This window comes from Microcaecilia unicolor, chromosome 2, assembly GCF_901765095.1.
Source record: "Microcaecilia unicolor chromosome 2, aMicUni1.1, whole genome shotgun sequence".
Taxonomy (NCBI): domain Eukaryota; kingdom Metazoa; phylum Chordata; class Amphibia; order Gymnophiona; family Siphonopidae; genus Microcaecilia; species Microcaecilia unicolor.
In genome coordinates this window covers 522,971,002-523,031,949 of record NC_044032.1, presented here as the reverse complement: position 1 = coordinate 523,031,949, position 60,948 = coordinate 522,971,002, and the positions used below count along the sequence as shown (strand labels likewise).

Genomic DNA, 60,948 nt, shown 5'->3' with positions numbered 1-60,948 from the left:
GTTTCATGACTCCTGAAGTAGGTGTTGCATGCCAATACACAGTTCAGTGTTGAGTCTTTCTCCAGTTTGCTTCAATAAATGTTTGACTGTATTCCTTACAGGAAATATTTTTTTCACTCAAAGAATAGTTAAGCTTTGGAACTTGTTGCCAGAGGATGTGGTAACAGCGGGTAGTGTATCTGGGTTTAAAAAAGGTTTGGACAAGTTCCTGGTGGAAAATTCCATTTCCTGCTATTGAGATGGACATGGGGGAAGCCACTGCTTGCCCTGGGATTGGAAGTGTGGAATGGTGCTACTAATTGGGTTTCTGCTAGCTACTTGTGACCTGGATTGGTCACTGCTGGAGGCAGGATACTGTGCTGGATGAACCATTGTTTTGACCCAGTATGGCTGTTCTTAGGTTCTTATGTAAGGTTATTTTACTCTGTTTGACAGACTGGGGGCACACCTTCAGAGAGGTAAATCTGCAGGATAGGGTTATGCATTCCGGATACACTAGGATTGGTGCGGGGGCATTGGCGAAAAAAGAAAAAAAAAAGCATACTCTCCACTCTTCCACTGGCACTAAATATTTCAGGCCAAGCCAGAATTTGGGTTCTGAATCAAAATGTTTACTAAATTATTATTATTTGTTGCATTTGTATCCCACATTTTCCCACCTTTTGCAGGCTCAATGTGGCTTGCATATAACCGTTAACGGTGTTAGCCGATTACAGTCTGAGCAAATACATGGTATGAATGAATACAAAGTGATATTGTAGTAGAATGGGGTACATGTAAGGTAGTTACATGTATGGTCGGTGCATTGGGGGAAAGTTAGAGAGGGAAAGGAGGAAGAAGAGTCAGATAATGTCCGTTATGGTCTTTGGTTACATTGTGTTGCATGTGACCAGGTATTTTTATGTTGGGTCGGTGGGGTATGCTCTTCTGAACAGGATAGTCTTTAGTGCTTTCCAAAAATTTGCTGTTAACAAAATTGTAAGCTTTATGTCAAGCTGTAACACCACCTTGTATGAATCTCTTTTTAAAGGCAGTTAATAAATCTCAATAAATAAATAAATTAGCAATTACATTTGAAACAGAGACCAACCAATGCAATATCTACCTTTTTCCATATTGTGGAGTTACATTTCGCACACAATTATAAGAATATGTCAGTTACATTCTAAAAAGAGACTTGGGATCAATTTATTGTGCTGTGTTTAGTAGACTATTCCCATGAGCAATTAGGTTGAAACAAAGGTTGGTTCACAGATACCTATATTTAGGGCGTTTGTCTCATCTGCATATTTGAGAAAAATATAGATTGACATTCAGCAGCATGTAGCTCCTACTTGGATAAGTGCTGCTCACCTGGCTCATGCCCAAATTTTCAGCATTATCCAGGGAGTGCTGAAGCAGTGCAGGGCAGAGTCAAGGTGGAGCCACAAGTTATCAGAATTCTGCTGACAGGCGTTCCTACAGGGTGAAAAGAGCCACCTAAAAGAAAAATGGCTTCCCACCCTGTTCCCATCCCAGTTTCAGAAAATGTGTTTATGTTGTGATCCAGTGATGGTGACATGGTACTCCTAGTGTCTTCTTTTTCTTCTCACAGACTATCTTGATGCTTTCTTCTTCAGTACAGTTCAATACAATATTTAAACCATGTGGTGCAGGAGAAGGAAGCAATGGCATGGTTTGTAAGAACTAAGAAAGCTTAGTCAGTTGCTCCTCCTCCCTCGGGTGTTGCTTATGAATGCTCCAATCCAGCACAGGCTACCATGCCTGCCACTACTGCTCCTTTCACTCTGCCTACCTGCCAGTACCCTCCTGTCCAGCCTTTTCTAACCACTCAGGGTTCCTCAGTTATCAGGCTCCAGTAAGTATGAGGAAAAAAATGTGTGTCCCCAATTAGTGTGGTGTTGATGGCTTTTTCCTGCGCTACTGTAGTTTAGTGACAGCTATCACAAGTAGCATCTGTCTTCTCGGTTTCCCGTGGAGGAGAGGGGCCCTCACAGCAATTAGCTCATTTATTGCATTTCTGAAGATTCTGAAGATTAAACTGAGCAAATATCATGAAAACATAGCTTGTCGCCTTGACTAGCTCCACTATTTTCAACTTGCTAAATAAATAAATAATATGTAAATTTATACCTGTGACATAAGCAAGAGGGCAATGCCCACTTCTGTCTCAACTTGACTGGGTCTTCTGGAGGAATCAGGGGTCCTTTTTGACAGTGTAAGTGACAGTTTCAGTTATTGGCCCAAGTGTGTGTGGGGGGGGGGGAAGAGGGGCGCAGGCAAGTGCTGTTTGCAAGAAGTGGGTCAGTGCTTGGGAAAGGAGGGTTGGGATTAGGTGAGTGCTTGGGGAGGAGGGTTCAGGTTTTTGGTATGTTCTTGGGAAAGAGGACTCGGGGATTAGATGCATGTTCGATCAGGGAAGGGCAAATAAGAGAGATCAGGTAGGAGAGCAGGAATTCCCAAGATTAGTGGGATTATATAAGATTGGGTAGGAGAGCTGGGTGTGAAAGATTCAGTGAGTATCCAGTACCCTGGGGTTTGGCAGTTAGATGAAGGGTATGATCAAGTGGACTGGGTGGTATAAGGCTGGATGGAGTAGGATGGGGACAGGCAGAGAGATGGTGTGAAGGGTCTGGATGAGTGGATAGGCAGGGTGGGAAGACAAGGGACTGTGAAGGGAGGGGTGAGAGAAGGTGGCAAAGGGAAACCTGAGGAGAAGGTGAAAGATTGGAAACAAGAAGCTGGTTAGGGAACAAGAGCCAGAAGGGGACTACAGGCTAGGATAGAGCTGGGACAGGTGGGGGAATGAAAGGCAGAGGATGATAGATGAAGGTGAAAGGTGAAAGGCAAAAAGGAGAATGGTAAGACTGGGGAGCAGGTGAGAATGGGAGATGGAAAGGTGGTAAGAAAGTAAAAGCTGAAAAGGGTGGGACTGAGGACTGAGGTTTGAGGAGAAGGATGGAAATCTGAGTAGATGGAAATGCAAACGAGAGAAATGGAGAAAAAAAAAGAGTTTTTGGTGATTGGAATATATCAGCTTTGGGAATGTGCCTTTCTTATATCTTTGTATTTTGCAGAAATGCATTTCCATTTCTGAGTGTCCAGTGCCTAGCTTCTCATGGTTTCCATTTCAGTTTGTCTGCATGTATTCCTAATCTGTGGTCACTTTTTCTGTATTAGATGAGGACTGGTTTGTACTCTGCATGTGTGACCAATATGAGGCATTTTACTAATATTTTTATTTTCATGTAGGGATCTGATTGGGTCTATTTTTCCATCAAAAGGTATATTGGTGTTCTAGGGCCTGGTGTAATAATTGAAGTTTCTTTTTTTTCATAAGTACAGTTATGTCTGTCTGAGCCCTCAGAATTAACTATGTTATAGTATTGCAAGTTTCCTTTATAGTTCTAAGTGTCTGTTTAAATGTTTATATGGACTTTTGTAGGTTAATCTTCAAAAGGACAAGTATGATATACTTTGCCTTAGAAAAGCTGCTGACCACACCCAGGGAGTTTTCTCCCTTGCTGGACCCTAGTGCTGATCCCACTCCAGAGGCCTTGACCCTTGCTGGGCCACTAGTGCTGATCACAAGCCAGAGGCCTTGTCCCTCATTGATTCTGTCTTCAAGAGGAGTCTCTGGGGTTTCTCCCTGCTACGGTTCAGACTTACCAGCCCTTAACAGGGCTCTGCAACCACCAGTAACAGGGTTTCCCACTAGAGGACTACCTCTGCTCTTCTCAGCCCTAGACACCAATAGTGCCCCACACAGGCCATTTTATTCTGCCCTGAACTGCTCCCAAAGGGGTGTAGCTGCTATGGGGCCACGGGGGTCAGGGTCCCCGCAGATTTGGCCCTGGACCCCCCTGCCAACGACCCTCTCAACCCCCCCTCCTGCCTCAACCTGCCGTCACCGTTTGCTACCTTTGCTGGCGGGGGACCCCAACCCCCGCCAGCCGAAGTCTTCTTGCTTCATTTGGTTTCTGAGTCTGTCTGATGCCCTGCATGTACAACTCACAGAAACAGAACGAAGCCCTGCAGATCGCAAGGCTTCGTTCTGTTTCTGTGAGTCTGACGTCCTGCACGTTGTGTACATGCAGGACGTCAGACAGACTCAGAAATCAAACAAAGCAAGAAGACTTCGGCTGGCGGGGGTTGGGGTCCCCCGCCAGCAAAGGTAGCAAACGGTGATGGCAGGTTGAGGCAGGAGGGGGAGTTGAGTGGGTCGTTGGCAGGGGGGTCCAGGGCCAAATCTGCGGGGACCCTGACCCCCATGGCCCCATAGCAGCTACGCCCCTGGATAGGACATTGAAGAATTCAGATTTATTATTTATTTGTTGCATTTGTATCCCACATTTTCCCACCTATTTGCAGGCTCAATGTGGCTTACATCATGCCGTAGTGACAGTCACCACTTCTGGATCTGAGAAATACAAAGTGGTATAGCATGTAAATGATAGAGTATATTACAAAGTGGTATTGCATTAATGTTCATGGATGATAGAGTAAATTACATTATGCCTTAGTGGCGATCGCCATTTCCGGATCTGAGAAATACAAAGTGGTATAGCATTGTAATTCATAGATGATAGAGTAGATTACAAGGTGGTATTGCATTAAAGTTCATAGATGATAGAGTAAATTATAGGGTAGTTAGACAGTCAAATATAGAAAGTTCATTTACGGTATGGGAAATAAAGTGGTGGTACATAACGCGTTATGCGTGTCCGAGTAAGTGAGGTAGGCCGGTGTAGGGAGTTCGGCTTTGTTTAGTTTTGGTGACATTTCGTTGTCTGGTATTTAGGATGAATCATTGTGGTATGCCTTTTTGAACAGGTTGGTTTTCAGTAGTTTTCAGAAGATTGTTAGGTTGTGCATTGTTTTTATGACATTAGGTAGTGCGTTCCATTGTTGCGGGCTTATATAGGAGAAGCTGGATGCATAATTTGATTTATATTTGAGTCCTTTGCAACTGGGGTAATGGAGGTTCAAAAATGTGCATGCTGACCTTTATGTGTTCCTGGTTGGCAAATCTACGAGGTCTGACATGTAGATCGGGGCTTCACCGTGAACGATTTTGTGGACCAAGGAGCAGACTTTGAACGCAATTCGTTCTTTTAGTGGGAGCCAGTGTAGTTTTTCTCTTAGGGGTTTGGCGCTTTCGTATTTCAATTTTCCGAATATGAGTCCAAAAGCACTTCCAGTCTGTGCCTAAAGAGCTTTTCTGATGAAAAATGTTGTCATGATTAAAGATCCTTGGCATCACCTTGGGCCTTTAAGCTTTGTAGTAGGGAACTACAGAGCATGCCCTGTCCATAAGCAGTTTGTTAAAGGCATAGCTTAGAATCCATAAGCAAAAAGTATATTATTAACAAAGTTTAGCAATAACTATACCTTTTATATATGTAGCAGGTGAGTTCAAACACTAATTCTAAGACCAAATAAATCCCAAATATCACGGGAGAGTGATTGTTGTGCAAAATTCTAAATAGTTTTTATTTATTTTAGGATTCCATTATAAAGACACAATAAACATACCTAAAAGTTAGACAACTGCACACAGTAGCATAGTATTCATTTTAATTGATGTGAAGATATACAAAAAACAATGTGCAGACCTTCCATAGTACATGGCCTTAAACTGTTAACATCAAATTTATAAACAAATATGTTAAACTATAATACATATATATTACCTGTCTTGGCCATTTCTTAATATACAGTACTGCAGCGATATGTACATAGTACATACCCATTATTTCAGTTTGTGCATTTCAAGTTAGGTATCAGCAGGCACTGTCTTTTCTCTGTTTGAGCCCTTGAATAGTATTCTAACTGTATGGAACTTAACCTTCACTAGGTTTTCCTTTGACAAATATACAGGTGCATTAGTGAGCTAATATTTATATAAATTTTACAACATTGAAAATGTGCATGATATTTTAAAGAAAATAGACCTTTTGTACTGGCTACTCTTTCCCAGGGGGAAGAGGTGGCATCGTGGTTAACGCAATGGACTGAGATTCAGGAAAGCCAGTGTTCAAATCCTGTTTCTGCCACCACAGCTCCTTGTGACCTTGGGCAGGTCTCCTATATCCCATTGCCTCTGGAATCCATTAAGACTGTAAGCTCTCCAGGGCAGGGACACAGTGTACCTGAATACTTCTCAGCACTGCACACAGCCAGTAGTGTTATAACAGTAAGTACTGCTGCTATGCTCTTGAGAGCTACTTTAGTGGAATGTTCCAGCAAGGCACTGTCAATATGACAAGAATGAAAAAGAGCTGCACAGAGCAAAGAAGGACCAGCTTTTTACGTCAGACAGAGCCTTGCACAGACAGACCAGAATAGTTTTGTTTTTCAGATTATCCTATCTGAAACATTTCTGATACTAGAAACTGTGTTTCAGCATGTCAGTTCTTGCACTGAATAAAATGTGGGTGTTTTATGAATAATGCTTGTGTCGGCTGGACATAAAAGCAATTCCAGATGCTTCTTCATGTCCTTTGCAGTAGCAATAAACTCCCTTGTTCCATGGACCTTCGCTAGGTCCTTTGACTAAATCCATGTTGGGGACAATAGTATATTATTATGGTATACTAATCCACCCCTTGAGTTCTTTTCTTACTACCTTGGAATTTCTGAGCTGCAAGGGACAAAATAAATAACATGCAAGGGATCACCCCACAACAAAATTGACATCCAACGTACTTCCTATGAGACTGATAACAGACTAACCTTGTGGATACTGTCTCTTTATAGGGCAGTCAGGTCTTGTGCAGGCTGGCTTTCCTTTGCAGGCGGTGTTTCATCAGCAGTAGAAACAGCATTCTCATAAACTTCCAGAGACCGGGGCTCCTTCCTTTCGGACAGTTCTTCATCTTGGCTGTCTTTGCAACATTTGCAGCATTTACACCACCTGCAGCAGCAGCAGCAGTAACGCCCGCAGAGAGAGGTCATGGATGTTACAACTTTGTCCCACGGCTGCAGGGAATGCATCCATTTGGGGAGGAAGTCCCAGGTTTTCAGAAAATCTGGCAGCACTCTTGGCCACTTGGACTGTAGAATATTGATAACAACGACGGCGACTATAAGAGCCACGATTGGAACACCAACCCCCACAAGCACTTGCCAGCCTGCTACTGACAGAGCAAAGATGATTATGGGGAGCAGGAGAAAGCAGAGGATCAGATAAAAGACAGCAAACCATCTGTACTTGGCTGTTGTGTTCCCTAGACCCTTTGCAAGGCGGATGGGTATGCGGGTGATAGGAATAGGGTAGAAAAGAATTATCCCAGATATATTGAAAAAGAAATGGCATAGTGCAATCTGAAATGGAAAAAAGACATTTAAATAGTTAGAAAAGGTCTAAAATGAAAAGAATCAACAACTGAAACAAAGAACATTTGTGTAGTTCTGTGGGCAAGGATTTGTACAATTCTGTAGGCATGTGGAGGCTGCATAAGAAATTTACATCCCTTGCTTTCAAAGAGCTTACAGTGGACATCTGAACAGCAGGTTAAGGTGACACAGGGAGAGGTAGAATGCCAGGGTCACCAGGTTTGGTGTAATCACTACACTACCAAGCAGCACATGATCCAGCTGAATGTTAGATGTTTCTGAACCCAAATGTATGTTACACTACTAAATCTACATGCCTTTACAAATTATTCTGGAGGCTTTTCACATGATTAAATTAATTCTACTCTGAAACAATGGCTATAGAAAATAAAATAATTAGCAATTGACAAAAATCCAATGGCATGTGTACAGCTATAGAAAAAAAAAAAAAACACTCCTGAAACTGTACAGTCTGCATCACAGTCTATTCAAGATTTACTAAAGGCAGTACTGCATTACCAGAAAAAAAAAATCTTATACAAGTGTGTTCAGCTATACACATGGAAAAAGCAAGTGACTAGAAAGAATATGCCTAATTTTACGCAAACAGGGTAATTCTATAAACTAGATTCTAACATTTATTATGCATGCATGTGTGCACATATACAAATATATGCCAAAAGTGTGCCTATGCATTATTCTGTACATACTCACATATCTTACTAGTGTGTGTTTTACAGGTAGGCATACGCAGGGTGGAGTATGGGTGGGACCCACACACACGTAACCTATACAATACTAAAGGTTACCCATGTATCTCCAGCATTTCGGTGTGTGCACTTACACCTGCTTTATGACTGGTATAAATGCCCCCACTTAACCGCATACATTTGTATACACTCTGCAGCTCCTCGGTACCTCTCCACTTTCATCTCTCCCTATATTCTTCCCCGGGAACGCCATTCGTTGGGTAAATCTCTCTTATCTGTACCCTTCTCCTTCACTGCCAACTCCAGACTCTGTTCCTCTTACCTTCCTGCACTGTACGCCCGGAATAGACTTCCTGAGTCAGTACATCAAGCGCCAGCTCTGGCCATCTTCAAATCTAGGCTAAAAGCCCACCTTTTTGAAGCTGCTTTTAACTCCTAATTCCTATTCACTTTTTCAATACCCATGTCTGTTTCTCATTCCCACCTTAAGTAATTCTCTTTATTTGCCCTGCTTGTCTGTCTTGATTAGATTGTAAGCTCTGTCGAGCAGGGAATGTCTCATACTTATTTAGTGTACAGCACTGCGTACATCTAGTAACACTATAGAAAAGATAAATAGAAGTAGTAGTGTCTCTATAGGAAGGTAGGCATCTCCTTCCCTTTATAGAATAGACACCACATAGGCTCCCTCTGAACTTCTAAATATAGGTGCAGTGTTATAGAATTATTCTCTGAGTATAGGCATTCCTTGGAGCACAGTATGGACAGAGCAGGGGCAGAGTTGCTTTGCATATATACAGTATTTTATGAAATATGCAAATACACGGAGTACACTCTTACATTTACCCCGTCTTCAGACCAGGTGTAAATCTGTGTGTTACTCGGGCTGGTTGAGACTGTTTTACAGCAAAACTTTGGCCACAGTTGGTGTGATAAATTAAAGTTGAAGAGCACTCCATTCTTTGAAAGCTAAGTCCTTAGAATTTTTTTCCCTTTATCACGTTTAAGTTTGTTGACCCAGAAATTGTATACAAGTGGAGTTTTAAATAATCCTTTTTGAAAGGGTTTTTTAATGCCTATGATGAGTGTTTACCCTTGTTAAAATCCAGGGTACTGAGGCTTTTTCCCTTTCAAGATTTTTTGTACTTCACGAGTTGCTTTGAAGTTTGGGAAAGTAAATTAGCTAAAAATATGAGAGAGTATCTTTGAGAATATATGCACCTATGACATGTTTGTAAAACAGACCTAACACTGGTGCCTTTTACCAACTTTGACATAGGCACACTATTATAAAGATATTTTATCATTTATTTATTTATTACATTTCTACCCCAAATGTTCCCACCTGTTTGCAGGCTCAATGTGCCTTACAAGTACCATAAAGACATTTGCTGTTATGGTTGATAACAAATACAAAATTGTGTTGTGGTCAGATGAGGTAGGTGTGAGTCAGGCGTCATTGGGTCAAGGGGAATGGTGGTGGTAAGTTGTCCAGTGCAATCCTTGATTATGTTGTGTTGCTGGGTGTGGGGGGTTAAGTTGGATCAGAGGGATAGGCTTTTTTGAAGAGGTGAGTTTTTAATGATTTCCTGAAGTTTAGGTGGTCATGCATTGTTCTCACAGCATGCGAGAGTCCGTTCCATAGTTGTGCGCTCAAGTAGGAGAAGCTAGATGCATATGTTGTTTTGTATTTTAACCCTTTACAGTTGGGGTAATGTAGGTTTAGGTATGATGGCGCTGATTTTGTTGGTAGATCTGTCATGTATCCTGGGACTATGCCGTAGATGATTTTATGGACCAAAGTGCAGATTTTGAAGAAATCTATTATCACTATTAACAATAATTTTGCAAAATTAAATTGGACATTTAGCAAAAATAGCAATACAGCAAGGAGTGTATGTTCACAGTGGGTGATATGAGAAATCAATAGTGCATCTGTAAGAACCAGACATGGTGTTTAACTGAATAACAGTAACAATCAAATATAATCGTAGTTTAAAGATATTGAACTGGGAAAAACAGCACACTTTGAGCCCAGGGCTCTGTACCGGCAGCTTTATCTTCTTCTTTTTAGAGCTGAAAACCACTGCATCGAGAAGGAGCTACCGGTTTAAAGCGGGGGTGGGGGAGATGAGCCATGGAAGGTGGGGGAGCCAGAAGGGCTAGAAGGCAGAGGAGAACCGACCTCATCTTCCCTTTCCCCACTTTGCCGCCCAAACTACACCCATGATTTTAGCGCTTTCTAAAAATTAGCCAGGAAATACATGTCTTGCTGTTCATCTTGAAAAGTGATTTTTAGAAAGTACAGTTGTGTATTTCCTGGTGTGCAGCAGTTCCCGCCAAGATTAACACTAGCGACGGATACATCTTACAGTACATCATACTGCAGCAATCCTTTCCATCACACAGACAGCTACAGGAGGCACCTGAGACAGGCCAGATAGGCTGAAACATGGTCATTTCGAGTCTTGGTTGTTGGACAATAAATGTTTAGATCCTTTGGAGCATCTTTTGTGTATATTTTGAGTCACCTTCACTGTTTTTTGCTTGTCCTCAAGTCCGCGAGGGCTTTGTTCTTCTGTGTGTACGAGGGCTGAGATTGGACACCCCTGGTCTAGGTCAAAGGTTTTCAACCCAGTCCTTGGGGCACACCCAGCCAGTCGGTGTTTTCAGAATATCCCCCCTGAATTCTGCCCAGCCCCTTCCTTTCAGGTAGTTTTCAGGAAGAAGAAGAAGGAGGGATTGGGGGGGGGGGGGGGGGGGAGCCTGCAGCAGAATAAAGAATAGTCATTCTGCTACCTAATCCAATCCCTCTTCTCCTATTACTCTTGCCCTGGCGCTACATTCCACTTCCCTTTTGTCTACAAATTAAGCTGGGGTATATGTATGCCATGCGCAATGCTAGAAGAAGATAATCACTTCTACAAGAGGAATAGTAAAGTAATGATCATAGTGAACGTGTTACACAGAACTCACCTGTAGCGAGTTTGCTAAAGTTTCACTGTCACTTGCTAGAGCAGCAAGTAACGCTGTGGTTGTTGTACCAATGTTAGATCCCAATGTAAGAGGATAAGCTCGCTCAATACTTATAACGCCAATGCCTGGAGAAAAGAAATCAGATTTGGACTTTTTAATAGATATTTTCTGATGAATTTAGTGCTTTTCAAAGCTGACAGGCTGATAACACTGGAAACTATTTAGACAAAAGTTACTGGTAGAGGGTGGAGCAGGCAATGTAAGCTTCACTATACAGCTCTACTGTTTTGTTGTTCAACTATACCTTGGAGGAATCACCTCTAAGAGGGAGATTGCCTTATTAATAATAATAATAATAATAATAATAATAATAATAATAATAATAATAATAATAATAATAATATCTGGTCTTTCTATTGAAACTGCTAACAAAAGTGCCACTTAAGGAGGTAGTTATGAAGGTGTGGTAAAAGTTGGGCTTCTACTACACCTTAATTTATCACAGGAGTCACCAATTGGCAGTTTGAACCCTAGTGGTAGTACCACGAGACTACCACTAGAGCTTTGATAGCACCATTTTGAACCTGGCACTGGAAGGGACAGGAATGAGTAAAGATTACTTCTACCCCAAAACCACTAGACACCAGGGATTAAGAAGAAAAGGTAGAGGGTGCTTTGGGGGAGGATCTTTGGGGTTAGGAATGTCATTGGGAAGGTCTTTATAGTAGGGGGAAGTACTTGGGGGATCAGCTTTGTGGTAGGGGAAAGTAATTGAGGGGGTCTATAAGGTGTGAGGTTCATTCAGGGGTGCAAAGGGGAACAGGCAGCTCCCCATTGTGAGCACTGGCCTCTTTATGAAGTGGCCTGGGAGCATCCGGCCACTGCTTTGCATTAAGGGGCAAACAATGTGGGCTATTGTCATACACACCTTGGTAACTACCCCTGTAATCGGCAAATTTGGTGGTGGAATTTCTTCTAGCGTGGTAGTCGTGTTAGTCCACTTTAAAGATTAATTAATAAAAACAAACAATGGGAAATAAGGCAATCTCCCCAGTGTACAAAACCATTTAACTGGCCAGGAATGGCTCCTGGCCAGTTAAATGGAACGTAACCGGCTATCCAGCAATACTCAGCAGAGAATAGCCAGCTATCCCCTGCTGAATATTCTCTGTTAGCAGCTAGAAGATAATCGGCTATATTGCACAATATAGCCGGCTATCCACGAACATTCAGAGCATAGCTGTCTATTATAAATGGGCACATGGGGCTGCTTAAATAGCTGGAATATCATTGACCAGTTTAAATGTAACTGGCTATCTCCGAATATCAACTTAGCCAGTTAAGTTTAAACCGGCCAAAAATAAACCAGATATTCAATGTCAGTCACCGGAAACGGCCCGGCATTGAATATCCGGGCTGACCACCAACCGTGGGAGTTAGCCAGGCTCCCTCCCATGATCTGAATATCGGCACCAATATCTTTTTATTGGATCAACTTTTTGACTAGCTTTTGGAGGCCAAAAACCAAGGAAGCTTTTGGCCTCTGAAAGCTCATCAAAAATGTATTAAGTTTGTCCAATTAAAAGGTATCACCCTCTGTGATATAAATACCTGTCAACTACTTGCACCAAAATTTAGTACTTTTATTCTAAAAAAAAAACATGTGAAGAGTCATCATGATTAAAGACTTATGTTTTTGAGAAAATTTATTGCAAGGATCAAAACACATGAAGTCCACACACACTAACAGAAATGCATCAATACACTTTCTTCTAAATTCTCTTACCCCGTATACTCCACCCATATATAAAATTGCTATACCTTAAGGTTTTCGTGCTATTGTTCTATCGCCCTATCTTTTCCCCATTGTAACATTCCATAGTTTCTACGCTCCAAATGTTGTTTCGACTTGACTTTGTCTTCCCATAACTCCTCATAATGTAACCCATAATCGTACTGTAACACATTGTATTTCCATCATTCACAATGTATTGTAAGCCACTCTGAGCCCGCAAATAGGTGGGAAAATGTGGGATACAAATGCAATAAATAAATAAATGAGAATTGTAAAGGAACATACCAACAAGTGGCGTGATGGCAGATGTAAAAACAGAACTGCTTTGAACAATAAAAGTCATCCCTGCGCCAACTAAAATGGCCAGGTACCCTGTTACCCATGTAAAAGGAAATGGGAAATCTAAAAGAAAGCAGAGACAATTAATTAGGCAGGCAAAATAAATTATGACATTTGAAAACAATAGACAAAACTCTATTGAATAAAAATTAACAATAAAAATGGATGAAGGTAATGAAAGATGAAACAGCACACTTTGTAGTAAACCTGAATATGAGTTTTCTTACTTTCTCCTATAGCAATACAAATCAGGTATCAGGAAGTATATCTGCCTTTGCAACTATTTATGAAACTGAGGTGGAAAAAAATACCATACCAGTGTTGAGGATCTTCTTAATAACAGAAGCCACTTGTCCCTTCAACATTGAGTTCAGGAGCTTGACAATCAGTATGAGACAAGTGCAGAGAACCAGTAGAGACAGTGCCAGAAGGATGAGACCGACAGCTAGGTCAGGAAGATTAGTGTTTGCAAATATGTGCTGGCCTAAGAAAAAACAAAAGATTGACCAGAGGCTTCATTAAAACAGTATTCAAGAAAGTGTGCTTAGAGAAGCCGCAGTGCAGTAGGTACAATATACAGTGGTGGAAATAAGTATTTGATCCCTTGCTGATTTTGTAAGTTTGCCCACTGACAAAGACATGAGCAGCCCATAATTGAAGGGTAGGTTATTGGTAACAGTGAGAGATAGCACATCACAAATTAAATCCGGAAAATCACATTGTGGAAAGTATATGAATTTATTTGCATTCTGCAGAGGGAAATAAGTATTTGATCCCCCACCAACCAGTAAGAGGTCTGGCCCCTACAGACCAGGTAGATGCTCCAAATCAACTCGTTACCTGCATGACAGACAGCTGTCGGCAATGGTCACCTGTATGAAAGACACCTGTCCACAGACTCAGTGAATCAGTCAGACTCTAACCTCTACAAAATGGCCAAGAGCAAGGAGCTGTCTAAGGATGTCAGGGACAAGATCATACACCTGCACAAGGCTGGAATGGGCTACAAAACCATCAGTAAGACGCTGGGCGAGAAGGAGACAACTGTTGGTGCCATAGTAAGAAAATGGAAGAAGTACAAAATGACTGTCAATCGACAAAGATCTGGGGCTCCACGCAAAATCTCACCTCGTGGGGTATCCTTGATCATGAGGAAGGTTAGAAATCAGCCTACAACTACAAGGGGGGAACTTGTCAATGATCTCAAGGCAGCTGGGACCACTGTCACCACGAAAACCATTGGTAACACATTACGACATAACGGATTGCAATCCTGCAGTGCCCGCAAGGTCCCCCTGCTCCGGAAGGCACATGTGACGGCCCGTCTGAAGTTTGCCAGTGAACACCTGGATGATGCCGAGAGTGATTGGGAGAAGGTGCTGTGGTCAGATGAGACAAAAATTGAGCTCTTTGGCATGAACTCAACTCGCCGTGTTTGGAGGAAGAGAAATGCTGCCTATGACCCAAAGAACACCGTCCCCACTGTCAAGCATGGAGGTGGAAATGTTATGTTTTGGGGGTGTTTCTCTGCTAAGGGCACAGGACTACTTCACCGCATCAATGGGAGAATGGATGGGGCCATGTACCGTACAATTCTGAGTGACAACCTCCTTCCCTCCGCCAGGGCCTTAAAAATGGGTCGTGGCTGGGTCTTCCAGCACGACAATGACCCAAAACATACAGCCAAGGCAACAAAGGAGTGGCTCAGGAAGAAGCACATTAGGGTCATGGAGTGGCCTAGCCAGTCACCAGACCTTAATCCCATTGAAAACTTATGGAGGGAGCTGAAGCTGCGAGTTGCCAAGCGACAGCCCAGAACTCTTAATGATTTAGAGATGATCTGCAAAGAGGAGTGGACCAAAATTCCTCCTGACATGTGTGCAAACCTCATCATCAACTACAGAAGACGTCTGACCGCTGTGCTTGCCAACAAGGGTTTTGCCACCAAGTATTAGGTCTTGTTTGCCAGAGGGATTAAATACTTATTTCCCTCTGCAGAATGCAAATAAATTCATATACTTTCCACAATGTGATTTTCCGGATTTAATTTGTGATGTGCTATCTCTCACTGTTACCAATAACCTACCCTTCAATTATGGGCTGCTCATGTCTTTGTCAGTGGGCAAACTTACAAAATCAGCAAGGGATCAAATACTTACTTCCACCACTGTACATGTCTGCACGGAGTGAGCGCAGGACAGATTGGTTCTCCTCAAGGTGATTCATGTGATTCATATCATTTCAGGACTAGTCACTGAATTGCAGTAAGTGCAGAGAACATTAATCTTACTGTAGATTAATAAATTGGCCCCTTTCAATATAATGGGCTGTGGCAATTAACAAAGTGCTAACAACAGAGCAACCTAGGTTAATCTTACCACGGTTACTTTAGTGAATAGTCCTGTTCATCAACCAGTTGACCTGTTAACCACAAGTCTTAAAGGGGAAATCGATGCATAATATTCTGAATTTTACACCCATGCAAATTATGTTACTTTTGTTAAACAGGGCTCTTCATTTTTACTTGGAACATTTATTATGTGCTAGTGGAAGCATAGTAGTCCGTGATGTCACACAGCATAAGAAATACTTTCTGTCATTAAAAAAAACCAGATGGTTCCGGAAGGTACCAAGGTAAGCTAGTAGGTCATATAATCACAAAGCTAGACAATCAGTTCCCTTGAATTTTAAGCATGATGGTCCTTAGAACACTGCTGTGAAAACATTTGCCCATTGGGTCTAACCAACTGATAAAGGAGATAGAGGTTACAACCAACCAAGGGGGATAAAGGTACCATAAGAAGGAGTACGGTTTATTACAACTATCAGCCTGTGAAAGATGCTTGAGTTTGAGGTGGAAAGTAGGGATGGGCAGCCAAAACATTTTGGTGTCATTTTTTTTTTTCAAGGTATTTTTTTCCTTCTGGATCAAATGTTGTTAAGAGTGTGCACTACTATGCATACTATGCGTGCATACTATGTTTTAAAGGGTGCACTTTTCTTAAAGAGTGCATAATATGTGAAAGAGGACACACTGTTTTCCTGATACTGTACACATGCACGAACCACCACACATGCGTGCACTATCATGAAAAAGTGCACACTCTTTAAAAAGAGGGCATTCTTTTTCACATGTGTGTGCACAATGTAAGAAAAGTGTGCCCCTCTTTACACATAGTTCATACCCTTTAATAAGAGTGCACACTTGCACACTATTATTGGTGAAGACCAAGAGTAATCAATCTAATGAAGTTATTTGATTCCTTTTGCAACTTTGTTCTGATGGACTGTTCCTCTTATTGTTTTCTTATTTCTCCTCTTGTTTATTTTTTGTGCATTACTGGGGAGACTATTGAAAGGGACTTTTACTATAAACTAAGACAGTCTCCAGTTCTTTTGAATGTATTGCACTCAGTGTGCAATGACAGAGAAGTTTGGGGTGAATTAGATTAGAGAAAGAGACTTGATATACTGCCTTTCTGTGGTTATAATCAAAGCGGTTTACATATTATACACATGTATTTATTTTATACCTGAGGTAATGGAGGGTTAAGTGACTTGCTCAGAGTCACAAGGAGCTGCAGTGGGAATCAAATCCAGCTCACCAGGTTCAAAGTCCACTGCACTAACCACTAGGCTACTTCTCCAATTTTGGTCACAGACATTGCTATATTAGTTACATACTGGTCCCTGGGTATCCCTCAGCCTTGCCAATCTCAGAGGTTTGCTACATATGGAAATTGCCATTAATAGGGGGGAGGGGGCAGAGAATAAGGTGGGATAGAATTTGAGACTGAGGCATCCAATACTGGTTAGCTACTCAGGTTTTATCCTAATTTTAATCCCACTCCTCCCCTCTTCTCTAGCCTTTCCATTACAGCATTGAACCTCCTACTGGTGGGCATGGAAAGCTGCTTCCTGCTATCAATCTGTAAGCATGGGTGAGACTCCTCCCCCACCAGGGCCTTTAATTAGTGCTTTTGCAGGACCTTCAGTCCCTATTACTACTACTACTTGACATTTCTAAAGCGCTACTATTGACCCAAGGAATAGGAGCAAGAAATTAAATCAAGGTCACCCTCCTGGCAGTACACAAATGCTAAATACATATTACAACTAGTTCACGTTAGAGGATCAAGTGAAAAACAGCTTAATATACTCGCTGGGCCACTTACATCTTACTTTATCTGTAATATTTGCTTCCTTCCAGCAGATGTCAGGAGCTGTGCAGTTTTTAATGGTAACATTTGTCAGAGTCTGCAAGATAGGAAAAATCATAGTATTCACTGAACAACATTCTCCAATGAAATGAATGGGATTAAAAAGATTTTTTTTTTAAACAGAAGATGAACATAAATATGATATCAAGCTGATCTGGGTGGCCAAGGGAAAATTAAGCCTCTAATCACAGATTTTACTGGGAATTATATCTAATTAAAATCTGCCAGGCCTTAAATCCCTGGGTGATAGGTAGGGTATATGACTATGACCAGCTATGACAGTCTTTATGCCCCACTCTAGTGTATTTGATTTGAGGTTTTGATTCCAATTATTTTAATATACATAAAGAAACTGCACTAAATTGAAGTTATCACATAAAACCAGAATTAATGCAGTTAAGTTGATTTATACAACTAAAAAAATTGTATATGCAAATGAAAACAATGTTTGATAATGGTCCAAAAGCCACCAAAATTGATCCAAAAATGAACCAAAATTGTTTTTCATGTGCATTTCTACCAAATCATTCAACAAAAATCCAGACAAATTAAAGGCTAAGGTACATGTGCTTTGGTGGGCGGGGGGGGGGGGGGGGGGGGGGGGGGGAGGGGGGATCTATTTCCCTGTAAAACAATCCTTCCTGCTATGGAAAGCACCTTTTCTGTTTGGGGTAGATTCAAGAAACAGCACCAGACTTTAGGCACCTGGATAATGGGCACTAAGTGCAAATTATACAACAAACATTTAACATGCCTCATCTCCTCACTATTTGATAAAGACAGTTTCCTTAAAGCATTTCTTTATTTAAAAAATCTCAGGAGAAAAAAAGTATACTATTGGAAAAGAGAAAATGAAGATTTCTCATTCTATAAGTATTCTGTAAGATTTCAACTTTACAATGTAAAGAGAACAAGTCTTTTATAAAGCAAATTGATGAAGATTGCATTTTGGCCTCCATATTTACTAAGGTGACTTTTGACTAAGCTGTGGTAAAATCTGGGCTTAGCATATTCTAACGTGGGGCTTTCTCGTGTACTAAGCCCAGATTTACCTCAGCATGGGGCCCTTCTACTAAGCTGTGCTAAAAACTGGCCTGTGCTATTACTAGCGCATGGGTTTCCCGAGCGCTGAGGCCACTTTTAGCATGGCTGTAAAATGACAGCATTTTCCATTTGTTCAATTAATAGCCACATGCTAATTTCCCAATTAGCACATTGCCATTAGTGCAGGAGCCCTTATTAACACCTAGTAAGGGTTCCCACGCTAACCATAGGCTAATTGGTTAGCACACAGTGATGCAGCTGTGCTAGCTGATTAGCGCTGGGCACGCCTACTCTTTACCCCCCAACATGCTCCCAGACAGTGCTAAAAAATATTTCAATTTTTTAGCACATGGGAAGCAAGAACCAGTCCCTGAACTACCACAGAGCACTTCAGCTCATCCTGCAGTAGGTGTTTTTAACCTACAGTAAGCACGTGCTTGTGCTTACCACTGCTTTGTAAAAGGACCCCCATATTTTGTAGGCTTCTTCCTTTCTTTTTTTTTCAGGTTGTATGCTAATGCTAACTGAAAAAAATTAACAGTATTTATTTATAACATTTATAGCCTACCTTTCACCTAAGCGGGTTACAAGTAAACATGCATAAGTAAAATGGAACAGACATATTTAAGAGGTGCTAAATGGCTCCCACATTAACCCTGTGTTATTCAGTTAGGGCTAATTGAGCAACAAGCCAATTAGTGCTGATAATTGGCCAATAATAATGAATTATCATCGCTAATTGGCAATAATTGGAATTTACATGCGCTTCTTTTTATGTGTATTCTAAAAAGAGACACGTGTAAATTCCAACATGCGTAGCTGAAAAAAGGGCATGGCCATGGAAGGAGTGTAGGCATGTCAGTGTGTCAATCAAATTTACTTGCATTGCTATAGAATTCAGGGGAAGGCATGTACATTTAGGCACAGATATTTACACTAGGGTTTTAGAGGCGTAAATGTCCACACCTAAATGTATGTGCATTCCCCTGGCTTATGCGTTATTCTATAAACCGCATCTTACTGTAGACATGGTTTATAGAATATTGCTATGTGCCTTATTCTGATGCACCTACATTTTTTACGCCATTTACAGAACCCCCTATTGCATGCTAATCAGAACATGCAAGCTGGATAACGCTTCCACTCCCATTCCCTGCCCATGACTTGCACCTCCAAAAAATATTTTTTTAAAAATAGTTAACATGTTAGCATACGCTAACAGGCAAAATTCTGTACAATGCTTTTCTCACATGCTAAATCTGCTTTCTAATGTAATGTAATATGGTTCTTGTATACCACTAACTCCCACAAAACAGTGGTACAAAGTGGGTAATATAAAAAATATAAAAACAATAAAGCAGACAGTTAAACTAAGAATTTCTTAAATAGGTAAGTCTTCAGATTCTTATGAAACAGATGAAGAACCAAAGGTAAGGAAAGCCACAAATGTACTGCCTGATAACAAAAGAATCTTCTAGAAGTGTCTTATAACTAACAGCTGAAAATGAGGGCTTAACACCTGTTAGGGAAAGGGCCACTGAGAGTAAGTTTTAAGATTCCAAGTCCTTACATTTGAAGGCAGCCTCTGAAGTAAAAATACATAGACTAGCCATGGTGGACTTAAGCAATTCCTCAGTTTTTAAAACAACAAGCCAAATTTCTTTCAAGGAAATTTCTTGAGGAGGCATTTTCAAACTAGAATCCAAATAGTGAAAAGGAAAAACAACCTCCTTAGGCATTCCTGAAGATGGTGAAACTACTGACCCTTGAGGACTGCTGCTACCAGTTTCTACTAAGGAGGACCAAGATACAGCAGTTGGGGTATGCGACTGGGAAGGTGGGGTCCTCTCAACCTAGCTTAAAGAAGCTGCATTGCGCCACAAATTCAATGTTGTAGGCCTGGCAATCGGGCCTACTACAGTGCACTTATCCACTGTACCTAACACTGAAAGAGCTGATGATATGGTCCCTTTCAATATTCCTTTCCATTTACCTAAGCATGGCACTTTATTCTCTTTGCCTATTCAGGAGGGATGTGCATTCATCAGCACACATTTGACTCATTTGTGGATCTTAAATTAGTGCATGAAAAATTTAACATGTATTAACCTAGAGATTAATTCATAGAAAGGCAAATAATATATGTTAATTTATGCACAAGTTGAAAAATGGCACCTATTGTAAATGCCATCCTGTGAATATATAGAACAGGGTTTCATAAACTATGGATTGTGACCTGGGCGGGCCCTCCACAGACACGTCATCAGCCTGCACCTCCAAGGGCAGGCTTTTCTGTGGCTCCGCGAATGGTGTCACATCCACAGAAACTTTGATAAGCAACTGATACAGAATTAGACTGTCTCAGTGACCTTTGCAAACACACACAAATAACTTGCAATCAGCTATTTCTTGTTGATACAATTGTTTCCTGTTCCACAGACATTGCTTTGCTAAGACGGGATACATTTTAGTTATTTAAGAAAAGGAGAGAAATAAACCATGCCTACCACTGTTTTGCCAGAGCACCAGGACTTTATTAGGCTCTTGTTTTCCGCTGCATCATCTCCCAGCGCAATGTCAGATATTACATTTTTATCCAGCTAAGAAAAGCAAACAAGAAAGGGATTACCCAAGCTGTAATTATGGCTTGTTTCCAAGATGCCCTTTTACTATCATTGATGCTAGGCATGTGCCTGCATGACAGGAAATGTTAAGAACTCTATTTGCATAAAATCACCTTGAATCAGTTTTGCTGTGGCTGCAGTTCCATCAAGAACACTAAGAAAAATATCGGGGCGGTACCGAGACACACTCTCCCGGTTGCTTGCAAAAGTCCATTTAAGTCATTGATTGCACTCACAGCCAGAGTGAATCATAGTGCACCTATCTCCTTTCCCCCAGGATCAGATGGCACCCTCCCTTCCAGCAGATGGACTCCTTGATTACATCATGGCTGTAATAATTATAGTTGATAACTTTTAAACTTCTTGGCATTACCCCGTTGTAAGTGAGCAGTTCCAAGAATCACTAGTCCTTCACAGTGCTGTAAAGATAGCCAGATCATTAATCCACAGCCCATGACTAAATTTTAATAATAAAATTCACAGTAATAGCTCATTATTTGCATTCCTTGGGCTGCATATACCCACACGGGGTTATAATATGGAATCTGAATGTGATTTACAATACTAAACACATCAAGATGGCTAACCTGATCTGGGTTAAGTCCAAGTGCAAGCTGATAAGACAAGGGATATTTGGATGATGAGAATCATGCCAGACTAGGCGGCAAATCAGGTCAAATAAAAATAGATTATGTGAAAACTGAATATCCATATTTCACAGATTTGTATGGTTTGGAGCCAAATCGGTGATGAATATTCATAAATTTGCCCTTTTTGTCAAATATTCAGGGCCCTGTTTACTAAGCCGTGTTACAGGTGTGCTAGTGTTTTTAGCGTGTGCTAAACATTAGCACATGCTAACACTAGAGACACCCATATGAATATATGGGTGGCTCTAGCATTTAGCACATGCTATAAATGTTAAGAGCACCTTAGTAAACAGGGCCCTCAGTGTTGCATTTATAGACCAAGATTTAGAAGCTGTACTGACTTTGAATACTTCCAATAGCTTGAACCTGTGAATATGGACATAAATGTCATGCCCGATCACTATCATCTTGAAAATATATTACATATCATACTGCTTCATCCAATAATAGTAAAGAACTTATTAAATTTAAACATTAAATCTCAAGCTATATAGCTAAATCTGGATTTAAAACAATTGTGTTCAAATTTGTTGAAACAATTCCAGTTACCCAGTAAATCAAACCAAGTATTTATTCACTTGTAGAAATCGGGATTCATAGCGTACAATGGCTGTATCAGTTTTATTTCCAGCAGCTCCATTAGAAGACTGTTCAGTACCTCTATTACTCTTTCAATAATGAAACACTTTCTTGTGGTAGTCCTGAGCCTTTCTCCTTCCAGCTTCACAACTTCTTCTTCAATATACCTTTCAGCATGAAATGTTTGCCTCTTATGAATTCATTATATTTCTATGGTTGTTAAACATTTCTGTCATCTTTCTTTCTTCTTTAGGACCTGTGCAAGAGTATTGGGTGCCTCACCTTCAGCCTTGCATCCCTTTCCCTCCCCCCCAAAAAAAATAACTTTCAGCACCTAGCCCTTCTGCCCCTCCAAAGAGTTTACATTAAAGTTTTTAATAACTAAACTCAGCATGGAGGACTGGTCTAGTGGTTAGAGCACTGGTCTTGCTGTCCAGAGGTGCCTGGTTCAAATCCCACTGCTGTGCCTTGTGATCTTGGGCAAGTCACTTACATAGTAACATAGTAGATGACGGCAGAAAAAGACCTGCTTGGTCCATCCAGTCTGCCCAATAAGATATACTCATATGTGCTAGTTTTTGTGTATACCCTACCTTGATTTGTACCTGTCCTCTTCAGGGCACAGACCGTATAAGTCTGCCCAGCACTATCCCCGCCTCCCACCACACCCTCCAGTGCCTCAGATACAAAGGGAGGGCCCTTTTTACAAAGCAGTGGTAAGAAGGAAGTACCAGCGGTAGTTCCCACCCCCCAGCATGCCATCATATCCAGTGCTACATAAATATATTTACTTTTGTAGCACCAGTGTGTACCCGGCAGTAATCGGGCAGTGTCATTTCCTCAAAAAAAGCAAGACCTACCTTTTACCCACTACGGTAAAAGGGTGCCTCGGCGTGCATCAAAAACCCCCCTTTTGCCGCAGCTTAGTAAAAGGGGCCCTTAGACTGTAAGCCCTCCAGGGACAGGGAAATACCCAGTGTACCTGAATGTAAACTAAACCCAAATAAATACATTTCACAGCAATCCTTTAAAAACCCCATAACTGGACGTCATACAAAATTCATTTAAAAGGGTAAATGGGTTATTTTAAAATTAGCTAATCTTTCTGCAGGTAAAAATACTCTAATGGTTCTTTGAGTTGGTGTGGCTGTCAGGATCTGTTGCTTTGCTTTGATTGCAGCTGCATATGTGCTTAAGTATCACCTCCCACAATTTATGATGCAGACTCTAGATCACGGGAACCCTTACTCTAGCCTGCCTTTACACTGAAGTGTGATTATATTATTCTGGTCAACCTTCTATCACTGGCAATAGTTATACTTCCAGCCAAATCAATACCCAAACTTATTAACCCATTAGTGCCCAATGTTCCCATATGGGAACAAATCAATATGTTCCCAGACTTATTATGGGAACATTGGGCACTAATGGGTTAATACAGCTGGAGTTCACAGGCAAATATTTATGAATTAGAATGTGGATCTCAGTGGTGAAACTCAATGGACCAAACTCATATTATTAAGGTTTATTCACCAACCTCTTCATCGGTCCCTCAAATTATCAAATTGTTCCCTTCTTATATCTTTTCTCATTAATATGAAATTTATAAATACTTTTTCACTTCTCTGAAATATTGTTGGCTCGGAGGAATAATTCTCTGACAAGAATCATGTTTTGCTCTAAGCTTTGCCAAGGAAAACCCCCATTAGTATAGCCAGACCCATCCTGCCTACGCTCTTACTCTTATTCGCCAATATTACCTACAGATCTGGGCATAATACTACATGGAATTTGTACCATGTTTTGTATAGCAGATATATCTTTCTGTATGCACTGTAGACCTCTCTGTTCTCACTTGTTTGTCAACATTGCATTTAACTAGATCATTCTCTCATTCAATAGTTGCATTTTGTGAAACCATCGTATACTACCCCATCCCAAATCAAGTGAGAGGAGGTTTGCTCATACCTTCTCCAGAAACATGCAATAAACAGCTCTGGAACAAAAACCTACACACTGGCTTGCACATTGCATGAGAGCTTAGAAAAGGCAAAATGCAAAGAAATGATATTATTGTTATTACAACTAGAGAATGGCAGCAGAACGGGTAACCTTAGACACAAGGAGGAAAACTGACAAGGATTCTAACACTTGCTTTGTTTTGTCTTTTTGTAACATCTTTGGTTTCCTTTCTGCATTATTTATCTGATACAAAGATGATAAGCAGTAGTCACAAAGGGTGAAAATGTCAGAAAAACACAGTATAGGAATATTATAAAGACCCTACCTGAACAATTAGTTTGGTTAAGGGATCCGTGATGACTTTCAATAAGTCAGGGGTATCTTCACCGCCCTTGATGTTAAAGGTTTTAATTATCGCATTTGTGAGGTAGTAGAGATAGCCAGTGATTACTTCAATAGGCAACAGTACCAACACTGAGAGCCAATTAAAGAAATCATGGACTGTGGCACCAGCAAAAGCCCTGTAAAACAGATGAACAATGAATATAGTCTCTGTCTCCCTTCTTGTCTTCACTGTGAGGGTGATAGCCTCACTGGCAGGCAGTTATTTTCCCTACATCAAACTTCTCCTTAGTTCTAACTGTAATCACCCTCCTAAAATTGGAATTAACTTTATTATATTTACTGCTATCCACAAATATAGTTATTGATTCATTAACATAATAATAGCATTAGTGAATTAGCAGGTTGATGTACAGTCATTTGCATCAATTTGTCAGTGACAGATACCCAGTTCTGAAAAGGTTAAGAATCAAACTAGATTATCATAGAGACATAGTTAATGTGCCAAGTTAACAATTAGTGAGCACTAATTGCTGCATTAAACACCTACTGTGGAAATCATCATTATGAGTTGGGAATAGGTGGCAAATGTGCATTACAGTTTATGTATAACTTATAGTTTATGTGTAAATTATCACCACATTAACTTCTAATGTCTCAGATTACATATAATGGTTATCACCAGGTTAGAATGTATAGCTAAGTGCCTTGTGCATTACCTGCCATGCCATTTACACATGAAAGCAACTTTTCTTAGCAGTAACTGCAATTGCCTTCCCCAAAGTGTTGGGACTGCCTCCTACAGTTAACACAGAGGTTTCTATATAACACACCTTAACTTTTGCGTTTACTATGTGTTAAGTGCAAACTCTTTGTGCGGGTTCGAAAATTCCAATTAGGGGGTGAGGGATGGGCGGGGAAGGGGAGAGACATGTGCCTTACAGTTAACTCAGATGTCACTACCACATGTTAAGTTGCAACATGGAAGATAACATAGAAAGTTGACCACACTTTCAGAGGTGTAGATAACACATTCCATGTTATTGGCTGTGCTTTTAATGCATGGTAGTGACCACTGCCTCAGGTTAACTGCATAGTGCCTTTCACGAAGTGCCAGGAGTGACCCCTACCCTTAACACAGAGGGTTTTTTTTAATTTCTGCGGTTAACTTTTGCAGTTAACACGCATTAACTGAGAAAATATAGCTCAAGTTGGTATAGGGGCCTTAATACAGTTAAGGGGCACAGCCTTTTTGATTAGCCAAGATATACAGTGATATACAGTGGGCACAATTCCCTTGATTCTGTAGAAGTCATCGAAAATTGTGCTTGCAAATTTAGGAATGTTCCCGATTTGCGTGTGCAATTCAATAGAATACCGAGTCAATTAGTGCCAATAATTGGCTTTTTAACAAGCAATTATCAGCACTAGTTAGATTTAATTGGGACTTATCTGTGTAGCGTTAGGGGTGGGATCCACGCTAAAAATTTACATGTGGCCTGAAAAAGGGGGTACGGAAATGGGAGGGTCCTGGGTGTTTTGGGGCGGAGCAGGGACGTGGCTTTGAGTTACATGTGTAATTGTAGAATAGCAGTGCCACACATAAATTTAGTCATGGGCATTTACACCACGTTTTCATTGGTGCAAATGGTGGTGCCTAAATTTATATGCAACTTCTCCACTTAAGCGTTAATTCTATAAACCACGCCGAACTTCAGGCACAGCTTATAAGAATGCTACTTAAGGGGTTTTTTTCAGTGCCGATTTTTTAGGTGTCATGTATAGAATCTAGCCGAATATATTTTAGGAGTCATGTATAGAATCTAGCTGAATATATTTTATAAAGAAATTTATAGCAAGTATTGTAGTTGCCATGTTAGTTCATTTGAATGTGGTAAACTAAGGGAGTGGAAGAGTGGCCTAGTGGTTAGAGCACCAGTCTTGCAATCCAGAGGTGGCCGGTTCAAATCCTATTGCTGCTCCTTGTGATCTTGGGCAAGTCACTTAACCCTCCATTGCCTCAGGTACAAACTTAGATTGTGAGCTCTCCTGGGACAGAGAAATATCCAGAGTACCTGAATGTAACTCACCTTGAGCTACTACTGGAAAAAGGTGTGAGCAAAATCTAAATAAATAAGGTGAATCTTTGGAGCTGGAAATGATCATTGCTTCACAGTGACACCTACTGGCTGGATTAAGTGCTCATGATTGCAGGATCTGTTCTGGTACATGGCCTCCATGCCCAGGATCATCACTGCAATAAGCAGACTTAGGGCTAGATTCAGTAAATGGCACTCAAAAATCAGAGCCCCCCCAAAAAATCAATGCCATTCTATAATGAGCACTCAAAGATGAGTACCCATTATAGAATAGCATTGAGTGTCCAATTCAGTGCCCAAAATTAGGTGCCAGGACTTATGCCTGCTGAAACCAGGTGTAATTCCCAGCACCCAATTTGGACCCAGTGTTCTTTAACACTGTGCGCAAAATTTAGGAATGCCCCTGACCTGCCCATGCACTTCTCATGGCCACATTCCTTTTCGAGTTGTGCGCTGTGGGATTTGGGAACACATTGCTATAGAATGGTGTGTAGCAAGATGTGCACCCCATTCCAAATTGGTGCCGATTAGTAACACTATTTGGCTTGTTAGCCAATTTAGTTGGGCACACATCTTGGATTGTTAGCCAACTGGCTTGTTAACCAATTTTAGGCATCATATAAAGAATCTGGGGGTAAGTGTTTTGGAGGCACAAGGGATATAAAACAGAGGAAGGATCTCTGAGTAGCTGCAAGTGAAGGCTCATGGGGCCAGATCCCAGCCCTGGTTGTAATTGAGCTGGAAGTATAAAAAAACTGGAGGAAGCTGCGAGGTGTCACAACTCGTTAATTGACTGTGAAACAGAACCTGATTCATTAGTCTACAAGATCCTATACCATCTATCTCCCACAAACCTCATAGCAGCAAACTGCCCTTCAACATGTAACCTGCTTTCCTATGTAACCTGTAAGCCACAATGAACTTACTCCAGGTGGGAAAATGTGGGGCACAAATGCAATAAATAAATAAATATTTCTCCAGAAAGAAATGTTAATTGTATTATCTAAGTTGCATATTATAAACAGTACTATTCCTTGTTTATCCTCCAATTATATACATTATCTAATATATCTAACACTTGAAATGAGGCCTCTATTCTGGGAGTATTCTAACTCCCAGTTCACAAAACGCATTCAGAAGTGGTCTAGAAAGATGCCTTTCCTTATTGCTACTCCTTCATGCCTTTTATGTAACTATTTTTAGGAAGTAAGAGCCTGTTTGTGGTACAGACAAAGGCTCTGTTCCTTCTCTACACAAGCAGAAAGCTAGTGAGCATCTTCTGTTTTCAAACACATCTACACCTGTCACTAAAACTTTAAAAGTCTGATTTCCACAATAGCACTACTCTTTCTTGGAGGAGGAGATCAGTAAGATGCCATGCTGTGTAATTGCAGTTCTTAGACCAAATGGCTATGATTAAACCTCAGGCAATCGGGCCACTCAATTCTAACATTTCATTTTCCGATGGGCTAAAATGAAAAGTGGCATTGGACTGTACCTTCTGAACTCGTTCCGGTCTCCGGACTGCATCAGAGCTACGATTGTGTTGGTGACAGAGGTTCCAATATTGGCTCCCATAATAATAGGAATAGCTGTTCTGACTGTCAGCACTGCGAAACAGAATGCAGAAAGGAGGCATGAACATGGAATCAGAACTCTGAGGAATGGTGGAATGCCGTAAATGCCTGACACAGACAGCGACTGCTGTCAGAGCAAGAATACTTGCACTTACTGGAGGGGTAACCTAGTGGACTGGAGGGGTAACCTAGTGGTCAGTGCAGCAGACCTCTTTCCAGGGGAACTGGGTTCATTTCCACTGCAGCTCCTTGTGACCCTGGGCAAGTCACTTAACCCTCTATTGCCCCAGGTATAAAAATAAGTACCTGTATATAATATGTAAACCACTTTGAATGTAGTTGGAAAAACCACAGAAAGGCAGTATATCAAGTCCCATTCCCTATTTCTGATTGATAATGATCCCTTTCCATATAGCTTTATTTTCTACTAGAAACCCAAACTCAGCTTTGGTTTTAGTGATAAGCTGATGCTGAGAAATCCTTTAGAATTTTAATTTTATCAAAATTTTATATTTTTTACTTGTTCCAAAAGTACAAAGACTAGGGGACCCTCAAGGAAGTTACATGGACATACTTTTAAAACAAATAGGAGGAAATATTTTTTTTAACTCAACGAATAGTTAAGCTCTGGAAAAGTCCATAGTCTACTACTGGGACAGACATGGGGAAACAACTGCTTGCCCCGGGATTGCTAGCACAGAAATGTTGCTGCTAATTGGGTTTCTGCCAGGTACTTGTGACTTGGCTTGGCTACTGTTTGGAAAACAGGTTACGGGCTAGATGGACCACTGGTCTGACCCAGTATAGCTACTGTTATGTTCTTATGATCCACAGTGTCAGTGTTCAGGAGGTAAGGAGCTATCCCAGCAATAATATTCAATAACTGAAAGGACTGGATTTTTCACCCAGTGTTCAAATTACCAACACTTACCACCATAGATCAGATTAAACAAACAAAAAAAAAAGTATAAATTCAATTTACCTTTTCTCAAGCATAATTGTATGGGCAAATGTAAAGAAAACTTTGTTAAGTAAATGAAAGGAAATTCAAGGTACTATAAATCCTATGTAACTTAAATAAATAAATAGGCAGTAAATAGACAGGAGCAACTATGTTGTATATGTAGTTTTCACCTGGGGTAACGTTTCCACATTGTTTAGGGCCCTGATTACTAAGCCGCACTAGTGGTGTGCTAGCATTTTTAGAACATGCTAAGCATTAGCATGTGCTAACCGTGTAGATGCCCATAATATTCCTATGGGCATCTAAATGGTTAGTGCAGGCTAATTTTTAGCATACACTACAAATGCCAGCGCACCTTATTAAACAGAGCCCTTAATTTTGTGCATACCACGACAGAAATGACCCTCACCCCTATACCAGGATATGCTTGAGAAAATCTCAGTCTCTCAGAATCACTGTATAGCAATGGAACGTGGGTGTTTTTTCCTTTTCGAAGAGTTGTTGTTAGTTGTCATTTTTTTATTATGTTGTTTTATGTTTGTTTCATGCTTTTACTATTGTAACTACAACCACATTTGGAATTTAGATGTCCAAGTCGGAACTCTGAAATTCCACTAGTATCTTAGAACAGGATCTGCCAATGTAGAATCTATTTTAAATACATGGAGAAATGGACATTTGTATGCTCGTGACATGCAGTATGAACATCCATTATAGAAAAATAGACTTCTCAAATATCAATGGGGTGACACAGGAACGCAAATATCTCTGTTGCAGCATATGAATGTTCCATGTTATAAAACGGCAACATAGATGTTTATGTGCTGGAGCTCAAAACAGTTATGTTACCGTTTTAGAAACAGACAACTATTTCTGCTGAAGTTGTCACAGAGCCCAGTATCCCTTGCCAGTTTTGCTTTTGGGTGAAGGAGGTGATCTCTCCTAATCCCTCCAGTGCAGCCAGAGGCAGACTGACAGTGGTCCAGGCCCCCTGGCAGTGAAGGTCATTGGGGCCCCCTGGCCACTGCCCACAGCCCCACTGCTGCACCACCACCCCTCCCCCACACTACATTCCACCCCCCCCCCGCCCCCACTGCCACAGTTGCCGTCCCTTCCCACACATTACAGACCCCTGAGCCACAGTAGGCCCTCTCCGGCCCTACCTTGAAAGGCCCTAGTGGTTTCTTTGGGGCAGGAAAGAACCCCCACTCTTTCCTGCCCGCTATCACTACTGTGTCTGGCACTGCCATGTTTTCAAAATGGCTGTTGAGACTTACTGCTGTAGTCTCGTGGGTCTCGGCAGTCTCTCCAGACTGCCACAGCCATTTTTAAAATGTGGTGCTGCCAGGCAGAGTAGCAGCAGCGGGCAGGAAAGAGTGGGATTTTTTCCTGCCCCCACAGAGGCCAATAGACCACCAGGGCCCTTCAAGGCAGGACCAGGAAGGGCTGTTATGTGCGGCGGCAGCCTCTGTGCCCTCAAGCACTGCCTGGCTGCCTGAATGGTCAGTTTGCCCCTGAGTACAGTACTGCTGAATAGGAGCACTCTTCTGAAACCTGGACATCCACAGTAGCAGGTCTAACTCCAGACATCCATCTTCTTGGACATAGATGTCTATTTTTTTGGGCCCGCCCTAGTCCCACCTAAAATATGTCCAGACCACGCCCCCTTGCCACTTGAACATTCTTTAGTTTCAGACATCCATATGCTAGCTTTGCAAAATCAGAACTAAGATATCTATGCATGATACGTCAAGTATTGGTTAAGGGACATCCAAATATTCAGCTTCTACCACATAACTTTGCAGACTTTTATCACTATATTAAAACAAAATTTTGAGTCTTCTTACAGCTTGCAGATACCATGCTGACAACAATGGATGTCGATGTGCTGGAGCTTTGCACCAAGACTGTCACCAGCACTCCAATCACCAAACCAGCAACGGGGTTAGACAACACAGCATTGTTTTTGAAAATCTCGCCCGCAGCTTTACCTAAGGAAGCACATCCATTGGGTTAGAGTAGCAGATTTCCAGTAAACAGTAAAATACATTTTGCATATGTGCTTGTTAAGAAGACAATCAGAAATTAATTATGCATATTTGAAAATTCCTGAGAATAAGATAGATTTTCATGCAGCCAATTCACTCTTCTCTGCTACTGTTAAATGTGTGCAAAATTGACTGCTTTTGCATCTGTTTATCATCTTCCCTTTCAATACGTATTCAGTATGGATGACAACCAATGCTAAACCTTAGTGTTCATGGCTAGTCTTTAAATCATACAAAGAAGGAGATAACAAGCTCATTACTGCATGAAGAGAGTAAAAATTACAAGCTTTTCTGTAACCAAATTGCTTTACGATCACTTGCTTCTTCTGATAAGGTGCTGCAAAGAAGCATAGGAAGAAGCACACAACCCAGCATACTAGACCCATAGGAACCCTTTTACTAGGCTGACTGAAGCTTTTGCCTCACGTTAAACATTAGCACAGATCTGTGCTACATATAATGTGCGATAAAATAGCCTGTGTGATTAAAATAAATTCCATGCTAGCTGCTTAATATGGCAATAGGTGATACGTGGGTGTGATCGGGACGGCCTGCTGTAATAACTAGTGCACGAGTCATTACCGTGCACTACTCGTCACAACTGCTAACAGTGTGACTTCAGTTACTGCCACCTAAAGAAGAGACAGTATGTGCAGCCATGCTATCAGTAGTCCAATAGTGTGGCTGCTAACAGGTGATGTGCCATGGTGGCGCAACCCTTGGCCTTCCAATCCCCCCTCCCCTCTGATTGCCTGTTCCCCCTCCAGATCCTCCCAAGATCTGATCCCCTCCTGCTCTCATTCCCCCTGATCCATCTGGACACATCTCCCCTTGGCAGAAATACTCCACCCCTTAGCCCTATCTACTCCCCAGGGCTCAGGGGCTTTGCCTTGGCAGTTCAGCAGGGCTGCTGAGAGACTGAGCTGGGCCCAGAGCAGGACTGCTGCCACCGCTGCCCCCTCCCCCGGATCGCCACCCCCCCCCCAGATCGTCGCCGCTTCCGCCCCCCTCCACCCAGGATCACCACTGCCACAACTGAGATACCTTGGGGCTGGCGGGGATCCAAGGCCCCACCAGCAAAAGAATCCAGCACCGCACTTCACTCCATGCCTGCCCTGCCCCTGCAGCTGCTTTTTTCTCTCTTCGGGCATTCTCGGTTTCAAAACCGAGCATGCTCCTGAGGGGGAAACGCAGTCGCTCGGCACTGCAGTAGAGGTGAGCGAAGAGCAACGCTGGAGGGGAGCCCGGCGCCGGAGTTTTCTCTCTCCTGCTCCTGTTGGGATGTGATCACTCAGGGCCGTCAGGAGAAGGAGAGAGAGAGACCCCGGCCCTGGCCCTCCCTTGGAGGCCGGGCCCAGGGAATTTTGCCCCCCCCCCCCGCCCCCTCTCTCGGCAGCCCTGCAGTTCAGCAGTCCCAGGAGGCAGCAATCCCCTTCTGTTGTCACTTGGGCCTGTGCTAGCATCCAAAATGGTACCTCTGCCCCTAGCAGTAGTTTTACAAAAATACTACTAGGGTCATCTCCATATAAGGAGAGAGCGAGACATTAGTGAAAGTTGTGGCATGTAATGATTTAATGTGTACATTACGTTTGAAAAGTTGCAGTAACCTTATCAACTCAACACACCTTAGTGAATCAGCAAGTGAATGTTTCTGTAATAGTGAATTACATGTCAACTTAAGGCATGCAAAAGGCCAAACATTTGTCTAACATTTTTGTTTTGGTTTACGGTTAACAAATTCTTTGTCAAAAGAAATAGCAGAAAAATGATCACACAACCCACGGGAGCTTAAACAGGGAGCAAAGGAACTGTTTTGTATGTAATTTGTGAGTACTTCCCTTTAAATAAATATGTGTACTTCTGAAAAGGAGAAAGAAGCGTTGTAAGGTAATCTCAGAAATAAATTTTCACACCTAGCCTTTCATGACAGCTCTGTGGCTTTTTACTGAGAGTTGAGAGGACTGGTAAATGCACCTGCCCCAGTTTAATTACAGAGTTTATCCACGTCACTGCCTTTTGCTTGATTGCTTCACCTTGTAAAAAACAGGATTAAGGAAGTCATCCCTAATTTATATTAGCACTTAAAAGTCTTAAGTACCTCCTACTAACTGGAAGGCAGCACTCAGTACATCCAAAGAGCATATGAAGAAGTAGAGAAGACCAAACAGGGCAATGAACTTTGCTATTCCCTTCAACACAGCTAATATTCTTGATTTTGTGTCCATTTCTGCAAAATACAAAACAAAAATTTCTCCTGTAAATCAGAATGCTATGTCAATGTATTATTTGTTCATTGTTTCAATCTTTTTCAGAGAAGACAATTCCTATCATACGAAAACTCTGCTTACAGCATTTTTTCTTTGGTTATTTACAGGGTTTATGGTTTATTATAATTTCATATACTGCCCTTTCTGTGGACATCATAGGGTGGTTTACAAACAAAATATTCAAAAGTTAGAAAGGAACGCCAAAATATGATAAAGACAGTAATCATTCACACAAAGATACCAAAAGAGAGAAAAAGAAAAGAAGGAAAGAGAAATATATTAAAAATCTGTTTTTATGCATGCATTTGAACAGTTTATTGCTTGCCAGAAAAGACTTTTCCTTCATATGTTACATGTTAATGAATTGATAAGCTTTGTGGGTATTTGATCAATCTAACAGTAGAAGTAGCAGCATAGGTTGAATGAGCATGGTATGTTTTGTTCTGATCAGCTTGACTTGCATATCATCTAGAACTGTAGAAAAACTGGACCAAAAGGTACCTCAAGAGGTCATATTGTCCTTCTTCCTGTCAGCAGGCAGGATCCACTGTACCTTAGGGTTAGGTAACAAGCCAAGCCAATCCACACATAATTTATGAAGGGTTATATATGTCTTTTTTTATTTACATTTGTTTCTAGTCTTACAACCAAACACTCAACTTCTAATTTCTCAGTTGCAATGCTAATTTCTCAGAAGCAGTGGAATAAAACCTGGACTGGCTCAGCTCTTCCTTATGAAATGGAGCTTGTTAAAACCCTATAGTACCAACATTCTCCTTGACAAATGTTTGCCTACTCTAAACTTCCAGTGATCCACGTTCCTTAGACAACCAGCTCGAAAAGTACTGAGCTACAAAGCAGATCCTGTTACTTCTATTGTAGGAATGTAGATTCCTTAGTATTTATTTACTATTTACTAAGGTATTTAGCCTCATTCTCTAGGCCTCTATAGTGTCTATTTAAACACTTATAGCCTGCAATTCAAGTTAACAATTGGAAATACTAAAGGCATGAAAACTGCTTGCTTGTGCAAGTTCTCCTTTCCCCACCCATCTCCTCCCCTTCCCTCATTCAAACTGAGCTGTTACATACAGACAATGGTTATCTCAGTAGACATTGTCCTTTAACTTCCTGACACATACTGGAATAGCAACTAGAGTTCAAAACAGGGGGACAAAAAAAGCATGCTATCTTGTGGAATGAGTTCTGTGATGGAGGACAGTGATTTCTAGAGAATTCATTCTATAGTCAGGTCAATGCTTCTGCTCAAACAGATTTAGGCCTAGTCAGTTACATGATTCTTCTTACATTGCATTAATCGAAGTTAATATATTGTCCGAAATTAACAATAAAAGACACAATCCAGCTTATAATCGAAAGACAAAAACGCCTATATTGCGACCTAAATCGGGAGATAGGCATTTATCTCACAAAAACGAATAACACGGTATAATTGAAAGCCGAACTTGGACGTTTTCAACCGCACTCCATCGCGGAAGCGTACAAAGTTGACGGGGGCGTGTCGAAGGCGTGCTGAAGGCGGAACTGGGGCGTGGTTATCGGCCGATCAGAGATGGGCGCCTTTCGCCGATAATGGGAAAAAAATATGCGTTTGTAGCTAGAATTTAGGGCACTTTTCCTGGACCCTGTTTTTTCACGAATAAGGCCCCAAAAAGTGCCCTAAATGACCAGATTACCACCAGAGGGAATCGGGGATGACCTCCCCTGACTCCCCCAGTGGTCACTAACCCCCTCCCACCACAAAAAATGATGTTTCACAACTTTTTATGTTCACCCTCAAATGTCATACCCACCTCCCTGGCAGCAGTAGGCAGGTCCCTGGAGCAGTTGTTAGGAGGTGCAGTGGACTTCAGGCAGGTGGACCCAGACCCATCCCTCCCTACCTGTTACAATTGTGCTGCTTAATGCTTAGTCGTCCAACCCCCCCCCCCCAAACCCACTGTACCCACATGTAGGTGCCCCCCTTCACCCCTTAGGGCCATAGTAATGGTGTAGACTTGTGGGCAGTGGGTTTTGAGGGGATTTGGGGGGCTCAACACACAAGGGAAGGGTGCTATGCACCTGGGAGCTCTTTTACCTTTTTTTTTGGTTTTGTAAAAGTGCCCCCTAGGGTGGCCGGTTGGTGTCCTGGCATGTGAGGGGGACCAGTGCACTACGAATCCTGGCCCCTCCCACGAACAAATGCCTTGAATTTATTCGTTTTTGAGCTGGGCGCTTTCATTTTCCATTATCGCTGAAAAACAAAAACACCCAGCTCACAAATTGTCGAATAAAACATGGACGTCTATTTTTTCCGAAAATACGGTTCGGTCCGCCCCTTCACAGACCCGTTCTCGGAGATAAAAGCCCGTGGAGATAGACGTTTTCGTTCGATTATGCCCCTCATAGTAACATAGTAACATAGTAGATGACGGCAGAAAAAGACCTGCATGGTCCATCTAGTCTGCCCATTAGTGTGCTCAGTGTCTGACACTTGTTGACAGTAATTATAGTCCCCATCTGGCCTTGCCAAACTTATATCACTGTCTGTAGAATTGTTAATCACTTCTCAATTTTAGCTAAGCACGATCCCATTATACCATTTGTCAACTGACCATATATGATAAAAATAAGCTGGAAAACATGTATAACTCCTGTACAACACCAAGTAGGCATGCTTTATAATAGGCTTATGTTTTAGTACAATATTCGCTGTAGGTACAGACCCCAGCTGAGTGGGAGGGGCTAGCACTGTGACATTAGAGAGGTATAAGCAACTTAAGAGAGTCATGTGACTTAATAGGACCAGTAATGTCTTGCTCAAACCTGGCCAGCTGCTGGCTAGACTGTGGCAGAAAATGCAGTTAGAAAGCACAAAAGAGCCCTCAAGACTGGAACAATGAAAGAATCTTTAATACACAAGACCAGACATGGGCCGTGTTTCAGTGTAAAATAGTGCCTGCCTCAGGGGTCAAATCAATATCCGTTGTATTAATAAATGAAATCCAAAATAGTCATTCTAGCAGTGTAGTTTCATTGTTTATCAACACAGACCCTGTGCAGGGCTCAGCTTCCACCACAGCCCTTGCAGCTCAGTCCCTCCCATGTCAAGTCTTTTGCATTAAAGATTGTTCCAGTCATGAAGGCTCTTTTATGCTTTCTTTGCTGTCTTGGTCCATGTACTTTTGGACCCTCTCTTTTACTACATAGAAAATGCACTTAAACATATTATACATGGATAATGATGGCAATTGCTTATATCCAGTAGTATGATAACAATGAAACACATTTTTATTATTATAAACATTGCCACTGGCTAAGTCACTGTTCAATTGCTTTTAAAAAATGCATTGCTCTTTAATTGCATAGCTGGTATATGAGTTACATCTTAACAGAGGTAGAGGACGCACGCTGGTGTATTACCTTGGCACTCTCCCCCATGAGTTTTCTTCACCTTCACTATTACCTTCCTCTCTCCCCTGCCAGTCACCTATCCCCCAAGTGCTGAGGGAGTTTTGGAAGAGGGTAAAGGAGTGCTTCCTACAGACAAATCCCTTGAAACTAGGTCAATGAGGAAAGGGAAGAGAGGAGATGTACCACCAAAACTTTAAAGGAAGGGAGAGGAATCTAGTCTTCAGAGGTACAGTTCAGTAGGAATTTCCAGGACAAGCAATATCTGTACATGAGTCCCTATAATATTGTCATTAGGAGAACCTGCCACAGTAAAGTAAGGAGATCCTGACTGACTGAGTTACCATTTGAGAGAAAGAACACTGCAGATTCTTCACCAAGTTTGCCATATCAGTTGTATTGAAGAGGTTTAGTTACTCTAAAGACTTCTGTATGGAACCCCACTCTGAGTGCAGAGAGAGTTTCTGTGGCTCTAAATCATTGCACCCCAAGGGCCTAGAACTGAAACTTTCCCCTACTCAGAAAAAACCATATCTAGGGCCCCCTTCACATTGAGGGCATCAAGACAGTAACAATTTGAGAGGGGCATAGGGTAGCATCCAGTTGCCCATGTTATGTTGTTCACTACGTCTCTGTAAAATGGACCTCACAATCAAACTGACCCTCCTACAGGATATAGGAGGAAATATTTTTTCACTCAATGAATAGTTAAGCTCTGGAACTCTTTGCTGGAGGTGGTGGTAGTATCAGCAGTTAGCGTATCTGGGTTTAAAAAAGGTTTGGACAAATTCCTGGAGGAAAGGTCCATAGTCTGCTATTGAGACAGACATGGGAAGCAACTGCTTGCCCTGGGATTTGTAGTATGGAATGTTGCCACGATTTGGGTTTCTGCCAGGTATTTGTGACTTGGTTGGCCACTGTTTGGAAAACAGGATACTGGGCTAGATGGGCCATTGGTCTGACCCAGTATAGCTACTCTTATGTTCTTATGATATCCAACGATATTGGTGATTTGGGTCTATACCCTGCATTATGGATATGAGTAGGGTTCCCAGTTCTATTGAATGTATTTTTAGCCTCCAAATTTGAAAGGTATGTATTTCAAATGCTATAACAAAATAGTGGGCCTAGGGATTAAAACATCAAAGCCTGTGCCTTAGAAAAACAAAGGCCTTAGTGGTACTACCTATTTAGTATATGTCTTTCATCCAACATAGTGGTTGGAAGACCTTTTAGGAGTAATTAGTATGCAGTCAGATGTTATGCAGCAATAACTGAAAACAATTTTTAAAAATGAGGTTGGTGCATGCCAGATGAAAACTGAGAACATGATGGTCAGATATAACCAGGACCAGATCTAGTATAATGTTTTGGGGCATTGGCATCCAACTTCTCTCCAATGTAGGGGGTTGATGATATTGCATATTTTATTGTTTTCCGAGGACAATATTGCTTTTATGGCATGACCGGAGTTCACATTGTTCTATTGTGGTGAATATTTAAAAAAAAAATAAGATGTCACATGATTTGATAGATTTGTAAATATTGTTTGAATTAGCATTGAAAGAGTGTGGCACTTCAGGTACTGGAGAATATACCTTTTAGATTAAATTAAATTAAGCTGATAGGACTGCGGCAGAGAGAAATTGAAAGTTAATGTAAGACTCTTCAAGTCAGAACACGCCAACACTCAAGGGGCATGCCAACCTTCATAAACATACTAAGGGAGTCTTGCTAAAGAGACTCCCTTAGTATGTTTAGACTCTTGCTATCAGCAGCAGAGCCCGTAGGAAGAAAATGGGTCCTGTGGCAGTTAAAGTGTGCTAATATTTAGAAAAAGCGTACCCTCCCCCCCCCCTTAATCTTGTTGAATTTGCTGTTATTACCGTATAACTCACAGTTGCCAAGTAAAACTTTATAAAACTATTTTCATCTGCTAATAGGAACTTAGGGGCCCATTTATTAAAGTGCAGTAGGGCTACTGCCAAGTTGGCGCATGGCAAATTGGGCTACTGCTGGGCTACCACAAGAGCCTGGTGGTAGTCCTGGCCTCTGCCACATGCCATTTATGGCACTAGAAAATGCATTTTTATTTTCTAACACTAGGCTGCCCAGTTACCACAGGGGTAGCATGGGAGCCCTTACCACCTCCTAACTGGGTGGTGATAATCAGGCTTATTTTTGAAAGAGAAGGACGCCCGTCTTTCGACACAAATTGGAAGATGGGAGTCCTTCTCCCAGGGTCGCCCAAATCAGCATAATCGAAAGCCGATTTTGGGCGTCCCCAACTGCTTTCCATCACGGGGATGACCAAAGTTCCTGGGGGTGTGTCGGAAGTGTAGCGAAGGCGGGACTGGGGCGTGCTTAACACATGGGCGTCCTCGGCCGATAATGGAAAAAAGAAGGGCGTCCACGACGAACACTTGGCCGACTTTACTTGGTCCATTTTTTCTTGCGACCAAGCCTCAAAAAGGTGCCCGAACTGACCAGATGACCACCGGAGGGAATCGGGGATGACCTCCCCTTACTCCCCCAGTGGTCACTAACCCCCCTCCCACCCTCAAAAAAACCTTTAAAAATATTTTTTGCCAGCCCCTATGCCAGCCTCAAATGTCATACCCAGCTCCCTGACAGCAGTATGTAGGTCCCTGGAGCAGTTTTAGTGGGTACTGCAGTGCACTTCAGGCAGGCGGACCCAGGCCCATTCCCCCCTACCTGTTACACTTGTGGTGGTAAATGTGATACCTTCAAAATCCACCACAAACCCACTGTACCCACATGTAGGTGCCCCCCTTCACCCCTTAGGGCTATGGTAGTGGTGTATAGTTGTGGGGAGTGGGCTTTGGGGGGCTCAGCACCCAAGGTAAGGGACCAGTGCACTATAAATTCTGGCTCCTCCCATGACCAAATGGCTTGGATTTGGTCGTTTCTGAGATGGGCGTTCTCGGTTTCCGTTATCGCCGAAAACCGGGGACGACCATCTCTAAGGATGACCATCTCTAAGGTCAACCTAAATGTTGAGATTTGGGTGTCCCCGACCGTATTATCAAAACAAAAGATGGACGACCATCTTGTTTTGATAATACGGGTTTCCCCGTCCCTTCGCCCTTAGGAAATCTTGGCCGCCCCGTTTGATTATGCCCCCAATAGCTCTCCCGGGAAATGGCTGAGCGGCAAGTGGTTCACTTACTGCAGGGCCATTTCAATTTTTTTTAAAAAGCTTTTTACCCGCTGTGGTAAAAGGGTGTCTTAGCGTGCGACAAATCTATGCGTTGATGCTACCGCAGGGCCCCTTTTACCACAGCTTGTTAAAAGGGACCCTTAAGGAGATCTCTCATAGGCAGGAAATACCTCCTTTAAAACACACAAACAATGTATATAGGACTCACTTTGGCATCTTATTCAAAAGATGGCATTCCAAATAACACAACATTTAAAAAAGGAAATCGATGTTCTCGTGGATATAATAATGTCTATATGTATGAAGAAGAACTCTATTTATCATCACCATGCCTTATTCCACAACATTCTTATCTCAAGAATACATCAACGTATTATAATGTATATTTTTGTGTTACATATTTCTAATTTTTATTTTATTAATAAAATATATATTTCAAGTTGTCACATTTCTTGAGATGAGAATATCGTGAAATACAGCATGGTGATGATAAATGGAGTCCTACTTCATATACATAGTCCAAAAAACATAGCATTCCCAATTATACTCTACTACATTTTGAATATGAAATCAAATACCAGAGGTTAAACAAAAATCCTAGGATATACAAGACAAGAGATAATCATGAAGAGTGGGCAATAGGGAAATTACCTGACCACTTGGGCCCAGTGCTCTTTAGTTCAGGTATATCCCATGGGTTGTCCTGTTCTTCCTCTTTCTTCTCATCTGGAGTATTATCATATAACTGAAGGGTAGAATATGCAGGTGGTAAATCCCCTCCATTTTCAGCAGAAGAGTTATTATCTATAGAAAGTATAAAACAAACAATGAGTGATTATTAGCATGGGCAGAGCGCATATAAGTCCTCATCCAATATGTCTTTGTATAGAAGATTACTTGCCCTTTGAATTTTCACGGTTGTTTGGAGGTTCCGAGAGGCCATTAATATTATTCCTATTGGGGTTAGCATCGTCTACCTCGGGCCACGGTGCCATTTTCTGTTCAAAATAAAACATACACATAATAATAAGGAAGGGTCAATAATATTCTCTTCAGTATTATTCATATGATTCACTCAGCAGAGGCCTGGAAAAAGAAGCCACAAACCATCTCTGGAAATTGTCATCTATTGGCTGCTTCACCCTGAATTGGTCATTGGCACAGCTCAGTGAAGGTTCTCAGTTTGACTACTTTGGTTTATCCAATTGAAATCATGTGTTATTTATTTAATCAGTATTTTAATGTCATAGGTAAGAATGGATGAACCTCTTCTGACCTGCTTGAAGTTCAGGTTGGATCTTGCCTCAACCATAACACTTTTGTATTAGAATCTGAATGTTTTTTTTTCTACTTGAGGCTCACTTTGGTTTGACTTTCTGCATATATTTGCAGAGTCAATGTAGTCAAATATTCAGAGATAGCATACATCCAAAAATATGTCGAATCTGAGAACAAATGTGTAGATATCTGCATCAGAGCCAGGCCAAAAAGAAAAAAAATGTATGCAAAGCAAGCAAAAGGCATAGCAGTGGGATTAGGACCATGACATCACTGGTTTTCAGCACACTGCTCTAACAAGTGAGTTACTCCTCTACTCCAGATTTAATGGAGCCCATCTGCACCCAGTACTCCTAGATGGGGCCGCTTGATAACAGTGATATGATACAGACGTTCAAATATCTGAAAGGTATTAATCCGCAAGCGAACCTTTTCCGGAGATGGGAAGGCAGTAGAACTAGAGGGCATGAAATGAGATTGAAGGGGGGCAGACTCAAGAAAAATGTCAGGAAGTATTTTTTCACGGAGAGAGTGGTGGATGCTTGGAATGCCCTCCCGCGGGAGGTGGTGGAGAGGAAAACGGTAACGGAATTCAAACATGCGTGGGATAAACATAAAGGAATCCTGTTCCGAGGGAATGGATCCTCAGAAGCTTAGCCGAGATTGGGTGGCAGAGCCGGTGGTGGGAGTCAGGGCTGGTGGCTGGGAGGCGGGGATAGTGCTGGGCAGACTTATACGGTCTGTGCCCTGAAAATGACAGATACAAATCAAGGTAAGGTATACACAAAAAGTAGCACATATGAGTTTATCTTGTTGAGCAGACTGGATGGACCGTGCAGGTCTTTTTCTGCCGTCATCTGCTATGTTACTATGATTGGATTTGATATTAGCTTTGAAGTAAGTATACATAGAGGGGCATAATCGAACGGGGCGCCCAAGTTTTCCTGAGGGTGTCCTCGCAGGACGTCCTCGCGAAGGGGTGGGGAAACCCGTATTATTGAAACAAGATGGGCGTCCATCTTTCATTTCGATAATACAGTCGGGGACGCCCAAATCTCAACATTTAGGTCGACCTTAGAGATGGTCGTCCTTAGAGATGGTCATCCCCGGTTTTCAGCAATAATGGAAACCGAGGACACCCATCTCAGAAATGACCAAATCCAAACCATTTGGTTTTGGGAGGAGCCAGCATTCGTAGTGCACTCCAGTCACATGCCAGGACACCAACCGGGCACCCTAGGGGGCACTGCAGTGGACTTCAGAAATTGCCTCCAGGTGCATAGCTCCCTTACCTTGGGTGCTGAGCCCCTCCAAAATCCACTCCCCACATCTGTACACCACTACCATAGCCCTTAGGGGTAAAAGGGGGGGCACCTACATATGGGTACAGTGGGTTCTGGTGGGTTTTGAAGGGCTCACATTTACCACCACAATTGTAACAGGTAGTGGGGGATGGGCCTGGGTCCGCCTGCCTGAAATGCACTGCACCCACTAAAACTGCTTGAGACCTACTTACTGCTCCAGGGAGCTGGGTATGACATTTGAGGCTGGCATAGAGGCTGGCAAAAAATATTTTTAAAGTTTTTTTTTGAGAGTGGGAGGGGGTTAGTGACCACTGGGGGAGTAAGGGGAGGTCATCCCTGATTCCCTCCGGTGGTCATCTGGTCAGTTTGGGCACCTTTTTGAGGCTTGGTCGCAAGAAAAACGGACCAAGTAAAGTCGACCAAGTGCTTGTCAGGGACGCCCTTCTTTTTTCCATTATCAGCCAAGGACGCCCATGTGTTAAGCATGCCCCAGTCCCGCCTTCGCTACGCTTCCGACACCCCCCCCCCCCCCGTGAACTTTGGTCATCCCCGCACGGAAAGCAGTTGAGGATGCCCAAAATTGGCTTTCGATTATGCCAATTTGGGCAACCCTGGGAGAAGGGTGCCCATCTTCTGATTTGTGTCGAAAGATGAGCGCCCTTCTCTTTTGAAAATAAGCCTGATAGGAAATCAAATACGTTAGTGTTTAACTTTTAAAAAAGAGACTATGATAAAATGAGAAGAACGGTGAAAAAAAAACTTAGAGGAGCAACTGCCAGGGTCAAAAATTTACATCAGGTGTGGATGCTGTTCAAAAACACCATCCTGGAAGCCCAGGCCAAATATATTCCGCATATTAAAAAAGGAGGACGGAAGACCAAATGACAGCCGGTGTGGTTAAAAAGTGAGGTGAAGGAAGCTATTAGAGCTAAAAGAAAATCGTTCAGAAAATGGAAGAAGGAACCGACTGAAAATAATAAGAAACAGCATAAGGAATGTCAAGTCAAATGCAAAGCGCTGATAAGGAAGGCTAAGAGGGACTTCGAAAAAAAGATTGCGTCGGAGGCAAAAACACGTGGAGGGGCATAATCGAACAGAAATGCCTATTTCAATGGCCGTTTATCTTCGAGAACGGGTCCGTGAAGGGGCGAGCTGAACCGTATTTTTGAAAAAAATGGATGTTTTTGAGCTGGGCGTTTGTTTTTTTTAGCGATAATGGAAACTAATAACGCCCAGCTCAAAAACGTCCTAATCCGAGCCATTTGGTCGTGGGAGGGGCCACGATTCATAGTACACTCGCCCCCCTGATATGCCAGGACACCAACTGGGCACCCTAGGTCAGTGTGGTGGACTTCAGAAACAGCTCCCATATGCATAGCTCCCTTACCATGGGTGCTGAGCACCCAACCCCCCTCCCCCAAAACCCACTACCCACAAATATACAACACTACCATAGCTCTTAGGGGTGAAGGGGGCACCTACATGTGAATACAGTGGGTGTTGCAGACCTCCCATTTACCAGCACAAGTGTTACAGGTAGGGGGGTGGGCCTGGGTCCACCTGGCTGAAGTGCACTGCGGTACCCACTAAAAGTGCTCCAGGGACCTGCATACACACAGGCCTCTAGGACTTGTTACTGCTGTATAACATTGGCACACCAGTTTACACCTGAAGACTAATCTCTCCGAAAACATCCTTTATTGGAATAAGCACGCTTACTCACAGTTAACTGCAGATCAGAGGTTGTGCCCCACCACTGGCAACGAGTCTCCCTGGTAGTGAGATTAGCAGGTCAGAGCTGGCAGAATGTTGTACAATGCCCTCTTTCAGCCACATTCAAGGTAAGAACTAAGTTCTCTAACGTGGCTAACACATGGAAGGGATCTAAAACTGGCTTACAAAAATGACCACTACCTCATGGACTACCGGAAACACAACAGGGCACACTCTGACCCAGTAGGCAGGGGGAAAAGCACCATGGGAGAAGAGCCTACCAACTACCAACATCGTGAGACTGTAACTGAAGCTAATGAAATCACGGAGCCCAATACCCTACACCCACCACAATGCAATGCTGATGTGACCCTGTAGTGCACCCGAGAGCCACATCTGACCCAGGGAAAGGCTGTGACAGGATCGAATATATTCTGCTGTCATGGAGGTGGGTACGGCATTTGAGGCTGGCATAGAGGCTGGAAAAAAAGTTTTTAAAGTGGGGTTTTTTTGGTGGGAGGGGGTTAGTGACCACTGGGGGAGTCCGGGGAGGTCATCCTCGATTCCCTCCAGTGGTCATCTGGGCAGTTGGGGCACTTTTTTGGGACTTGTTCGTGAAACAAAAGGGTCCAAAAAAGTGACCCAAAATCGCGGTAAAAACGCCTTTTTTTTCGATTATCAGCTAAAGACGCCCATCTCTTCTCGGCTGATAACCACGCCCCAGTCTCGCCTCCACCACGCCTCCGACACGCCCCCACCAACTTTATTCGTTTCCGCGACGGAGTGCAGTTGGAAACGCCCAAAATCGGCTTTCGATTATACCGATTTGGGCGCCTTTGCGAGAAAAACGCCCATCTCCCGATTTGGGTCGAAATATAGGCGTTTTTCTCTTTCGATTATAAGCTGGATAATAAATTTATTTTTATGTATATTAAAAGCAGGAAGCCTGCAAAAGAATCGCTTGGACCGCTAGATGACCGAGGAGTAAAAGGGGTGATCAGGGAAGACAAAGTCGTAGCGAAGAGGTCTTCACTGAGGAAGATTTGGTGGGATACCGGTGCCAGAAATGTTATTTGAAGCTGACGAGTCGGAGAAACTTAATGAATTCTCTGTAAACCTGGAGGATGTAATGGGGCAGTTCTACAAACTGAAGAGCTGCAAATCTCCTGGACCGTATGCAGGAGAACTGATAGAACTGAAAAATGAGCTTGCAGAGCTATTGATAGTAATATGTAATTTGTCCTTAAAATTGAGCATGGTACCTTAAGATTGGAGGGTGGCCAATGTAACGCCGATTTTTTTTAAAGTTTCCAGAGGAGATCTGGGAAATTATAGACTGGTGAGTCTGACGTCGGTGCTGGGCAAAATGGTAGAGACTATTATTAAGAACAAAATTACAGAGCATATTCAAAAGCACGGATTAATGAGACAAAGTCAACATGGATTTAGTGAAGGGAAATCTTGCCTCACCAATCTACTACATTTCTTTGAAGGGGTGAACAAACATGTGGATAAAGGTGAGCTGGTTGGTATTGTGTATCTGGATTTTCAGAAGGCGTTTGACAAAGTACATCATGAAAGACTCCAGAGGAAATTGGAGAGTCATGGGATAGGAGGTAGTGTTCTATTGTGGATTAAAAACTGGTTAAAAGATAGACACAGAGAGTAGGGTTAAATGGGCAGTATTCCCAATGGAGAAGGGTAGTTAGTGGGGTTCCCCAGGGGTCTGTGCTGGGACTGCTGCTTTTTAATATATTAATAAATGACCTAGAGATGGGAGTAACTAGTGAGGTAATTAAATTTGCTGATGACACAAAGTTATTCAAAGTTGTTAAATCGCAGGAGGATTTTGAAAAATTACAAGAGGACCTTACGAGACTGGGAGACTGGGTGTCTAAATGGCAGATGACGTTTAATGTGAGCAAGTGCAAAGTGATGCATATGGGAAAGAGGAACCCAAATTATAGCTACATCATGCAAGGTTCCATGTTAGGAGTCACGGACCTTCTGCTCAGTGTGCTGCTGCTAAGAAAGCAAATAAAATGTTAGGTATTATTAGGAAAGGAATGGAAAACAATAATGAGGATGTTATAATGCCTTTGCCTTGAATATTGTGTTCAATTATGGTCGCCGCATCTCAAAAAAGATATAGTGGAATTAGAAAAGGTGCACAGAAGGGCGACGAAAATGATAAAGGGGATGGGACGACTTCCCTACGAGGAAAGGCTAAAGCGGCTAGAGCTCTTCAGCTTGGAGAAAAGGCAGCTGAAGGGAGATATGACAGAGGTCTATAAAATAATGAGTGGAGTTGAACGGGTAGATGTGAATCGTCTGTTTACGCTTTCCAAAAATACTAGGACTAGGGGGCATGAGATGAAGCTACAATGTAGTACATTTAAAACGAATCGGAGAAAATGTTTCTTCACTCAACGTGTAATTAAACTCTGGAATTCATTGCCAGAGAATGTGGTAAAGGCGGTTAGCTTAGCTGAGTTTAAAAAAGGCTTGCACGACTTCCTAAAGGAAAAATCCATAGACCATTATTAAATGGACAGGTAAAATCCACTATTTCTGGAATAAGCAGTATAAAATGTTTTGTACTCTTTTGGGATCTTGCCAGGTATTTGTGACCTGGATTGGCCACTGTTGGAAACAGGATGCTGGGCTTGATGGACCTTTGGTCTTCCCAGTATGGCAATACTTATGTACTTATGAAGAACCTAACATGCATAGGGTGGCCTCAAAACAGTGCCCTTGGATTTTGGGGGCACCAGTCTTGGGCACAAAATTAGAAAAATGCCCTAGTGAATGGAGCCCTTGCTCTATTGTATTAGACAGCATTATTAAAAGCAGTTCAGCACCTTCCTGACTTTCAGTCATTGGGGAAAGGAAAGCTGTCATTCAGACCACTGTTATCTTTAGCATTCGGTATTAGCATTACGACTTACTAGTGAAGAAATACTGTTAAATTGACACAACAAGCTATTATTTTTTTTTCAAAATATAAAATCTGTTTTTGACTCTGTTACTTCTTTTATTGATATTTTTGTCAGGCCTCTTTTGTTTTAGATTTTGTTTTGCTGTTAGGACATATTTTATATCTTATCAAATCTTTTTTTGGTAATCAGAGGTATGTGCAATCATAGCATCTGATTTTAAACATCTGCTTCCCTGGGACCAGTTTACAGTGTTCATGCTTGTCTTTTGGGTTGACCTACATCAACATGTTGTCTGTCCAGGGCAGCAGAGTGGAGCCTGGTTTATTTAAAGATTCATAATGGTGAGAGCAGTGAATGAGAAAAGTTGTTGAAAGTGTTAAACATTAATGTTTCCTCAGGACTTAAATATAACTTTGAGTCAGAAGAAGCCTTAATTCTTGAGCTCTTAATTTGACTGCCAGTTAAAGTAGCTAGAAAAGTCTGTTCATACTGGAGCTGTGAATAATGCAGTGTGACTTTGTGTTAATCCAACTAGTAAATCTCCCTCACAATGTAACTGGTTTCCAAGATGATTAAGTCCTAAGTGACATGATAGGAAATATAGGTGTCAATCCTTAATGAAGGTCATTGAAATAATAGCTATTTTATTAATGCATACCTAACCATGTTTCACTACAAGGGACCTGGGAATACTTATCATCCTAATATTGTGAATATCAGGGAAAAAATGTTTGGTTTAAAGCTCTGGCTCAGTCTTTTGGAAATCCAATAGAAGAAACCAAATTGAATAAATAATGTTATCTTTCAGGGTCAAGCATGGAATGTTGATTCTTGGTTTCTAGGTAAGTGATTGAAAAGATAATGGCATTTTTAAACATTAGATCAGGTTAATAGATTTCTGACTGCTGCTGTGCCAATCGGTCTGTTCCACTGAATAAAAGGTTTGTGCTGGTTTTGTAAAGTCGGTAAGTGGTAACTCCTACAACACATACCACTAACAAGCTTCAGAGAGGGCTGTGGACTGCTCCATGTACACTAACAGAGTGGCCAGAGATACACTGTAGACCCCATATAATACATCGTGGTCCAAGATATCTGACTTCATTTGAAATGGATCCACACATATCAGGTACAAAGTGTAATATGTAATAACAAAAAAAAAAAAAAGAGGTCCAAGCCTTGACTGCATTATAAACGATCCCATTTTATTTGGGATCTACAGTGTACCTTCAGATTGCACATAGAAACCCTCAGCTTTCAATAGACTGTCCTAGAAATCCTGTCATTTCTGCTCAAGTGTTTTCCAGAATTATACTCTAAACGGTACTGTTACTCACTTCCTACCCATAGAAGATGAAGGTTAGTTTTTTACACCTGTCCCTCTTTATATACTAAGTATTAACTTTCTACATCAGCCAGGAAAGGATTCTTCTAATAGTGCTTTGCTATTCTGTACTTCAGTTAAAATTTGGATGACCAGGCTCCACTGCCAGTATATCATGCCATCACTAGCACCACTCTCTTATGAAGCCATTGGATATAGGAAGCATGTCCTCTGTGGGCAGCATTTCACTCCACATTTATACAGGACACTACTGCATCTGTGAAACCACTGTGATGAACATTTTTCAGCTTCTTTCCCTGCGCTGGGAATGGTTCTGAAAGCAAACGCTGTCTAGGCGCCAACTGAACTGCCCTAGCTAGTTAGACAAGTTCTATTAAATATACCATGAACTCAGTATTAGCAGAACACGAAGCCTCTGACTTCAACAAGGAGCATGAAAGCCTTTCTAAATTAAGGAGGATAATGAAGTATATGAACTGCTGTCAGATGAAGTGCAGCCCTGATGGCAGTTCAATCATCTTCCAGATTCAGAAGGTATCAAAGGCTTTACTGTATGCATAGAATAGGAAAAAAAACCCTCAAGCAAAAGCAGAGACCTTGCATTTTGCCTAAACACCCACAACAAAGCAGAATGTAAAGCAAAGAAGCAGCTCTATATGCCATGTTTTTTCTTCCCATAGGAACCTGGGAAAGCATTAAGCCCCCTAGTCTTAAAGTGTCACCCACCACATGTGAAAACTAAAGGGGGATAAACACAGCCCGCTCTGGAAAACTAAGCACCACATGCACTTCCACTTGGATTATTAATACCTTTCCATCCATGACAGTTCGATGAAAGAATACGTTTCACTGGAGATAATGACTGAAAGCAATAAGTTTGGGAGAAATCAGAGTTTCAGGGATATCATTTATAGGTAAAAGCTATACAAATAATAAAGAATAAAACAGAAAGAATAAGTAACTGGCTTTGTGAATAGATAATGGACCTTGAATAAAGAGATACTCACACATACAAACACACACAACAAATCTATAGCATATCTCAACTTAGGCACCCTCCTCCCCACAGAAAGGCCAACCAACTCACAAAGCAAGTAAAGTATTAAACCACATGTTGGTGAGGAAATATAAATTAATGAGCCCTGTAAAATGAAAACAGCAACACCTCCAAAATATCTGTGACAGAAAATTCAAATGGTATAAAGAAAAAAAAGCTCTCAGATGAAGAGCCATGCAAATGTTTGAGAGAAAAAGACGAATTCCAAGTAACTGTCACTGATCACTTTCCTATTTACCTTTAAAACCATTGCACCAGTGTACTGTTTTATCTAAAGTAGTGTATAAGATCTAATTACACCACAGAGGAAAAATAATTGAAAAAAAAATCTCTTTCTAGGATACCTTTACATCGCTATGCAGAGTAAATAAATGAATTACTAGCATTATATTAAAAAAATATTTTCTAACCTAGCCCCACCACCATAAATGTGGTTTGCTCTCATTAAGAGAGACGTGCCTGCAGTTAAAGATCTAAATTTCAAAGCACAGTTGCTGCAGGTAGACCTCACAATTTTTGGGATGTCACTGCTTAGCATCCTGTTTTACAACCTGGAACAGCTACATTTCAGTAACATCCCTTGGAGTCTATCAGCACACGCCTCACAAAGGTGCTTTTATCTGCCAGTGTGTCTGCACTCTATCACTTTATAAATGCACAATAAAAGAAAGGTCAGTGCAGGAAAAATTCAGGTTCTGAGCTCACAATTCAGAATTCCACATTCCCCCTTTTCTAAGTTTCTTTGTTACAGTGTGAGAAGCTGGTAAAACTACACTGAAGAAGAACCCCATGCAGGCACTGCTTGCACTTACCAGCTGTTCTTGCCAAAGAGTGACTGAAGGAAGTAATGAGGTATTGACTAACTCTGCCACATCTGTGAAGGTATATATATTGCGGGGAGGTACAGTATTGAGGAAGGTATGCTGCCATCACACACCCAGATCACACACTTACAGTCCTCCCCTGCAGTTGGGAGGCCCTGCCTACCTGCAAACTCAGTGATCCCACTCATTTCCCTGGGCCAGGAGGAGGGCCCTTATCGTCCCTAATAAAACCTCTAATTGCTTCACACTTATCAGTCACAAGGAAACTTTCCATCAGCAGGAACAAGGATTACTAATATGTCCTTGTGAATACTGGGAAGATATCAGCACTGTTATTCTGTAGTTGATAATATCATTCACGGGATTTCCTGAGAATTGAAGAACCATCTTAAAAGAAGACTATGAAAGACTAAGGGAATCCTCATCTGACCTGCTACTGCAGGATTCGAAAGTGGCCATGAATAATGTGCAAACAGCATTATATATTGATGGACACAATTGTGCTGAAGAATCTCTCAAAAAAAGCATATGGCATAGTCAGATGTCTTCATTGATTCAAATGTGTATTATTATTCCTTGAAATCATCTTTATAATCTTCATTCACCCAAATTACTTTTTGGAAAACCTGGGGAGCAACTTTTGAAAAAGAAGACAGTTGAAAAATATTTGACAAAAAAAAAAAAAGCTAATATTCATCACAGCATCCAAAAAGATATTTGAAACTTGTAGTTGGAAGAAAAGTGCCCCTAGACACATTTCCCCTAATTCTATGTGGAGGGGCATTTTTGAAAGAACATCCCAAACGGACATCCATCTCACATGTATTTTCGAACAGGATACATGGACATGCATGTGCTGGAGGTCTCACAATTTAAAGAAAAAAAGGGTTGAAATGGGATTTGAACCTAAAGCCCTTGGTTTATAGTCCACTGCAGCACTAACCACTAGGCTGACCCTCTGCTCTACATGTAGGTCTGTGTGGCTATTTTCTAAGAATGCTACGCCTCTGTTACTGTTTACTTTAGACCTGCTGCAATCAAAAGTGAATATGCATTGGGGTGAAAAGGTGCTTGTGATCTTGTCTGTTGGCAGAAAGGAATGTATAATAATCAGGTTCATTTTTAGCAGCAGTGCCTAAGCATATTCAGCACTGCTGATGAAAATTAACCTAATTATTAATGTCTTTCTTTCTGCCAAACTATCACTTATTGAGACACATATTATATTCACAGACACTGCTTTGGCAACAACCAGAACAATTACTAAAACCCTGCAAAAATTAACTCTACAACTCTGAAGAAAAGATGGAATACCAAAACCAAAGTAACTTCCAGGACTCACACAGCACTGTAAATATTGTACCAGGCCTTAGTCCACCAATACAGCTCCTAAAGGGAAAATAGGAAAAGCCAGACTATGCCAGATCCCTACACAGAAACTGCAAGCTAGCATAATCCTTTACCACATGCAAAGAACATAGAGGGGCTGGTGATCAAATTCCCCGCGATGTTCTGAACACCACTGTAAAATTAGCACTAGAAGAGTACAGGAAAATAAAGCCCCGATAATCAAAATTAATAGCATGCAAATTTATGCAATCTATTAGTTTTGATCATCAGGGGCTTCTGCAAGAGGATTGTGCCTGGGTATGCGTTCAGGCACAATCCTCATGCAGAAGAGGTTTGACAGGTCTGGGATTTTCTCCCGGGCCTGTCAAACCTAGACCTAGGCCCACCATACTGCCAAAGGGTCTGCAGGTCCAGTGGACCCCCAGGCCCCTCATCCCCCACACCAAGCCTGACCTAACCTGACTGCTCGCCCCCCTGAAGGCTAGCCCTGGTGGGTGGGTTAGTGGTGGCTGGGTCCACCCAACCCCCTCTCCAGTACCTCAAAGGTTGGAGGAGGAGGAGGGACTAGCGCTCCCTCCTCCTCCAGGCACCACTCAAAATTGCGGTGCCCAGCATCTGCCTGGTGCATCCTGAGATGCGCTGGATGGGGCTTGGCTTCCATATAAGAGAGCTAGCCTTCAGGGGATCAGGTCAGGCCCCTGTCCTGGGTCCAGTGGGCCCTGCAACAAGGGGGTCTGACTTGACCCCCCCCCCCGGTGGCCAGGGGGTGGGAGATTGAGGAGCCAGAGGACCAGAGTCCCACTGGACCACCAGTGTGTTTTTGTGATTTGTGGGGGTCCAGGCATCCACCGGACCACAGGAGCTTTATTCATTGGAGGATGGGGGGTCCAGGGGTAACTGGACCCCCAGGACTGACGGTAACAGCCTGGGCTGACAATGATATCCTGGGATGCCTGCTGGCCTGGCCTGGCTGGGCCTGGATGGAGGGGGGGGGAGGAAGAGGGAGCCTTAACCCTAATGTCAGCTCTGAGCTGGCGTAGGGTTAAGGCGGTAGGAGCGCCATTGGATCACAGCACACTGATCAGCAGACTCTGGCTTGCAGAAGTCTTTCGAGGTCACCACTTGAACTCTCGGCAGCCATTTTGAAGCAGCGCCAGGAGCGAGAGGTCTGCAGTAGCACCGGGCAAGAAAGAGGAGGCTCTTTCCTACCCCAAAGAGGCCACTAAACCACTAAGTACAATAAGGTATGGGACGGGGGGAGGGGATGTGGATGGAGTGAGCTATAAAAAAAAGGTGGGTAGAGGGATGCTAGAAAAAAATTGGGGAGGGAACATACATGGAGGGAGAGGGAGGTAATCTGGCTTTCTTGGGGGGGTCAAGGTGACACTGTGGTGCAGGGGCATGGTGGGGGTATGACATGGGGCGTGATGGTGGTGTGACAGGTGTCCTCTTTTTTTTCACGGCAAATATGGTAGCCCTACTCCTTTGGCTCTAATTGCCTCTTTTACTTCACCTTTTAACAATGTTGGCTGTTGTTTGCTCTTCTTTCCGCCTTTGTTAATATGTGGAATACATCTGGTCTGGGCTTCCACAATGGTATTTTCAAACAACATTCACACCTGATTAAGTCCTAACCTTTGCAGCTGGCTCTTTCAGCTTCTTCTTAACCATTTTCATCATTTTATTATAGTCACCCTTTCAAAAATTAAATGCTGCTACAGTTCTCTCATTTCCCCCCTCTGTCTTTCATTTCTTCCCAGGCTTCTAGTTCCCTCTTTCTTAGCATTTTCTATTTTCAACCTCATGGTTCCTTCCTTGTCTGCATTCTCTTTCTTTTGTCTCTTACTCTGTAACCAGCTTCTCATTACTCCTTTCACATTCTCCATCCCTACCCTTTCTCCCACCCTTCACAAACCCATCACCTTCCTCTATTTCTCATTCCTCTCCATAGCCCTCTGCCCTTCTACTGCCTCCCAACAGCTCTAGGTCCTTCATAAAATCTCCCACCTCTCCAGTTCCCACCTTTCTTCACAATGTCTCACACCTCACAGCCTTCTGACACACCCCTATTCATACCCACTCTTCCCCAACCTAATTCCAGAGTCCAAACTCTCCCCACACCTTCACCCAATCACTACCCATGCTTTTTCCAATCCCTAGCCATTTGCAGAGTCTGTACTCTTTTTTCCCCACTCATTTGTTGTCAACTCTGGGCCCCTGCTCTCTAAAAATTCACTTAATTGTCTCCTTTTATCCTTCCTCATATAGTGGACCTCTTGTTGGTTGGATATGAGGATCCCCTCTAAGCAGGGTGCATAATTAATTTGTAGTATCTATGACCAAATGTATTCCTTTCCCTTCTGAACTTTAACTCAAGGCACATAGATTGGGTTCCCCTCTAGTCAGAGAGCTCACTAAAGTGGATATCAAAAGAGTTAGACACAGAAGAATAATATTAGGCACAAAAGATCACTGGTGTCCATGCTGGCTTTAAGATAAAAAGACCCTTTAATGGGCACTCCAGTATTCACAAGTATGTAAAGTATAAGAATAAATAGCAAAAGACAAATTATCTGTAGGAATAAGGTAAATTAGATGCAACATTGATCATAACAACTCATTATAGGAACATGGAAGGTCTCCTTGCTGTAACTTCACTCATTTCCAGCTCCAGCATCTTCCATACATTTAGCAACACAGAGATAATAAAATAACACTCCTGTCTTCTTATGATGGGGTATCAAAGTCTCTTTTAGATATTCTATATCCTTTCCTCTACGCTTGGAGGATATGGTTACATTAGATGGATTATTGAACCAACAGGGTTAGTGTGCTCTTATCCCAGTAGTATTTGTAGTTAATTCTCCTTTAGATATTGTGTACCCTGAGTACTATAAGCCTACCTTGCAAACAGGTTAAAGTCCTTAAAGGATAAGCCTCTGGGTGGGTGAATTATCTTTTGACATTTAAAAAATCTGGCACTAACCAATTCCACTGCTTTAAGCCCTCAATCCCTTCCCCTGACTGGAATTTATAGTTGTCGGCAGCTTCAACCTTTGCTCTTCTCAGACTAAGGTTTAGAATCCAGTCTACCCATGACCAGCTCTTCTTGTGCCTCAAAGTGATGGCTATGGATCAGACTGACCACTCTGCAGTTCACTGCAAGGGAAAACACTTGTCTCTGTCCCTTATGGCTCTAGGGAACAAGTGATTAACAGACTGGCAGCACTTACATTATTACTTCTCCCGTAGTCCCTTGAGCAGGGAGCTAAAGATCTGGTAGGTCCCAGGGTGGGAGTTCCCCACTTACTGTTCCTTTATATCCTTCTTAGTAGAACTTCCTGTAGGAGAGGAAAGATATGGCTCCTCCCTTATTTATAGCTTTTATAACTTCCTCCCCAAAAAAATCATAGTTGAATCAGACTCTCTAACAAACCTTCTACTGTTACACTTTTTGGAGCAGGGGTCAGAATGTTCTGTTTACAGCAGAAATAACAAAGCATTTTGGCAGTCTTCTATATTCAGAATCCATTCCCCTACCTTTCTCCCTCTCTGCCTCTGCCTCCTCCTCCTCCTCCTCCTCCTCCTCCGGTATATATCTGTGTCAAGCCCTTTTTAACATCATAAGAACGTAAGAATAGCCATACTGGGTCATACCAATGGCCCTTCTATCCCAGTATCCTACTTACAACAGTGGCCAATCCAGGTCACAACTATCTGACAGAATCTCAAATAGTAGCAATATTCCATGCTACCAATTCCAGGGACAGCAGTGGCTTCTCTCATGTCTGTCTCAATAGCAGACTATGCACTTCACCTACAGGAACGTGTTCAAACCTTTCTTAAAGCCAGATATGCTAACTGCTGTAACCACACCCTCTGGCAATGAGTTCCAGAGCTTAACTCTTCACTGAGAGAAAAAATATTTCCTCCTATTCGTTTTAAAAGTATTACCATGCCCCTAGTCTTTGTATTTTTTGAAAGAGTAATCAATAGAAATCAAACAAAATAAAACATGGAAAAGAAAATAAGATGATACCTTTTTTATTGGACATAACTTAATACATTTCTTGATTAGCTTTCGAAGGTTGCCCTTTTCGAAGGTTGAAAGAGTAAAAAATCAATTAACTTTTACCCATTTTACATCACTCGGGATTTTGTAGACCTCTTTCATAACCCCCTCTCACCTGTCTCTTTTCCAAGCTGAAGAGCCCTAACCTCTTAAACCTTTCCACATATGAGAGAAGTTCCATCCCCTTTATCATTTTGCCCTTCTTTTGAACCTTTTCTATATCTTTTTTGAAATACAGTGACCAGAATTGCATGCAATACTCAAGGTGAGGTCACACCATGGAGGGATAAAGAAGCTTTATAATATTCTTTGTCTTATTTTCCATCCCTTTCCTAATAATTCCTAGCATCCTGTTTGCTTTTTTGGCTGCTGCCGCACACTGGGCAGAAAATTTCAGCATATCATCTATTCCCACTGCTTCTCCCCATTTCCTGTATAATCCTCTTTCCTCTCCTTTCTTTGCAGCATCTTTTCTTCTATCTCCCAGTCTTCTTCCAGCATCTGTCCACTCAACTTCCTTCAGACTAACAGTATCAGAAGAAGCAGTGGGAGTCAGTCTGTCTATCCCTACCGACCTTGCAAGATCAGCAGCAGGAAGTTACACCCATCCCGAGGGCTGTGCAGTCACAGTGGCTGTTCAGGGTATAAGAGAGATAGGGTTGCAAAAATCATTCCCCATCCATTGTCTTCCTTCTAGTGGCTAATGGGTGGGATGGGAGTGGTAGGGGGCATGTCACACAGGGCACAGTTCCAACTCGAGATGCTCCTGGTTCCACCCTCAAGGATGAAGGCCTTTGCAATGTCTGCAGGATGTATGTTCAATAAATGGAGAAGCGGAGCCACAGTTGCTTTTGCGAAGAGACAATGGAGAGCTGGGGAGGCAGAAGAGTGGGACCAGGATCCAGAGGAGAGTGAAGGCAGTGAGGGAGGAAAGCAGTTGCATATCACGTCAGCACTGAATGCAAAATTTGAACCACTCAGGACACCATAGAGCTCTGCAGTTCAAATTTTGCACTCAATGCCAGGCAGCAGAAGAGGAGGTGGTTGCCGCCAATGCATAGCTGCTCTGCTCTACCTCTTGTGATAAGTATGGAGTGTTGCCATGATTTGGATTTCTGCGAGGTACTTGTGACCTGGCTTGGCCTCTGTTTGGAAAACAGGATACTGGGCTAGATAGACCATTGGTCTGACCCAGTATGGCTACTCTTATGTTCTTATGTTTCAATCCCCCACTACAGATCTGTCTCCAGCAGGTCGCCACCTGGCTTTCCACAAATAAGCTGGTGCTTAACAAGAGTAGAACTGCGGCCTGCTGGATAATGGGGGATCTTTCTCCACCCAGAGACCCTCTCCACCTCTTTGATCTCCCCATTTACCATCAACCTCTTTTCGATGTCTTGGAGTTACCTTGGACTCTCAACTGTCCTTTCATTCACACATTTCTAACTTCATGAAAATAGGGTTTCACACACTCTTCGTAAAATTTGCTTGTTACGTTCCTACCTTGATACTAAGGCTCTTTGCACTTTAGTTCATGCCTTTCTTACCTCACGTATTGACTATTGTAATGTTATTTATGCAGGACTTCCCCAATACCAAATAAAACACATTCAGACTCTCCAGAACATGGCAGCACATATTATAACTAATGCTAATTGCTTTGATCATGTTTTCCCTTCACTTGCTCAACATCACTGGCTTCCTATTTTTAACAAATTAGGGTTAAGATTTTAATATTGACCCACAAACCTATTATGCTGGCACACCTCCTTATTTGTCTTCCCTAATCTTACCTTACACCTCCATTAGTTCTCTGTGTTCCCTCAACTCCCACCGTTTGGTGTTTCAGTCTCCTTGGATTATTCACTAGGAATCTACTTGCCATTCTACCTTTTCTTTCTGGCACCTTCTTTGTAGAACTCTCTTCCCTCTAGCCTCTGCTCCAAGGCTTCCTTCGAAAAGTTCAAGATTATTTATTTATTTATTTATAGTTCATTTGTATCCCACATTTTCCCACACATGCAGGCACAATGTGGCTTACAGAAGAATTTAACAAAGAAATTACAAATTGTGAAGATGCAGATAAAGTGAACAAAGGATATACAAGGGGAGCAGTAATTAACAGCGGAAAACTAGGCAAGAGGGGGAATGCATTGGGAAATATTACACTGAAAACTTATCTTTTTTTTTAGCTAACCTATGGCAATCCATATTAAAGTTTTCTGGTATCTGGTATTCTGGGAGAATACTATCTCCCATCTCCCCCCATTCTCCTACCTCTCAATGACTGGCTTTTTCTTATTTTTATTGGCGTTCCTTTCCCACGTTTTTATATCAGTGTATGTTACTTGTAAACTGCTTTATCCTACCGGTTAGTAACAGCGGTATAACAAGAATCAATAAACATAAACATAATCAGTGTCTGTGGAGGGACAAGCTGGAAAAGAAAGAAGGCAGGCATATCAGGGAGTGTCATGAGGGGGGGGGGCTGGGCATGCATATCAGGGAATGGTGTAGAGAAGAGGGATGGAAGAGTAGAGGAAGGCAAGGCACAAGGAAGGTGCATATGTGTCAGGCCTTGAATCAGACAGCCAGTGATGAGGCTGGGGCAGGGCTTATGCTCAGCAGGGCCTTTGCAAACAACACGCTAGCACACAGATAGAGCTGGCCCTGTTTATATTCATATATTTACTTATCCTCTCCCACACACACTCAAGCACACTTGCAGATTTCATACCTCCCCTGTGCATGCAAACCATATTATAGCAATATTTCACATGAATATGGTAGAATATGAAGGATTAAGGCACCCTCAGTACTTTAGCTCAAGAAAACACCACTAACTACATATACAGGAAGGAAGGCAGAGGCATATCATATGCAGTCACTCACCCAGGGAACTCTATTACTTGATCACTCATTCAGTAACAAAGGCACTCTCCCATTAAGCAGTTAATTGTCCCTATACTAGAGAGGGAGGGAACTTTGACTAATGCTCTGCAACAGCACAAGGGTGTTGACTTTACCTGTGTTTTAAACACATGGAAAGGTGAACAAAATAAATTTAGCATGCCAATTACAACCTTATAATAATCTATGAGCAATCCATTGCTACACATTTATTACTCTCTGTAAAAGACACAGTAGATCAACTGCATGTGCACATGCATTTTTTGGCTTCTCATCTACATGGTAGGTGCCTGCTTGATGAGATTTATCTGGTTCCAGATGTCGGTGGTATCAAGCGAATGACTGCATATTTAAAAAGAGATGAGGACCGTGCACATTGTAATGACACTGCTAATGCAATACATTAAAGGAGTTTAAAGATATGCAGGGTCTCTGAAACACTTTTTTAAACATAGGATTCAATCGTTCTTATTGTGAAACTCGGTGACGAACTTTCTGCATGAATTTTCTAAGGCTTGTAGTTGGGTGAATTGAGTCCTTTGAATGGATATAGACTGCACCAGAAGATGAAATGATGCACAGTGCAGCTTTACTATGGGGCTCTTCACTATCAGTTTAAACTCATTTTCACTCATAAATTCCTGGGTTTTTAAGTGAAAATGGGGTTAAACTGATTTTCAGTGTAATTTTAGGCTGCCTAACACAGCAGTTCTCAACTAGTGTGCAACAGAAGTGCAAGTGTATGGCAGCAGCCGAAAAAGCAAACAGAATGTTAAGAATTACAAAGAAAGGAATAGAAATAAGACCAAGAATACTATAATACCTCTGTATTGCTCCATGGTGTGACCTCACCTTGAGCACTCTGTGCAATTCTGGACACCATATCTCAAAAAAGATATAATGGAATTAGAAAAGGATCAAAGAAGGGTGACCGAAATGATCAAGGAGATGGAATTCTTCTTATATGAGGAAAGGCTAAAGAGGTTAGGGCTCTTCAGATTGGAGAAGAGATAGCTGAGGGGAAATATGATAAATGTTTACAAAATATTGAGTGGAGTAAAATAGGTAAACATGAATAGTACAAAGACGAGAGAACACGCCATAAAATTACATGGTATTATTTTTAAAACAAATAGGATAAAATATTTTTTCACTAAATTGATAGTTAAGCTCTGGAGCTCATTGCCAGAGGATGTGGTTACAGTGGTTATCATATCTAGGTTTAAAAAAGGTTTGGACAAGTTCCTGGAGGAAAAGCATGTAGTCTGCTATTGAGATAGACATGGGGGAAGTCACTGTAGACCCCGGGATTGGTAGCATGGAATCTTGCTACTATTTGGGATTCTGCCAGGTACTTTTGATCTGGATGGGCCACTGTTGGAAGCAAGATACTCTAATTGTTATTATTACTAGTAAAACAGGCCCGTTTCTGACACAAATGAAACGGGCGCTTGCAAGGTTTTCCTCGGAGTGTGTATGTTTGAGAGACAGAGAGTGTGTGAGTGAGAGAGAGAATGAGTGAGAGACAGACAGACAGACAGAGTGTGTGTGTGTTTGTGTCAGAGAGAGAGAGAGTGTGTGAGAGACAGAGTGTATATGTGTGTGAGAGTGAGTGTGTGTGAGAGAGAGATAGAGTGTGTGTGAGAGAGAGGGTATGTGAGAGACAGAGAGTGAGTGTGTGTGTGTGTGAGGGGGCTCTGAGTTCCATGACCCCCTCCTTCCCTCCCTCCCTCTCCTCCCTTCCGAGTTCCAGGTCCCCCTTCCGTCCAAGGTGCAGGCCCCCCTCCCTCTCCTCTCCTCTCCCTCTCTCTCCTCTCCTCCCTCCCCTCTGAGTTTTTGGCTCCCCCTTCCCTCCGAGTTCCATGCCCCCTCCATCTCCTTCCCAGCGTGTTCCATGCCCCCCTTTCCTCGGAGTGTGTATGTTTGAGAGAGAGTGTGTGGATGAGAGATGGAGTGTGTATGTGAGAGAGAATGAGTGAGAGAGAGAGACAGACAGAGTGTGTGTGTGTGTTTGTGTCAGTGAGAGAGAG

At 42.1% G+C, this 60,948-nt stretch overlaps 1 protein-coding gene across 2 annotated transcripts; it reads right to left on the bottom strand.

The window, feature by feature from the left end:
• Positions 1–5,474: 5,474 nt before the first annotated feature.
• Positions 5,475–50,655, bottom strand: SLC34A2 (solute carrier family 34 member 2). Of its 2 annotated transcripts, XM_030191253.1 has the most exons (14): positions 50,575–50,641; positions 49,516–49,567; positions 41,028–41,124; positions 40,778–40,930; positions 33,366–33,494; positions 31,067–31,210; positions 28,177–28,288; positions 24,563–24,758; positions 20,930–21,022; positions 17,334–17,415; positions 13,475–13,642; positions 13,105–13,221; positions 11,025–11,149; positions 5,475–7,326 (listed from the first exon to the last, which is right to left on the bottom strand). In XM_030191253.1, exons 2-14 carry the CDS (start codon positions 49,525–49,527, stop codon positions 6,754–6,756), a joined length of 2,001 nt encoding a protein of 666 aa, XP_030047113.1. In that variant the 5' UTR covers positions 49,528–49,567; positions 50,575–50,641; the 3' UTR covers positions 5,475–6,753. The 2 variants fall into 2 exon arrangements, with proteins under 2 accessions (XP_030047113.1, XP_030047114.1); XM_030191254.1 differs by lacking the exon at positions 49,516–49,567 and having other exon boundaries at positions 50,575–50,655.
• Between the last annotated feature and the right edge of the window lie 10,293 nt (positions 50,656–60,948).

Excerpts from the sequence above, each read along its gene's own strand:
- SLC34A2 (XM_030191253.1), bottom strand. Across the intron at positions 33,495-40,777 it reads CACTGGGCCCAAGTGGTCAG|AAATGGACACAAAATCAAGA; the intron begins GTAATTTCCCTA and ends TGTATTTTGCAG. Across the intron at positions 28,289-31,066 it reads CAGCATGGTATCTGCAAGCT|TGCTGACAGTCAGAACAGCT; the intron begins GTAAGAAGACTC and ends TCTGTTTCGCAG.